Consider the following 72,089-nt stretch of genomic DNA (forward strand, 5'->3'; position numbering starts at 1 on the left):
CGATTTGTCTTGTATGTGATGAAAAAAAGTGCAATAAAATTCTTACACCAAAAAAAAAAAAAAAAAAAAATTAGGCCTGGTAATATCGCCACAGGCTGTTCGTGACAAAGTCATCTTACAAGAGATAGAGTACCTGAAGCGGATAACTACTCGGGTATCGGATGTATTTATAGAAAGGTTAACTAGACTACAACAAAATGTTAAGTTAGGATGCGTGAGCGGCCAAAATCTATCATGGTATGTTGATAAAATAGACCAAGTTGTCAAATGCATAAGTTTAGATTTAAGAACAGATGTAAGGGCACCCAAGGATAAAGAAAGGATGCAGGCCAAACAAGGAAATTGGTTTAATCTAGATTGCTTAAATAAGAAAAGAGAACTGAGGAGAGAAGAGCGTTGTCTACTCAAAAAAAGTGACCAGGCTAGCGCTGAAAACCTCGCCAAAATAAAGAGAGAATATACCTCACTAATCTGCAATGCTAAAAGGGCCCATAAAGAAATATGCTGGGGAAAATTATTGGAGACAATAGAATCTAAAAATATTTGCTAGTTCTGGATGCTAATAAAATCAGCTACAGAATCTTCTGTTGGCCCAATGAACTGTGTAGTGGAAGAGGGGGCTTGGGAAGATATATTCTCCGGGTAGGGAAATTGGGGAGGAGAGATCAAGGGATTGGAGCGGCCTAACAGAGAATTTAAAATCAGACTGCTCAGTAGTAAATGTGCTTAGTACAATAAGGACTTTGAACTTAACAAGAGCAGCTGGCCCAGACAACGTACCAGCCCTGATAATAAATAAAACAAGACCTGGTGGGCAGAATTCTACTCTAAGATGTTTTTAGTAATCTTAGAACTAGTTAAGATCCCCACAAATTGGAAGGGTGCAATAATTGGGCCTATTCACAAGAAAGGGGATGTATATGCCCCTAAGAACCTCAGACTTATTAACCTGCTAGATATAGGGGAAAGATCTTTGCGAAAATAATATTAAGTAAACTAAAAGATTGGGTTGAACAGGATCTATTGTGCCAGTCGAACAAGGAGGGTTTAAAGAAGGCCACTCCACTATAGATCACTGCTTTGCACTGTGGGCATTGGCCAGGAAATCGATAGAGCAAAATGGCAAACTCTTTTGTTGCTTTGTCGACTTCCGGGCTGCTTTCGACTCTGTGAACCGTAATAGCCTCTGGGAAGTCCTGGGAAATTATGGAATACCGGCGGGAATTTTGAATATTTTAAAAGAGTTACACGGTGACAACTGGGCCCAGGTCATTAGATACACAAAGGGGTCACTAACTCACAAAATACCTGTAAAGAATGGTCTTAGACAGGGGTGCGTTTTGGCACCCCTGCTATTTTCAATCTTTCTAGCAGATCTCCCCGTAGTGCTAGAAATAGAAATAAGTGTGAGTCCGCGTATGAATAGAAACAAAGTGCCCTGTCTTTTATACGCTGACGACCTTGTAATCCTTGACCAAACTAGAATGGGACTCCAAAGGAAATGAAATGTGTTTAGATATTACTGTGATAAAAGGTTTTTAACTGTTAATATGGAAAAAACAAAGGTCTTACGATTTGGGAAGAGAGTTAAAAACATTTTATTTAATTGTTTTTTAGGACAAGATAAACTAGAAATTGTAAGTGAATATAAATACCTAGACCTTTGGTTTGATAGTGATTTGATGTGGGGAACCCATTTGGAGGCACAAGCTGCAAAGGCCTTCTCATCAGTCTGCGGCCTGAAAAGATTTAACAAAGAAATCGCTGACATGTCACATAGATCCATGTTAAATGCATTTGAAGCCATGATCCCCCCGCAAGTTCTGTATGGCGCAGAAGTACTCTATTTGAGCAGCAAAAGGGGGCGGGATCGTGAAGAAGGAAAAATCTTTAAAATGCTGCTATCATTACCAAATAGTACCATGATTCAAGCAATCAGAATGGAGGTAGGGCTAATAGCCTGGAATGTAAAGTCCCAAATGTCCCTATTAAGATTCTGGAAACGCCAGGAACCAGGTGGCACGCAAACGGTCTCAACATGGTGCAGAGAGGAAATCCAAACTAGTAACCTTAGTTGGGCATGGGAGGTAAGGAAAACCCTCCAGACTGTAGCGGTGCACCTAAATTTGAGCCTTTCTCAGCCATTCCTGGACATAGTCTTTACAAAGAGAATGCTTAGGTATCAAGGGCTCCAATACTCCAGATCACAAGACCTTGATTATCTGAAGGGGAAAAAATCGGTTAACTGTGTAAGGAGCGCATGGGAATGGGAGGATCGGTTTCCATATCTAGATTTTCTGCCCAATAAATGGCTGACACGAAATCCTACGGGTTCGTGTGGGCATTAACCCGTGGAAGTCAGAAGTGAAAATAAAAGCAGCATTGATCCAAACGGATGGAATTTGTAAATGTGGCCTGGGAGTAAGATATTATATTTTGTGTATATTGCTTGATTACACATTGATTTTAGCAATACGGAAAGTATTTTTATGTCCAATATTTTTAAAATATAAGGTGAATTCACGTGCTCAAGCTGCTTGTCTTCTTATGGATATGTCATCTCAAGATATTACAATTGCTTTGGTGAAGTTCTTGAAAGCGACACAGGGCTTTGTAAAGGAGAAGTTAAAAGAAGGATGCTGATTTAAAAATTTCTTAGAATGTTCTCCCAATCCTGAGAATTTTATGGATTTATGTTCTTGTAAATGGGTTAAAATGAAATGTGTTTTTACTACGTTATTACTATGAGGATCCAAAGTTTGTGTATGGTTTTAAAGACTATGGACTAAATAGACATTGTTTACTCTCTCTCAAACAGTACCTGTTTAGCGCTGCATTCCCAAGCAAATGTGCAGAAAACCCGCAGCCTCCATACCACATCTGTCACATTTGTCGTTATTGCGCAGTTTGTACCGACACATTTTAACCGGGGTGTAATAAGTGCGGTGCAAGAATTTGTAATGTGTGATGCGTAAGCAACTACTAGACGAAATTTGTTACATCTGAGTGCAACAGTAGACCCAATGTTTTTCAGTTATGTCCCGTCCCATCTTAGCAGTCCACTTGTCTCTAGCAGTGCACCGAGCCAAAACTGGACTGGTGAATATACTATGATATAATGTAGATACTAAATGTGAGGCAGCATCACTGCACAATATTGTATGTAGTGGGATGACATCTTGCGGCTCTTGTGGGTATGCAGGGGTGTATTCCTTTATACCTTGTAGCAATCGGACATAGAGAAAAATATCCATGGGAGAGGGTGTCTGTTTAGAAAACAACTGTTGCAATGTGCGGAACCTGCCATTTAAATACAGATCCCCCCAGCAGGTGACATTGAACTTAGCTTTAGTTTTTTTGAAAGCTCCTTCCTGTAATACTGGCATCTTAGGGTTATACACCAAAGGAAGCAAATGTGAGTACAGCATAGGTGCTTGTATACGCCTGGCAATACACTGTCATGCTTTCACTGTACAAGTAACCAATCTGGGGTCAGCCTCTCGGCTGGTTGTGCTTAATATGACACCCTCCAGTGGAATGGGATCTGCCAGCCAAAGCTCCGTTACCACTAGCGGCATGTATTTAGGCGGATGAAACCAATAGTGGGAAAAATGAGCCTGTGTGCAAAGATAATACAGCTCTAAATTAGGGAACCCCTCCCTGAAAATAGGGTCCGGTGAGCGTTTCCCATTGCAATCTGGGCTGTTTGCCACCCCCAAGTCAGCCGTATCATCTCCGTGTGGAGTGCATAGAAGAAGTGTCTGCCCGGGCCATATGGGATATTTAAAAGAAGGTACAAGAGTTTCAGGGAGAATGAACATCTTAATGAGTGAGGTTTGCCCTGCCATAGAAAGTGGGAGTGTAATCATTCTTGTGATACTACTTACGATGTTCTGCAATGCCCTACCGTAGTTAAGACGCATCAGTTCATCACAATCAGTAGTGATGTATACCCCTAGATATTTTACTTCCATAGCACACCACTCCATTGGGAAATCCAAAGTGAATGCCATCACCGAGGCAGTGAGAGGAAAGATCTGAGAGTTTGCCCAATTTATGTGTGTTTCAGAGAGCCCCCGGCATCGTACAAACTCACACAATATTGGGTTGAGATTTTGTTGGGGATCCCTAACATACAAAGTGACGTTGTCCACCTATAATGAATTGAGTATTGGGCGGAGCAGACAATGCAATGCTTTATGATGCTGTTGCCTAATTTTTCCCACGAGAGGCTCAATCGCAAGCGCGAAGAGCAGGGGGGAAAGCGGGCACCCCTGCCCGGTGCTCCAAGTGATGGGGAAGGGGGAAGAAGTATGACCATTAATTAAAACCTTACCTTCTGGGGAAGTGTATCACAGGCGTATCCATGCTAGAAATCCTTTAGGCATCCCCATACATTGAAGTATGACAAAAAGATAGTCGCATTCAACTGAATGAAAGGCCTTCGTGGCATCTAAAATAAACTGCCACAAGCGCCACCTGTGGGTTTACATTTTGTAAGATAGAGAAAAGAGTACGAAGGTTATGTGATGTCGCCCTCCCCGGAATGAAACTGGCCTGATCCAAAAAGACAAATTCCTCCATAAGAAGGCTGAGCCTGTTAGCTAATACCTTGGCACGGATTTTCGCATCATTATTAATCAGAGAAAGAGGGCCGTTGGAATCACGGGAATCCACAGGTTTGCCAGGTTTCAGAACTGAGGCCTCCCATAGAGAGCCCGGAAAGACCCCTAGTTCTTGAGCTTCTTCATAGACGTTTTTCAGTATGGGGATCAACAGGTTAATCTATGTCTTATAGAAATCAATGGGAAGGCCATTGGATTCCGGGGCCTTCCCTGACTTCATCTGCATAAATGCAGCTCATATCTCATCATTTTTGAGGGACGCCGCCAGAAACATTCTCTCTGGGTATCACCTAGCCAGCAAAGAGCTATATCTCCCAAATATACAGATAGGTCAGGAGGTTGCGTTCTACGTGTGCTGTATAGGTCGGCATAAAATGAGGCAAATACATAAAGGATATTGTGACTGTCTCTATACCGTGTCCCATCCCATTCCCGAATTTCTAGTGCGTGATTGGAGAAGTGAGGCAATCGAATTTCCATCGCCAAAGCCCTGCCTGGTCCCTCACCCTCCCCGTATTTGCGCGCTGTAAAGTATTACCCCCGGAAGCGAATCTCTCTCTCAGCGAAGTCTTTGTACTCCAAGAGTTTATCCCTGAACGACACCTGATGCATCCCAGTGGTGTCATGCCACAGTTCACTTTCCAATTGTTTTAATTCACCCTCAAGTTTCCGCAAACTACGTCTGATGTCCCTTAAGACACCAAAGCACTTAGCGATGCAAGAACCCCTTATCGTGACCTTGAAGGCCTCCCAGATCATGCCCATGTGTGTGACCGAGCCTATGTTCTCTGAAATAATTCAGTGATTTCTATGCCCAGTTCAGCCCTGTAGGCAGCATCCAATAGTTTCCAGCATCTAGGAATAGCGGTCGAATTAGGGGGAGATATCGTCAGGCGAACCGGGGCGTGATCAGAGTAGGTTTTGGTCAAATGCTCTGCATTTAGTATCCATGGGCCCACTCCTCAGGAAACCACCCAGTAATCTAAACTAGCCCAAGTTGAGTGTATCGCTATATGATGTGTGCCTTCCCTCTCCTGTAAGTGCACGTGCCTCCATGCATCTAAAAGACCACGCGCAGCAAACATTTCTGCCAATAAGCATGTGTTTTGGTGAAGTGGTGTGGAAGAGGGTTGGATCTGTCATTGGCGGGGTCAAGTGTTGTGTTAAAGTCCCCACCTCATATGTGTGGATCCTACCTTAAGGATTTGTCCCCAGAGCGTGGTGAAGAATTCTGGGTCATCAATATTCGGCCCATAGCAGCATACTAACGTGACAGATTGTGATCCAACATGCCCCAAATCATGCAACTCCTCCCTTGAGAGTCATAACTCGTCCCTTCCAGAATTAATGGAGTATTCTTTTTAATAAGAATCACTGTGCCTCTAGAGTATGTAGAGTACAAGGAAAAAAAATATCTGCAGCCCATTTACTGGTGAATACAGGAGTGCGCTGTGAATCGAAATGAGTCTCTCGCAACATAGCAATGTGAATTTGATGCCTATCGAGGTATGCAAGTATTTGCCCGCATTTACGGGGATCCTTCAGACCCCTGATGTTCCATGTTAGAAGGTGTAGCTTTAGCGCCTCAATTAATGGGGCCATGGATCAACAGCCTGTATGTGTCATGATGTGGTCCGGACTTAATGCTGCACATGTATCGCTTGGTGTGTGAGTGCAAGTCTAACTGCTGAGTAAAGACATTATCTTGAATATAAAGCAACCCACCCCCTCCCACAACAGCACAGCAATCGTGCTGGCCTATTGCTACCCACCCAAAACCCAACCAACCCATAACATTACAGTCCTAACTAAGTACTCTGAACTAGTAGGGGGAACACCCGGGGGGATCACTAGGGGGCAAACGAGGTTCTCCATTCTCAAACAGATGTGGGGACAGCCTCCCAAAGAAGTGGGGAGGAGGAGAACGAGGTGCTTGGCATAGTCCATGCTACTGTCCCAGTGTATATCGTGCCCACAACCCTGCACACGTGCTAACCATATCACTTATCTGTCTCTAGTCCAGCAATGACTGTCTGTCTGCATATGATGCGTGATGCACCTTCCCCAGTGGACAACGCTTCACCCAGTCGTCACCAAGGAAATGAGGGTAGGGGAGAGGCACATCTGTAACCCAAATTATGGTGCACCGCATCGAAGGGCAAGATGTGTAGTGCCAAGAGTTCAGTGATGGAGATTTGGACAGACGTTCCCCCGCCTTACGCTGTGAAGGATGTTTCTTAATGTTCTTGAGAAAGTCCTCTACCTCCTTCCCATTGAGGAAAATATTTTACTTACCCTAATGGGTAACCCGCAGGCGCGCCGGATACATGAGAGCGTAGTCAAGTTGCGCTTTATGGAGCTTCTGTTTGGCGGGCAGAAATTTACGCCTCGCCTCCTGCACTGCGGCCGTGAAGTGGGGATAAATTGTGAATTCAGCGCCGTCGAAGTGAAGGTTCCTTTTTTCTCAGGCAAGTTCCAAAGCAGTGTTGCGGTCACGAAAGGTAAGTAGGCGGGTTATGATTGGACGTGGATTGCTTCCTGAAGGGGGCCTAGAGCCCAATGCTCGGTGCACCAGTTCAACTATTAATTGAGAGGAGAAGGCTTCAGCGCCGAACGTGTCTTGCAGTCGGCGCTCAATAAAGTAATCCTTGCGCCCCTTTTTCGTGCTTCTGGAATACCGATGACGCGGAAGTTGTTGTGTCTACTGCGCGCTTCTAAGTCTTTGTTTTTTGCGGCAATTACTTTGAGGAGCTTGCCATTTGTGCAACTTGCTGCTTCACTTGTGTCGTGGTGTCCTCGTTAGCTGAGATCCATCTTTCCACCTCTTTAATTTTTTCATCATGTTTGTCTAATTTGAGGACTATGAAGTCCATACGATTGTTCATGGAGTCTATTTTGCTCATAATATTTACAACAAGGGGTGGTGAGGGACAGAGTCTCTGAATTAAGCAGAAAGCTCTCACCCAGTCAAGAGATCAGGGCTAGATCCAACACCGTTTTTTAGCTCACTGCACCATCCCAGTTTCAGAACCTGGCTGTATGCAAATTAGTCTGTTCCTGTCCCAGTGCATGATGGGAACAGGGCAAACCAAACTACAAAAGCCAATTCTTACACTGGGAAGGAAACAAGCTCCCGGGGACCGGTTTCTGGCATTACAGCCGTCTTCGGCCCGGTTTGCTTGAATCCTGATGGTGCAATGAGCAAGGGTCTCACATCTGAGAATACCCTTCCACGCTTAGGGTGGACAAAAATATTTACAACAAGGGGTGGTGAGGGACAGAGTCTCTGAATTAAGCAGAAAGCTCTCACCCAGTCAAGAGATCAGGGCTAGATCCAACACCGTTTTTTAGCTCACTGCACCATCCCAGTTTCAGAACCTGGCTGTATGCAAATTAGTCTGTTCCTGTCCCAGTGCATGATGGGAACAGGGCAAACCAAACTACAAAAGCCAATTCTTACACTGGGAAGGAAACAAGCTCCCGGGGACCGGTTTCTGGCATTACAGCCGTCTTCGGCCCGGTTTGCTTGAATCCTGATGGTGCAATGAGCAAGGGTCTCACATCTGAGAATACCCTTCCACGCTTAGGGTGGACAAAAATATTTACAACAAGGGGTGGTGAGGGACAGAGTCTCTGAATTAAGCAGAAAGCTCTCACCCAGTCAAGAGATCAGGGCTAGATCCAACACCGTTTTTTAGCTCACTGCACCATCCCAGTTTCAGAACCTGGCTGTATGCAAATTAGTCTGTTCCTGTCCCAGTGCATGATGGGAACAGGGCAAACCAAACTACAAAAGCCAATTCTTGCACTGGGAAGGAAACAAGCTCCCGGGGACCGGTTTCTGGCATTACAGCCGTCTTCGGCCCGGTTTGCTTGAATCCTGATGGTGCAATGAGCAAGGGTCTCACATCTGAGAATACCCTTCCACGCTTAGGGTGGACAAAAATATTTACAACAAGGGGTGGTGAGGGACAGAGTCTCTGAATTAAGCAGAAAGCTCTCACCCAGTCAAGAGATCAGGGCTAGATCCAACACCGTTTTTTAGCTCACTGCACCATCCCAGTTTCAGAACCTGGCTGTATGCAAATTAGTCTGTTCCTGTCCCAGTGCATGATGGGAACAGGGCAAACCAAACTACAAAAGCCAATTCTTACACTGGGAAGGAAACAAGCTCCCGGGGACCGGTTTCTGGCATTACAGCCGTCTTCGGCCCGGTTTGCTTGAATCCATGATGCACTGGGCCAGGGACAGACTGATTTGCATATAGCCAGGTTCTGAGCTGGGATGGGGCAGTGAGATAAATAACGGTGATGGATCAAGCCCTGATCTTTGGACTGGGTAAGAGTGGTCTGTTTAACTCAGACACTCTGTTCATCACCACCCCCTTTTTGTAATTCGTTTTTGGCCACTATAGGTGTGGCAGGGTATACTCAGACATGAGTCCCTTTCTCACTGCTCCATCAGGATTCAAGCAAGCCGGGCCGAAGAAGGCTGAAATGCCAGAAACCGGTCCCCGGTAGCTTGTCTCCTTTCTGGTGAAGAATTGGCTTGGTAGTTTAGTCTGCCCTGTTCCCATGATGCACTGGGCCAGGGACAGACTGATTTGCATATAGCCAGGTTCTGAGCTGGGATGGGGCAGTGAGATAAATAACGGTGATGGATCAAGCCCTGATCTTTGGACTGGGTAAGAGTGGTCTGTTTAACTCAGACACTCTGTTCATCACCACCCCCTTTTTGTAATTCGTTTTTGGCCACTATAGGTGTGGCAGGGTATACTCAGACATGAGTCCCTTTCTCACTGCTCCATCAGGATTCAAGCAAGCCGGGCCGAAGAAAGCTGAAATGCCAGAAACCGGTCCCCGGTAGCTTGTCTCCTTTCTGGTGAAGAATTGGCTTGGTAGTTTAGTCTGCCCTGTTCCCATGATGCACTGGGCCAGGGACAGACTGATTTGCATATAGCCAGGTTCTGAGCTGGGATGGGGCAGTGAGATAAATAACGGTGATGGATCAAGCCCTGATCTTTGGACTGGGTAAGAGTGGTCTGTTTAACTCAGACACTCTGTTCATCACCACCCCCTTTTTGTAATTCGTTTTTGGCCACTATAGGTGTGGCAGGGTATACTCAGACATGAGTCCCTTTCTCACTGCTCCATCAGGATTCAAGCAAGCCGGGCCGAAGAAGGCTGAAATGCCAGAAACCGGTCCCAGGTAGCTTGTCTCCTTTCTGGTGAAGAATTGGCTTGGTAGTTTAGTCTGCCCTGTTCCCATGATGCACTGGGCCAGGGACAGACTGATTTGCATATAGCCAGGTTCTGAGCTGGGATGGGGCAGTGAGATAAATAACGGTGATGGATCAAGCCCTGATCTTTGGACTGGGTAAGAGTGGTCTGTTTAACTCAGACACTCTGTTCATCACCACCCCCTTTTTGTAATTCGTTTTTGGCCACTATAGGTGTGGCAGGGTATACTCAGACATGAGTCCCTTTCTCACTGCTCCATCAGGATTCAAGCAAGCCGGGCCGAAGAAGGCTGAAATGCCAGAAACCGGTCCCCGGTAGCTTGTCTCCTTTCTGGTGAAGAATTGGCTTGGTAGTTTAGTCTGCCCTGTTCCCATGATGCACTGGGCCAGGGACAGACTGATTTGCATATAGCCAGGTTCTGAGCTGGGATGGGGCAGTGAGATAAATAACGGTGATGGATCAAGCCCTGATCTTTGGACTGGGTAAGAGTGGTCTGTTTAACTCAGACACTCTGTTCATCACCACCCCCTTTTTGTAATTCGTTTTTGGCCACTATAGGTGTGGCAGGGTATACTCAGACATGAGTCCCTTTCTCACTGCTCCATCAGGATTCAAGCAAGCCGGGCCGAAGAAGGCTGAAATGCCAGAAACCGGTCCCCGGTAGCTTGTCTCCTTTCTGGTGAAGAATTGGCTTGGTAGTTTAGTCTGCCCTGTTCCCATGATGCACTGGGCCAGGGACAGACTGATTTGCATATAGCCAGGTTCTGAGCTGGGATGGGGCAGTGAGATAAATAACGGTGATGGATCAAGCCCTGATCTTTGGACTGGGTAAGAGTGGTCTGTTTAACTCAGACACTCTGTTCATCACCACCCCCTTTTTGTAATTCGTTTTTGGCCACTATAGGTGTGGCAGGGTATACTCAGACATGAGTCCCTTTCTCACTGCTCCATCAGGATTCAAGCAAGCCGGGCCGAAGAAGGCTGAAATGCCAGAAACCGGTCCCCGGTAGCTTGTCTCCTTTCTGGTGAAGAATTGGCTTGGTAGTTTAGTCTGCCCTGTTCCCATGATGCACTGGGCCAGGGACAGACTGATTTGCATATAGCCAGGTTCTGAGCTGGGATGGGGCAGTGAGATAAATAACGGTGATGGATCAAGCCCTGATCTTTGGACTGGGTAAGAGTGGTCTGTTTAACTCAGACACTCTGTTCATCACCACCCCCTTTTTGTAATTCGTTTTTGGCCACTATAGGTGTGGCAGGGTATACTCAGACATGAGTCCCTTTCTCACTGCTCCATCAGGATTCAAGCAAGCCGGGCCGAAGAAGGCTGAAATGCCAGAAACCGGTCCCCGGTAGCTTGTCTCCTTTCTGGTGAAGAATTGGCTTGGTAGTTTAGTCTGCCCTGTTCCCATGATGCACTGGGCCAGGGACCGACTGATTTGCATATAGCCAGGTTCTGAGCTGGGATGGGGCAGTGAGATAAATAACGGTGATGGATCAAGCCCTGATCTTTGGACTGGGTAAGAGTGGTCTGTTTAACTCAGACACTCTGTTCATCACCACCCCCTTTTTGTAATTCGTTTTTGGCCACTATAGGTGTGGCAGGGTATACTCAGACATGAGTCCCTTTCTCACTGCTCCATCAGGATTCAAGCAAGCCGGGCCGAAGAAAGCTGAAATGCCAGAAACCGGTCCCCGGTAGCTTGTCTCCTTTCTGGTGAAGAATTGGCTTGGTAGTTTAGTCTGCCCTGTTCCCATGATGCACTGGGCCAGGGACAGACTGATTTGCATATAGCCAGGTTCTGAGCTGGGATGGGGCAGTGAGATAAATAACGGTGATGGATCAAGCCCTGATCTTTGGACTGGGTAAGAGTGGTCTGTTTAACTCAGACACTCTGTTCATCACCACCCCCTTTTTGTAATTCGTTTTTGGCCACTATAGGTGTGGCAGGGTATACTCAGACATGAGTCCCTTTCTCACTGCTCCATCAGGATTCAAGCAAGCCGGGCCGAAGAAGGCTGAAATGCCAGAAACCGGTCCCAGGTAGCTTGTCTCCTTTCTGGTGAAGAATTGGCTTGGTAGTTTAGTCTGCCCTGTTCCCATGATGCACTGGGCCAGGGACAGACTGATTTGCATATAGCCAGGTTCTGAGCTGGGATGGGGCAGTGAGATAAATAACGGTGATGGATCAAGCCCTGATCTTTGGACTGGGTAAGAGTGGTCTGTTTAACTCAGACACTCTGTTCATCACCACCCCCTTTTTGTAATTCGTTTTTGGCCACTATAGGTGTGGCAGGGTATACTCAGACATGAGTCCCTTTCTCACTGCTCCATCAGGATTCAAGCAAGCCGGGCCGAAGAAGGCTGAAATGCCAGAAACCGGTCCCCGGTAGCTTGTCTCCTTTCTGGTGAAGAATTGGCTTGGTAGTTTAGTCTGCCCTGTTCCCATGATGCACTGGGCCAGGGACAGACTGATTTGCATATAGCCAGGTTCTGAGCTGGGATGGGGCAGTGAGATAAATAACGGTGATGGATCAAGCCCTGATCTTTGGACTGGGTAAGAGTGGTCTGTTTAACTCAGACACTCTGTTCATCACCACCCCCTTTTTGTAATTCGTTTTTGGCCACTATAGGTGTGGCAGGGTATACTCAGACATGAGTCCCTTTCTCACTGCTCCATCAGGATTCAAGCAAGCCGGGCCGAAGAAGGCTGAAATGCCAGAAACCGGTCCCCGGTAGCTTGTCTCCTTTCTGGTGAAGAATTGGCTTGGTAGTTTAGTCTGCCCTGTTCCCATGATGCACTGGGCCAGGGACAGACTGATTTGCATATAGCCAGGTTCTGAGCTGGGATGGGGCAGTGAGATAAATAACGGTGATGGATCAAGCCCTGATCTTTGGACTGGGTAAGAGTGGTCTGTTTAACTCAGACACTCTGTTCATCACCACCCCCTTTTTGTAATTCGTTTTTGGCCACTATAGGTGTGGCAGGGTATACTCAGACATGAGTCCCTTTCTCACTGCTCCATCAGGATTCAAGCAAGCCGGGCCGAAGAAGGCTGAAATGCCAGAAACCGGTCCCCGGTAGCTTGTCTCCTTTCTGGTGAAGAATTGGCTTGGTAGTTTAGTCTGCCCTGTTCCCATGATGCACTGGGCCAGGGACAGACTGATTTGCATATAGCCAGGTTCTGAGCTGGGATGGGGCAGTGAGATAAATAACGGTGATGGATCAAGCCCTGATCTTTGGACTGGGTAAGAGTGGTCTGTTTAACTCAGACACTCTGTTCATCACCACCCCCTTTTTAGGTCTCGCCTGTCGATGCGCATGCGCATCGAGCAAGCGAGACTATAGGGGCTCATCTACTCTTTATCTAACTTGCAAGGAATCGTGGCGATTCCTTGCAGTGCACGCGAAATTTAAGCTCAATGCGCATGCGCATTGAGCTTAAATGCGCGTGCACATGCCCCCAGCCGCCTACTCTCTCTCTCAGCCTTCCCACAACTCCGCCCCCTCACTACTTGATTGCACGGCCGCTAGGCCGTGCCTCCCCTACTCTCCTCCCCCCTCCTCCTCTCCTAGCACCCCCAGCCCGAGGCAGCTTCCCCTGCACAGACCGCTCCGCCCCTCCCCTCTCTTCCCTCCGTCTCGTTTGTTTTATTTAACCCGCTCCGCCCCCTCCCCTTCCCGCCGCCTCTCCCTACCCGTCTTTTTGTTTCTTTTCTTGGTCATCACTGGCAGCTTGAGTGCATTATGATTTGCACGATTTCAAGGCAGGGCTGCCATTTGAAACGTAAGTGCCCTGTATTTTAAATTGATTTCGCTGAGGTTTAAACCCTCTTTTCGGACTACTCAGTCCCGTGCCTCCCCTACTCTCCTCCCCCCTCCTCCTCTCCTCCCCTGCCTGCCTGCCGCATTTCTCCTCCCCCCTCCCCTCTCTTCCCTCCAGCTTGTTGTTTGTATAATTTAACCCGCTCCGCCCCCTCCCCTTCGTGTCGCATTTCTCCTCCCCCCTCCCCTCCGTCCGTCCGTCTTGTTTTCCTTAATTTCCACTAGCTTAAGATAGGTAGTGTGAATGAAAACAAATTGGGATGCTAGCTTTTCGGGTCTTGGCAGAAGCAGAGTGACATTGCGTCTCTTAAAGGTCTACCATAGTTCGCTATCTACATTTCGAATGAAGGATGTTCAGTTGTAAAACACGTGGCATTTTATGGTGATTTGAAGCAGAGTCCACGGACTCACCACAGCCAGCCGGGTTGCTTTGTTTGTTCCCTGCGCAGAGGAGGCGCCCTTGGTTTCAGTTTTCTGGCTGTGGTTGCATCATAGCAGGGGTCAGCCCTTAACGCTGGTAAAGCTAGAATGTGCGCAGATGTTACGGCGTTCGTTTTCAGAATTACTCTTTCTTTGATTTTCTGATGGGCCAGTACTTTGAACATAATCCTTATTTGAGCCCTTGCATTAGTGATTCCATGTCATATTAACTTCGAGCTGTCCGATGCTGGCCTCCCAGGAGCAGGATGAACACAGCACTTTTCCCCTGTAATTTGATAGGCTGGCGACAGGCGTTGCTGCGCACTGTGTTTATCCAGCATCATCGACTTCAGTTACCGAAGCAGGCTGTGGCATCTCCCTTGCCGAAGGGCCTCGATATCCATAGGCTCGACAATGCAGCTTGTTTTAGAGGCTGTTCTCACTCCGATGCCTCGTGTAGTTGTTTTCATGATATTATTAAATTGGTCATGCCTTTGAGTAGTGCGGGGTAAATATCCTCATAGATGGCCTTTCTCGCAAATTACTCTATAATGCTGCATTATTTTTTAATACACTGCCTTTTCATTAGCCTTCCACCAACAAAACATAATTTAAAAGGTAATGTTTTGCCGCATTCTACCCGATTATGTATTGTCCTTTTTATTGTTTAGCTTAGTTTCTAGTGATTTTGCACTGTCGGATGTACATATAGTTTCATTTGTTGAAACCCTCACCATAGCTCGATTTCATAGGCCTGAATATATACGTATATTACAGATTGCACATGGACTTAGCAAGAGCGCATGTTACTACTTGGCTGCGTTTAAGGTGTTATTGAGGTCAGTGTACTTTAAAAATTTGAACAGTTTCTTTAGTATTATGTCACGCATTCTTAAGCAAGTAAAGAGGTGCCTCAACTTCTGTTCCAGTGATAGTCAATGTCTTTCTGTAACAGTCTCAGCGAATGATTCTGTATTTTAATGTCCATCCTAGCATTTTAGCAGACAAAGGACATCTAATACTTTGTACTGAATTTTAAAGTCGCCGAGCTGTAATCTAAGCCACTCGTAACCCATGGTGGATATTGAATTGTAAATCCTCATTGTTGACCGACGAGAATGTACTTAATATTTGGACTTAAGATTCACGCTCTTCCAGTCAACATTCAACTGCTTTTTTGCAAAACAACCCATTGCCTCCTACCTCCAGACCAAGATCTCACTCACCCTCACCCTCACTCACCCTCACCATCACTCACCCTCACTCATCCTCACCCTCACTCATCCTCACCCTCACTCACCCTCACTCATCCTCACTCACCCTCACCCACACTCACCCTCACCCTCAACCCCTCACCCTCACTCACCCTCACTCACTCACCCACCCTCACTCACCCTCACTCACCCTCACTCACCCTCACTCACCCTCAACCCTTCACCTTCACTCACTCACCCTCACCCTCAACCCCTCACCCTCACTCACCCTCACTCACCCTCAACCCCTCACCCTCACTCACCCTCAACCCCTCACCCTCAACCCCTCACCCTCACTCACCCTCAACCCCTCATCCTCAACCCCTCACCCTCACTCATCCTCAATCACTCACCCTCAACCCCTCACCCTCACTCACCCTCAATCCCTCACCCTCACTCACCCTCAACCCCTCACTCACCCTCAACCCCTCAGCATCACCCTCACTCACCCTCAACCCCTCACCCTCACTCACCCTCACTCACCCTCGAACTCTCACCCTCACTCATCCTCACACTTACTCACAATAACTCAGCCTCACCCTCACTCACCCTCGACACATCACCCTCACTCACCCTCACCCTCACTCACCCTCACCCTCACTCACCCTCACTCACCCTCACCCTCACTCACCCTCACCCTCACTCACCCTCACTCACCCTCACCCTCACTCACCCTCAACGCCTCGCCTTCAACTCCTCACCTTCAACACCTCACCCTCAACACCTCACTCACACTCACTATCAATCATCCGCACTCACCTTCAACGCCTCCCCTTCAAATGCACACCCTCACTCATCCTCACTCATCCTCAACACCTCACCCTCACCCTCATCCACCCTCAACACCTCACCCTAACTCACAATAACACTCTCACCCTCACTCACTCTCACTAACACTCACCCTCAACACCTCACTCACCCTCAACACCTCACTCACCCTCAACACCTCACTCACACTCAACTCCTCACTCACCCCCACCCTCACTCACCCTCAACACCTCACCCTCACACAGTGCAATAGGTCTCGCAGGATTTTTACTTAAAGATTTTACATTTGCTTATTGCTTTTTTGATTTGTAAATCTTTTGCATTGCCTACAAAAAATAAAATGCAAAAGATTTAAAACAAAAAAGATATAAACAATTCTAAAAGCACTAACTCTAATGCTGCGAGACCTATTGCATTTCTAATGCTTGTTGTAATTCGTTTTTGGCCACTATAGGTGTGGCAGGGTATACTCAGACATGAGTCCCTTTCTCACTGCTCCATCAGGATTCAAGCAAGCCGGGCCGAAGAAGGCTGAAATGCCAGAAACCGGTCCCCGGTAGCTTGTCTCCTTTCTGGTGAAGAATTGGCTTGGTAGTTTAGTCTGCCCTGTTCCCATGATGCACTGGGCCAGGGACAGACTGATTTGCATATAGCCAGGTTCTGAGCTGGGATGGGGCAGTGAGATAAATAACGGTGATGGATCAAGCCCTGATCTTTGGACTGGGTAAGAGTGGTCTGTTTAACTCAGACACTCTGTTCATCACCACCCCCTTTTTGTAATTCGTTTTTGGCCACTATAGGTGTGGCAGGGTATACTCAGACATGAGTCCCTTTCTCACTGCTCCATCAGGATTCAAGCAAGCCGGGCCGAAGAAAGCTGAAATGCCAGAAACCGGTCCCCGGTAGCTTGTCTCCTTTCTGGTGAAGAATTGGCTTGGTAGTTTAGTCTGCCCTGTTCCCATGATGCACTGGGCCAGGGACAGACTGATTTGCATATAGCCAGGTTCTGAGCTGGGATGGGGCAGTGAGATAAATAACGGTGATGGATCAAGCCCTGATCTTTGGACTGGGTAAGAGTGGTCTGTTTAACTCAGACACTCTGTTCATCACCACCCCCTTTTTGTAATTCGTTTTTGGCCACTATAGGTGTGGCAGGGTATACTCAGACATGAGTCCCTTTCTCACTGCTCCATCAGGATTCAAGCAAGCCGGGCCGAAGAAGGCTGAAATGCCAGAAACCGGTCCCAGGTAGCTTGTCTCCTTTCTGGTGAAGAATTGGCTTGGTAGTTTAGTCTGCCCTGTTCCCATGATGCACTGGGCCAGGGACAGACTGATTTGCATATAGCCAGGTTCTGAGCTGGGATGGGGCAGTGAGATAAATAACGGTGATGGATCAAGCCCTGATCTTTGGACTGGGTAAGAGTGGTCTGTTTAACTCAGACACTCTGTTCATCACCACCCCCTTTTTGTAATTCGTTTTTGGCCACTATAGGTGTGGCAGGGTATACTCAGACATGAGTCCCTTTCTCACTGCTCCATCAGGATTCAAGCAAGCCGGGCCGAAGAAGGCTGAAATGCCAGAAACCGGTCCCCGGTAGCTTGTCTCCTTTCTGGTGAAGAATTGGCTTGGTAGTTTAGTCTGCCCTGTTCCCATGATGCACTGGGCCAGGGACAGACTGATTTGCATATAGCCAGGTTCTGAGCTGGGATGGGGCAGTGAGATAAATAACGGTGATGGATCAAGCCCTGATCTTTGGACTGGGTAAGAGTGGTCTGTTTAACTCAGACACTCTGTTCATCACCACCCCCTTTTTGTAATTCGTTTTTGGCCACTATAGGTGTGGCAGGGTATACTCAGACATGAGTCCCTTTCTCACTGCTCCATCAGGATTCAAGCAAGCCGGGCCGAAGAAGGCTGAAATGCCAGAAACCGGTCCCCGGTAGCTTGTCTCCTTTCTGGTGAAGAATTGGCTTGGTAGTTTAGTCTGCCCTGTTCCCATGATGCACTGGGCCAGGGACAGACTGATTTGCATATAGCCAGGTTCTGAGCTGGGATGGGGCAGTGAGATAAATAATGGTGATGGATCAAGCCCTGATCTTTGGACTGGGTAAGAGTGGTCTGTTTAACTCAGACACTCTGTTCATCACCACCCCCTTTTTGTAATTCGTTTTTGGCCACTATAGGTGTGGCAGGGTATACTCAGACATGAGTCCCTTTCTCACTGCTCCATCAGGATTCAAGCAAGCCGGGCCGAAGAAGGCTGAAATGCCAGAAACCGGTCCCCGGTAGCTTGTCTCCTTTCTGGTGAAGAATTGGCTTGGTAGTTTAGTCTGCCCTGTTCCCATGATGCACTGGGCCAGGGACAGACTGATTTGCATATAGCCAGGTTCTGAGCTGGGATGGGGCAGTGAGATAAATAACGGTGATGGATCAAGCCCTGATCTTTGGACTGGGTAAGAGTGGTCTGTTTAACTCAGACACTCTGTTCATCACCACCCCCTTTTTGTAATTCGTTTTTGGCCACTATAGGTGTGGCAGGGTATACTCAGACATGAGTCCCTTTCTCACTGCTCCATCAGGATTCAAGCAAGCCGGGCCGAAGAAGGCTGAAATGCCAGAAACCGGTCCACGGTAGCTTGTCTCCTTTCTGGTGAAGAATTGGCTTGGTAGTTTAGTCTGCCCTGTTCCCATGATGCACTGGGCCAGGGACAGACTGATTTGCATATAGCCAGGTTCTGAGCTGGGATGGGGCAGTGAGATAAATAACGGTGATGGATCAAGCCCTGATCTTTGGACTGGGTAAGAGTGGTCTGTTTAACTCAGACACTCTGTTCATCACCACCCCCTTTTTGTAATTCGTTTTTGGCCACTATAGGTGTGGCAGGGTATACTCAGACATGAGTCCCTTTCTCACTGCTCCATCAGGATTCAAGCAAGCCGGGCCGAAGAAGGCTGAAATGCCAGAAACCGGTCCCCGGTAGCTTGTCTCCTTTCTGGTGAAGAATTGGCTTGGTAGTTTAGTCTGCCCAGTTCCCATGATGCACTGGGCCAGGGACAGACTGATTTGCATATAGCCAGGTTCTGAGCTGGGATGGGGCAGTGAGATAAATAACGGTGATGGATCAAGCCCTGATCTTTGGACTGGGTAAGAGTGGTCTGTTTAACTCAGACACTCTGTTCATCACCACCCCCTTTTTGTAATTCGTTTTTGGCCACTATAGGTGTGGCAGGGTATACTCAGACATGAGTCCCTTTCTCACTGCTCCATCAGGATTCAAGCAAGCCGGGCCGAAGAAGGCTGAAATGCCAGAAACCGGTCCCCGGTAGCTTGTCTCCTTTCTGGTGAAGAATTGGCTTGGTAGTTTAGTCTGCCCTGTTCCCATGATGCACTGGGCCAGGGACAGACTGATTTGCATATAGCCAGGTTCTGAGCTGGGATGGGGCAGTGAGATAATTAACGGTGATGGATCAAGCCCTGATCTTTGGACTGGGTAAGAGTGGTCTGTTTAACTCAGACACTCTGTTCATCACCACCCCCTTTTTGTAATTCGTTTTTGGCCACTATAGGTGTGGCAGGGTATACTCAGACATGAGTCCCTTTCTCACTGCTCCATCAGGATTCAAGCAAGCCGGGCCGAAGAAGGCTGAAATGCCAGAAACCGGTCCCCGGTAGCTTGTCTCCTTTCTGGTGAAGAATTGGCTTGGTAGTTTAGTCTGCCCTGTTCCCATGATGCACTGGGCCAGGGACAGACTGATTTGCATATAGCCAGGTTCTGAGCTGGGATGGGGCAGTGAGATAAATAACGGTGATGGATCAAGCCCTGATCTTTGGACTGGGTAAGAGTGGTCTGTTTAACTCAGACACTCTGTTCATCACCACCCCCTTTTTGTAATTCGTTTTTGGCCACTATAGGTGTGGCAGGGTATACTCAGACATGAGTCCCTTTCTCACTGCTCCATCAGGATTCAAGCAAGCCGGGCCGAAGAAGGCTGAAATGCCAGAAACCGGTCCCCGGTAGCTTGTCTCCTTTCTGGTGAAGAATTGGCTTGGTAGTTTAGTCTGCCCTGTTCCCATGATGCACTGGGCCAGGGACAGACTGATTTGCATATAGCCAGGTTCTGAGCTGGGATGGGGCAGTGAGATAAATAACGGTGATGGATCAAGCCCTGATCTTTGGACTGTGTAAGAGTGGTCTGTTTAACTCAGACACTCTGTTCATCACCACCCCCTTTTTGTAATTCGTTTTTGGCCACTATAGGTGTGGCAGGGTATACTCAGACATGAGTCCCTTTCTCACTGCTCCATCAGGATTCAAGCAAGCCGGGCCGAAGAAGGCTGAAATGCCAGAAACCGGTCCCCGGTAGCTTGTCTCCTTTCTGGTGAAGAATTGGCTTGGTAGTTTAGTCTGCCCTGTTCCCATGATGCACTGGGCCAGGGACAGACTGATTTGCATATAGCCAGGTTCTGAGCTGGGATGGGGCAGTGAGATAAATAACGGTGATGGATCAAGCCCTGATCTTTGGACTGGGTAAGAGTGGTCTGTTTAACTCAGACACTCTGTTCATCACCACCCCCTTTTTGTAATTCGTTTTTGGCCACTATAGGTGTGGCAGGGTATACTCAGACATGAGTCCCTTTCTCACTGCTCCATCAGGATTCAAGCAAGCCGGGCCGAAGAAGGCTGAAATGCCAGAAACCGGTCCCCGGTAGCTTGTCTCCTTTCTGGTGAAGAATTGGCTTGGTAGTTTAGTCTGCCCTGTTCCCATGATGCACTGGGCCAGGGACAGACTGATTTGCATATAGCCAGGTTCTGAGCTGGGATGGGGCAGTGAGATAAATAACGGTGATGGATCAAGCCCTGATCTTTGGACTGGGTAAGAGTGGTCTGTTTAACTCAGACACTCTGTTCATCACCACCCCCTTTTTGTAATTCGTTTTTGGCCACTATAGGTGTGGCAGGGTATACTCAGACATGAGTCCCTTTCTCACTGCTCCATCAGGATTCAAGCAAGCCGGGCCGAAGAAGGCTGAAATGCCAGAAACCGGTCCCCGGTAGCTTGTCTCCTTTCTGGTGAAGAATTGGCTTGGTAGTTTAGTCTGCCCTGTTCCCATGATGCACTGGGCCAGGGACAGACTGATTTGCATATAGCCAGGTTCTGAGCTGGGATGGGGCAGTGAGATAAATAACGGTGATGGATCAAGCCCTGATCTTTGGACTGTGTAAGAGTGGTCTGTTTAACTCAGACACTCTGTTCATCACCACCCCCTTTTTGTAATTCGTTTTTGGCCACTATAGGTGTGGCAGGGTATACTCAGACATGAGTCCCTTTCTCACTGCTCCATCAGGATTCAAGCAAGCCGGGCCGAAGAAGGCTGAAATGCCAGAAACCGGTCCCCGGTAGCTTGTCTCCTTTCTGGTGAAGAATTGGCTTGGTAGTTTAGTCTGCCCTGTTCCCATGATGCACTGGGCCAGGGACAGACTGATTTGCATATAGCCAGGTTCTGAGCTGGGATGGGGCAGTGAGATAAATAACGGTGATGGATCAAGCCCTGATCTTTGGACTGGGTAAGAGTGGTCTGTTTAACTCAGACACTCTGTTCATCACCACCCCCTTTTTGTAATTCGTTTTTGGCCACTATAGGTGTGGCAGGGTATACTCAGACATGAGTCCCTTTCTCACTGCTCCATCAGGATTCAAGCAAGCCGGGCCGAAGAAGGCTGAAATGCCAGAAACCGGTCCCCGGTAGCTTGTCTCCTTTCTGGTGAAGAATTGGCTTGGTAGTTTAGTCTGCCCTGTTCCCATGATGCACTGGGCCAGGGACAGACTGATTTGCATATAGCCAGGTTCTGAGCTGGGATGGGGCAGTGAGATAAATAACGGTGATGGATCAAGCCCTGATCTTTGGACTGGGTAAGAGTGGTCTGTTTAACTCAGACACTCTGTTCATCACCACCCCCTTTTTGTAATTTATTTTGCTCATAATGGCTGAGAGGCTGTGTTGCATGGCAAGCAGCAGACTTTTCACGTTGTCGTCCTGAGCTATCAGTGGGTCCTGTGCTCGCTCCTCATTGTGCTGTTCTTGATCCTCTGACCTGGCATGCATGGTGATTTTTTTAGTTTCAAAGAGGAGCTTGGACTGCCTTCCGCCTGTCTTCCCCATTGTAAAGAGGTTGCGATGTGTCATACGCAGACCGGCCAAGGGGGGGATCAGTGAAAATGATCTGATGCCGGGAGGTATGAAGCGGTGTGTGTTGGAGCAAAACAATCTCCCGTTCTCCTCCAGGAGTATGTCAGTCAGGCCTTCTCTGCCTACACTCCTATATCGTGGCAGTGTCCAATATCGTTCCCCTCAGCGAGGTTAGTTGCTTCCCTGCCTCCAAACATGCGCCATAACAAGGAGCTCCAGGCTAAAAGCAATGAACTTTGGTTGCGCCACTACCACAGGAAGGACCAGTCTAGGGCACCATGCAGACACATGTTCATTTATCCAAAGTCCTTAATCAATGTGGCCCGCCGAAATACTACAAAATATGCCTGTTATATGGACAACCAGGCAGGCACTGCAATGGCCAGTAGTGAAAGCCCCAAGATGGCTCCATCACCACTCTTAAGGCTATTTTGGCACCAAGTGTTCTTGTGCCTCTGCACATTTAACATATTTCTACAGGCAGGTGGTTGCAGAATGAATGGCGAATGGTGCATAGGGAGAAAGCGCAGAACAGCGCGGGACAATACACCCGACCTCCTGTCCTTCCATTACCGCCAGGATCAGAGACAGTACAGGGCGCGCGGGAAGGTAAAGGATCAATGGTGCTCAGAAGCCTGTAATGGCAGTTCCGCTCCCTTACTGCAGCGACGTTGTAGCTCAATGGGGAAGCCTGGGAAATGAAAGCGATGCAACACTACCTCGACTCCTGGGCAGCGACAGGCTTCATCTCACAGTGCAACGCAGAAGCGCCGTGGCCCAGACACCACGTGTGATCCCCAGGGCTTGCGTAGCGGCTGAGACCGGTCGCGCCTCCTACAATGCCCCATGTGGTCACTGCGCCCGGACTGCGGCTAGGCACAGGAACGCTGCGGAGTGTCTCTGTCCGCTGAAATTGAAACCAGGGCCAGACAGAAGCCTTAGGAGCAATCAGCAGGTACTTTTCTGCAATTAGCATAGCTTTAGAAAAGGATTAATAATGGATTTTGCCGCCAAGCAGCAAGAGCCTCACAGGCGTGCGGCCATCTTGGTCTTGCGCCACCTAGCGCCCCCCACAAATTTGAACCTTATGTGGATATCACACGTAACTGAGTATTTCCAAAACCGTATAGAGGCTGAAGGTCGAAATCCGTTATAAGGTTATGGAACTACTAGGTGACTTGAAATGTCCCTATTGTGTACATCTGGGGGACTTTATCCCATATAAAACATGGCCACACCATCACCTTCCCACAAACCACTTAAAAACTTGGGGCATAGCTCTTCCAAATGCAAGAGCGAGCTTGTTTGCAAACATAAAGAATACAAATAAAGCCTCTAGTACAAAATTAAATACATCAAAATAATGATAGATATTTTTTGCAAATAGATATTAGAAACAGTTCCATACAAGTTGTTTAAAAAAAACTGCAGTATCTTAGAATGTGTAGAAATATGCAGAAAGGCTCTAGCTTTTCTCTTTCTAAGGAGTGTTAAAAATAAACATATTCTCTCTGCTTGTCATTTTAAACTGGTGAAATAGAGCACAAGAAAGGAAAGCAACGTTCCTTTTTCGTTGCTTTAAACAGCTGCTTTAATTATGCTCCATGATCTGACCTGCCTTTCACCTCCGTGCTAATAGCAGGCATTGTGAAGTCAAACTCTACTGTATTAACTTATAATAGTCGAGTTCTGAAATCTCTTTATAATCAGCAAATACATGTGTCACTAACTACCCATTGTAAAGACATTAGAGACGTGTATTTATACAGGAATAACAGATCTCATGTATTATATTATGTTAATTACCTGGTAAACAAGAAAAGGGTTGATATATATATATTACCAGTAAAGCCACCAGTGATTATATAAGTGGCATTGGAAAACCTCTCTAATAGAAATTAAAATTCCCTAAAGATAGAATTCAATCTACCAAGACACTTCTTAATCATAGGAGGCAGATACGCATTAATTATTAATAGTGAAAAGGGAAGACGTTATTAGCTGTTTCAATCTATAGTGCAAATACATATTTTGAACGAATCATAAGTGTTTTTCCCTTGAAAGCGTCATTTGGTTCTGACTGAAGTAAGTCCCCACTTGGTCCACCCATAAAACCTTTTGATGCAAATGTTACAAATGTAACAAAGATATCAAACTACAAATTCGATAATTTTGAGCAGGCATTGAGAAAGTTCCTCAGATCACCACTTCCCTATTTAAGTTGTTTATAGACATGAGCTGTGTTCAAACAACAGACCCAGATCCTAGAATTAAAGAGGAAGTGGTCTTTCCCAGCTGCATCAGAAACAAATCAGTAACCAAGTCACTCTATTGACTAAATATCCCTTAATTTGCTCCATCCCATTAAATGTTGTGTTTTGCCTAATGGGTCCAGATTATGAAACGAACTACCGAATTATCAACCTCATTTGAAGCGATTGACTCTGCACCCTTGAAGTTTCTACTGGTTTCATTCATAGTTAGTGCAAGACTATGTCAGGTGACATCATGAATTGAACTGAACTGTATGGGTCTAAGAATGGTAGGATATTTCATTCTAGGGAAACGCTTCATGAAGATGCACCTTGCCAGAGAATCTGTTACAAATTTTCTCGACCAAAAAAAGCTGGACAAGATGGATCTGGTTAGAACTTTACCCATCCCTGAGAGGACTGGCTGCTCTTGTGGAAGTGGTAGTCCAGTAGCAGCGAAGCAGTGGAGTCTGTTCGCTTCTTTCTGGTGTCTATCATTGGTACCTAATTTCACATTCAAATAATGTTGTTCCTTTCTGCAGTTTTGCACCCTCATGTTGCATGTTATCTCAAAAAGCCTCCCCTTTATTCCCTGGCCTCGTGTTAAAATTTCCAATTGTTGCCTATCCTTTTTTTCTTCCAAATGAACCCCTTCTCACTTTCCAGCTCACCACCTCTCTCTGAGCCCAGCCTACTCTAAATCACATACATGTTTGTCTTAATCTCTATAATTGTATTTCAGCTAATTGCTCACACCTCATTTCAAAGGTCAAATCCTCTCTTTCTTTGAAAGTCATACCTTGCGGCCTAAAAATACCTAATTTCCGTTAACTGAACTATTAATCACACTAACCATTTATCATGAGCTTGCATAGAAAGTGCTATATATAACACAGTACAATAAAATGTGTGAACATTCACTCTAAGGCGAATAGAAATGTGTCTGCTAGAATGGTCCAAATGGGAATTTGTATGCATTGCCGCAATCAGTGGTCATCACCAGTAGGTGGCGCCCTAGGTCCGCATCTTACTTCCCACGGCGCTTCACAGGAAATATTATTGTACCCACTGAAGAAGAGCAACAGCTTCAAAGGCAGGGGCTTTTGGAAAAGACTAAGGATTATTTCGAAAGTGACTGACTAGTCTAATGCTTCCTCATTCACAAACCAGTGGATAACCAACCCTTCACCTGACGTTACAGCCATGCTCTGAACATGCTGTAATTATTATCTTCAGAACTCGTAGCATAAGATTTTGTCTAATTTTCCAGAATGGTAAATTAAGATTTTATTAAAAGTTCGAAGATAGATTTAGTCCTCCACAGAGTCCAACTCTGCAAAATTGTCTGTTTTCTAGGGAGTTTCTTTTCACATAGTCTTATTGCATGATGTACTAAGTTCGATTTGATGTCATGGTGTTACCATGAGGTTTGAGCGTGTCAATCACTTTATTTCATTCTACATCTAATGATAATTGTGTTTTCTCGTAGAGTAAAGAACAGGTTTTACCCAGATGCTGCTCGAACAGAAATACCTCCGATTGGTTGTTGAATGGCCTCTAAGGTAAGCCAGTTCATCCTGCATCTGGGAAGTTTTCTGAAACACATGCACCCACCTGCATTTCTTTTTTTAAATTTCAAATAGTTTTTATTGAGCTTTATGTGCATACTACAAACAGAAGGACAGTCAGAAAACGCAATAAGGCAATAGATAGTGCTTGGCGTTATTAATGGCATATCATTGGCACAGCCGATCAGGAGGAGGCACAGTGAAAATGGGCACAGAAAGCAAGAAGGGAGAGGTACTGACTGTGCATAACATTTACATTAGTAACGACACATGTTTCAAATGGAAAACATGCTGAGCATGAATTGACACGTATACAGTATTGCACGCGTATGGGTAAGTAAACGCAAGGTGAGATCCATTGATTTCGCCTAGGGATCCATCTTCATGTGATTTATATGCATAGCAGAATAAACAAACAACACGAGGACTGATAAGTGAGGTCATCCTCAGCGGCGAGTGGGGAAGGACCAGGCATGGGTCAGGCATTGATTTTAATATAGTTTGATGTTGTAAGGGAAGGAAAACCAGGTAACCGTAGAGTAGGTTACATAAAGAAGGTTTATTAGGACTTACTTACAGGTTATTAAGATGGTAAGTTTCAGGTAAATAGCTAGTAAGTACATAGCAGATAGCATTTAGCCCCACCAGGACAAGGAGCACTCCAGCACTCACCGAGGCTGAGCAGCAGGGAAGGTGTTACTAAGCGAAGGGTGCATAGCAACAACTCAAGTCACAACACATCTCCTTTCCTTAGGGAAACTTTTGACACAAATTATACAAAGTACACAAGAAATACCTACCATACAAAAGAATAAGAAATACAAGTACAGCTTGAACTATCGAATTGCTTATTCAAAGGACTGGAGGTGGAAAAAATTGTCAATATTCCTCTAACCAGTGTGGCTCACTGGTTAGAGGCGGCAGACCCGGAAGCCGAGGGCGGCCTGGGACCAGGGTTCAATTCCTGACACGGCAGGGTTGTGAACCAGGGTCAGCAGACTCGATAATTCTCGCCTCGGTGCCTCCTCTAACAGGGATCACACTCGGCAACTCTGGGCATTAGCTTGCCTCATCTCCACAACGGCCCCCCACAAACGCCGGGGATGCCTGGTTTCACCTTGGAGATACCCAGGAGGGAACATCTCACAGGGAAAGCCAGGATGGGTTCCCCAGCGGTCTATAGCGCCAGGACTCCTCCTGGTAGCAGTGCGCTTTACGAGACACACACACACCCATCCTCTTCCTTTAGGGAAACTATCGACACAAATTACATATTCACACATACCTCACACACATACTGTACGCCTAACAGGACATGGAATCTTAGGCACGCACACCAAGGTACACAACCCTACAATGCACACACATACTGTACGCCTGACAGGACATGGAGTCTCAGGCAAAACACTTTTGTGTACATGACCTTACAATGCACTCACTTAGTGTACACCTGATGGAACAAAAGTCTCAGGCAACGCACTTCAGGATACACAACCCTACAATGCGTACACACACACTGAACGCCTGATGGTACCAGGACACTGAGGCAATGCACTTCAGGGTACACAACCCTACAACGCACACACATACAATACACCTAACAGGGCCTAAAGTCTCAGGCAATGCACTACAGGGTAAACGACCCTACAACACACACGCACACACTGTATGCCTATAATGCCTGACTGGACCAGAAATCTTAGGCAATACACTTCAGGGTCCACAACCCTACAACGCAGCACTGGGTACACAACTGTATGACAGCACTAGGGTATATTACCCTATAACACAACACTAGGGTACATGACTAGGGTACATGACTCTACAACTCATGACCAGGGAGCACACCCTATAACAGAGTACAAACTATGTACACCTGACAGAACCATACACGTCGGGTAACGCACACTAGGGTACACCACCCTTACAACTTAACAGCATTCAACATAACACATGCCACCCTCCTTACGTGACCAGGTATAAAAACGGTAGTACCCACAACAGTATGGCATTATACACTTAGGCAAGAAATTAATGATAGCATCAATAAAAAAGCACAGCATTTAAAAAAACAGCATAGCATAAATAACAAAACACTCAGACGGAACATGGCAAAAAAACAACATAACAGTAAATTAAGCATGGCCTACAATAGCATACAATTGAGCAGCAAATTCATGATGACCAAAGAGAAACACTATAGCTGCATGTCTTGAAAGAATAGGGCAGTACCCAGCAATTACACTTAAAGTCTCCAGTGAGCGAACTCTCACCTGCCCGGATACTCTTGTGGTGAGAATGTTAAAGGACGATGACACGCGGGCTCAGGTGCAAGAAAATCCCACTGCAGCCCAATCTAGTATGGCAGCATCGGCCATCTAGAAATGCAATGGCAGAGCGTCTCAACAAAAGAGGCTCGCTGTTCCGCCTTGTCGTCTTTACACTCCATGGTTTCCATCAATATGCTGCGTCACGACAAAACGGCCCAGTGTACACCCAAACAGGTCAGCGTTCTAATCATCAGTGACATGTTTCAAACAGGGTGAATCAATAAATTGTGACGTTCCACATGCGCATACCCGTGCACGCACGCCTTGCGCAAGGTAGAAAAAAACATTGCGATGAAGACTCAGCTCGTACCAGTGGAGAAGTGTGGCTCACTGGTTAGAAGAGGCATACCCTGAAGCAGAGGTCAGACCCGGGACCAGGGTTCGATTCCAGACGCGGCAGGGTCTGGAGCCCAATTGTCCACGGACTCGATAATTCTCGCTTCGGTGTCCACTCTAAGCACGAGTTCACACTATGCAGCTCTGGGCAACAAGCTTGCTTAATCTCCACAACGCCCCCCCTGCCCCCCCCCCCCTCCCCCCGCGGGATGCCTGGCTTTCACCTTGGGGATGCCCAGTACGGGTTATCTCACAGGGAAAAGCCAGGACGGTTCCCGATGCAAGCGCCGAGATGCCCAAGGGTAAGTTGAGTGCTATATAAGAACACACATACATACCTGAGCTCGGCTGCACAGAACCTCCACCGCCTTTCAAGATGTCACAGCAATTCCTTCAAGGCAATTGCAGCTTCGGTGGTTCTGCTCGTGTAGGTGGGAGCGCATATTTGAACCCCACACAACTGGTGAGCCAGTGTGATACGTGACTCAAGTCTTCCTTTAACCCGCGCTGCCGAGGGTTGGTCGTTGCGTCGCCAGTGGCAACGCCGCACGGCCACCCAGGCAATTTCAAATACAAAAGAAGCACACACCACCTCCTAAAGCAGAGTGTAAATGTAAAGACACTCATTGGGATGTTTCACTGTCAAGGGGGTCATGTCAACAATTTCACCAACATCCAGGCCTGTTTACTCAGGGAATAATCTGGAACAAAATTAAGTTGGTACCAATCCAGCTCCGCTGATCACAAGTAGGATATAACGCTGCTAGTTCTGAATTTTCCTAAAGTAAGATGACTGTAGGCTACTCCTTGTATCACCACATGTATTTAAATCTGTTTTAGAAACAGGCAAGCAAGCTTGTTGGCATCAGTTCACCAAGTCCAAAAGAGTTACCTATATCCAAGAAAAGCGCCGTTTTCTTTCCTTTCTTCTTTTGTATTCCATAGTTTGCAGTTCGGCATTTAATTTTTCTTCATATATACGCTGACGAACAACTTGAATTATATATGTGAGAAATGATACCCAACAAACTTTTCTGATGTAACTTCAAAAGCACACCAGATGTTTTTAATTGTAATTCGTAATAAGGTAATCATTTTTCAGATTTTTGAGCAGTTTTTTCCTCTGCTTGCTCGACAACTGCTCTTCTGTTCTAATTTTTTTTATTCTTCCAGAAATGTAGTCATGTAGGTTCTTGATGAATTTGTATACCTTCCAAAGTCGCCAAAATGTAAAGATGCTCCAGTCAGATTTGGTGGAATAATGTAGATTTATTCAGAGCAAGCAGGTACACCTTCTCATCAAGATGCCTAGTCTGTAACTGTTATCTTTAAGATCTAGAACACACACTCTGAAGCACACAGCGACAGAAACCATCGTAATAGTGACTAAGATAGCTGTGATGCCACAGTCCATTGATATCAAGAAGGTCAAATGCCCCAGAGTGCAGGCTGTCCAGATGATAAGGGACATTGGTGGGGCTATCAGGGCATTTCTCTCCCTTCAAGCTTCAGGTTTCTTTACTTCAGTTCCATCAGCAGATTTCAGATTCACTTCAATTTCCCACAACACGTAGGTTCTTTCTCTAGATTCTCGCCCGTGTTGTAACGAAAGGAAGTCCAGGTAACTGTAGAGTAGCTTATATGAAGAAGGTCTATTAAGACTTGGTTACAGATTATTAAGATGGTAAGTTTCAGGTAAATAGCTAGTTTCAGGTAAATAGCAGATAGCCTATAGCCCCACCAGGAGCAGCCTCCCTGCTGCTCAGCCCACTCACTCCAACTGACACTCTACCCCTCACCACACACTCAAGCATTCCATTACATCACCAAGCACTCCAGCACTCATCCTGGCTGACCAGCAGGGAAGGTGTTACTATGGAAAGGGTGCAAAGCAACGACTCAAGTTGCAACATTCGGCTAGTGGAGGTCGTACGTATTGGGCAGTCAGGGTTGTTTTTGTCTAAGGATATATGTCAGTCATCAGTAAGAGGTGTATGGGTTTATGGACGTTTAGAGTGGTTTGTGGAAACATCAAGTAAGTTCCACATGCTTCTGTGGGATATGTGCCAAGGGAGCACTGTAGGGAGATGTCCACGCCCCTTTGAAATGTGAGCCATTTGCGCCACTTGTGGAATGAAACTATGCCAAAGTTCTTCCAATTGGTGAGAATGAGCTTACAGTCAACAGTTAACATTAGGTCTAGTAGGTCCCTATCTGATAAAAAAATGTATTAAAAAAATGTATTAGAGGGTCTAGTTGTCTGAGAAGTATATAAGAGAATTTGCGCATGGAAGTGATGTGTAAACTGTTTTTGATGAATGCAAAGACACAATCCCAGTAAGATTGGAGGATGGGGCAGTCAAAAAGCATATGCGCAAAATCATCTATTTGGTCACTACTGGTCCACCACTTGGGGTCTTGTGTGAGATCAAGTTTATGGAGCCTTTCTGGAGTCCAGTAGTATCTATGAATGATCATGTATGTAGTTTGAGACAGCATTGGAGATATATTGTTTAAGAAAGTGGACCTATACATATATGGTCCTAGTCAAGATTTATGTTACTTTTGGAAGCATATGCTTCCCATTTCTGTTTGGTACAAATTTTGGTTCTGTGGGATTTAGGAAAGAGCAACTTATACACCTTGGAAACAATATGTCCTGCTTTGTCCATTATAATAATGAGTAGGGAGCAAGGAGATGCTTTTTAGAGATAGGCATTTCGATATCTGGACTGCTGCATACCCTTCTGGGCCAAGGGCTTTGCCCGTTTACAGTTTTCTAATAGCACAGGCTATTTTTTGTGTTGTAATTGGCCCGTTGATTGTTTCTATTTCCTCATCGGTTAATTTAGGTATGTTTTCTTTATTTAGGTAAGCTTGGCATTTCTTATGGTCCAGGGAGGTGATTCTTTTATAGAGGGTTTGGTAAAAGTCTTTAAAGACCTCATCAATTTTATTAGGGTTAGTATAGATAGCACCTTGGTCGTCTTTAATGGCATTAATGGTATATTTTTACAGTCTATGTTTTAGGTATGATGCTAAAGTTTTATCTGCTTTGTAGGCTTCTCACAGTCAAATACTTTTTTGTTTGTTGATCCATATACCTGCCCTGGTACTTATTAGTTTTTATAAAAGTCCAGGTTATCTAGTCCGAAGCGATATTATAACATGGAGAAGGGAAGAGGGAGGTGTAAGGTTTGCAGTTACTGGGGTAGCGAGTAATGAGGCAAAGCCACAAAGTAGAATATAGTGGTACTGGGGATTTATTAAAGTAACAACGAGAAAAGGACTGTAGGTTGATGAAAAGCAGCTTTTCGGTTGCGCCAGGACTTCCGAGTGGTACATCCGTTGGAAGGTCTTCTCACTCTCAGGGGGCGTTGAGCGGAAATGGAAAGAAAGAAAGAAAACGCCACATTACTGGACTGCGCTGTTTATCTGATACATGTGAGGGGTAGGGTAAGGGCGTGAGGGGGATCACCAGGGACCATCACCGGTTGTTGGTTTTCCGTACTAAGGCGGCACTTTATGCACTCCCGTCCCTTATCCACCCAACCGCCCTTTAACCGTTTCTTCCCTCCGACTGAAAGAGTCCCCGTATACGAGCTCGTACCTTGCGATGCCACACTTCTCCAGGTGAAGTGTGGCTGGGCGGAGCGTGGTTCCGTTGGCCTCCTGGCTCTACTGCTGCCGGTCTCTCCCCGTCTCCTGCTTCGGTCTCCTTCAGCAATCCGGTTCCGGGTTCCTTCCGTCCAGCGGCGAAGACGTCCGATGGTTCCTGTGCTGCTCCGGCGTTCGCGCCCTCCTGTTCGAAACCTCGCGTTATCAGCGCCGTCGTGGGAGATGATTGGACATCAAGGGACGACGTCACCGATGAAGGCCCCGCCTCCGGGTAAGCCCAGGCGGCCGTGGAAGGTGTACGAACATCCTGTGTGCGCCGAGGCAGAAACGAAGAGGGACAAACATCAGTAGCAGAGTTGTGGCAGGTAGGAACCCCCTGACACATCCCCCCCCAGGATTTCCCCGATCGGGGGAAAGAGGAAACCGGGACAAGAAGTCAGCATTGCCCTGGTCACGACCCTTGCGGTGTCGAACCTCAATCTGGAAGGGCTGGAGAGCAAGAAACCAGCGAAGGATGCGGGCATTGTTGCCACGGTTGCGTTGCAGCCAGGTCAAAGGGGCATGGTCCGTATACAGGACAAAAGGACGACCCTCCAGATAGTACCGGAGCTTGTCCACACTCCAGCGGACAGCCAAACATTCTTTTTCAATGGTGGAGTATGCCTGTTCTCTGGGGAAGAGTTTACGACTGATGAAAAGAACCGGTCTCTCGAGTCCATCAGAATCCTCCTGGGAAAGGACTGCCCCTATACCCACCCCAGAGGCATCAGTCTGAAGAATGAAAGGCTTCCCATAGTTAGGCGAAATCAGAACAGGTGAAGTGGTAAGGACAGTTTGTAATGTCTGGAAAGCGTTCGACTCTTTAGGACCAGGGGCCGGCAGCCTTGGGGACGACTGTGACTTCTTCAATAAGTCCGTAAGAGGACTGGCTAATTCAGCAAACTGTGGAATGAAGCGCCTGTAGTAGCCCACTAAACCCAAGAAAGCCCTCAACTCCCTCTTGGTTTTGGGATAGGGAAGGTCCACGATAGCCTTTACTTTCTCAGTCTGGGGTTCGATCAGTCCATTGCCCAGCACGTACCCCAGGTACTTAACCTTTTTGAAGGCCACCCTGGTTTTCTTGGCATTGATGTGGAACCCCGTGGTACGTAGACTAGAGAGTATGTTCTCGAGATGCTCTTTGTGCTCTTCCCATGTTTTACTAAAGACAACAATGTCGTCCAAATAAGCGGAAGAATACTGCTGGTGTGAGGATAGCACTGTGTCCATTGCTCTTTGGAACGTGGCCGGTGCTCCATGGAGGCCAAAAGGAAGAATAGTAAAGTGAAAATGGCCTGAGGGGGTGGAGAAGGCCGTTTTCTCCTGATCTGCGGGGTGTAGGGGAATCTGCCAATAGCCCTTGGTGAGATCAAAAGTTGTAATATATTGTGCCTCACCAAGACGCTCCAGCAGTTCATCCACGCGAGGTAGTGGATAAGCATCCTGTTTTGAGACCCTATTGACAGCTCGAAAGTCAATGCAAAAACGGATACTGCCATCCGGTTTGGGAACAAGAACAACCGGAGAACACCAGTTGCTTTTAGAGGGCACAATCACTCCAGAACGTAACATCTGGTCGATTTCGTCCTGAAAGGCTTGTCTTCTGGCCTCAGGGATCCTATAGGGTTTTTGTTTTACTACAGTCCCCTGTGGAGTGGAATTGTGTGAACCGCTATGTTGGTTTTCCCGGGCTGGTCAGAAAAGACATCCTTATAACGGAGAAGTAGGGTCAGTATCTCTTCTCTTTGAGCCTCCGTTATTTCTGGGTTGACAGGGGTGTTGTGCACCGTATGAGGTACGGCCTCAACAGTTTGTACCGACTGGGGAGGTTTTCCCAACCATTTTTTTAGGAGGTTGATGTGGTACATTTGGGTCTTATTACCTTTTACGCGCAACACATAGGTGGTCTTTCCTATTTTCCGGAGAATCTCAAAAGGTCCTTGCCACTCTTTCTTGAGCTTGTGTGTAGAGGATGGCAACAACACTAAAGCCCAGTCACCCACATCTAATTCCCTCCACTTTTTTCCTCTGTCGTAAAAGGTCTTTTGTTTCTTTTGGGCTACAGCTAGATGCTCATGGGCCAGCGTTCTTAGTTTGTGGAGCCTAGTCTGGAGTTGTCGTGTATAGTCCAAGAGAGCCTCTGCCTCTTGAACTCCCTCTTTTTCCCAACTGTCCTTCGTAATCTCCAGTAATGTCCTGGGAGCACGACCGAACAGCAACTCAAACGGGGATGTACCCAGACTAGCTTGTTTTTGGCTTCGAAGGACAAAAAGGGCCAAAGGCAACAACTGGTCCCAATTCTTACCATCCCCGGACAGAAGCTTCTTCAGCGTAAGTTTTAGGCTACCGTTATATCTCTCGACTAGGCCATCTGTCTGGGGATGGTATACAGAGGTTTTGATATGCTTGACTCCCAGTTGTTTACATACTTGGGCCATTAGCCGTGATACAAATGGGGTTCCTTGGTCAGTAATGATTTCGCGAGGAAAGCCCATTCGGGAAAAGACTTCTACCAATTTCTGAGCGATGGCTGTAGAAGTGGCTGCTCTGAGAGGGAAGGCCTCGGGGTACCGAGTGGCATAGTCGACTAAGACCATAGCATACAAATGACCTCGTGTCGATTTCGGTAAGGGTCCAATAAGGTCCATTCCTACCCTGTCAAACGGCTTTCCGATGATGGGTAGGGGGTTCAACGGAACCGGTGGGGGAACGTAAGGATTTCTTCGCTGGCAAATCTGACACTCCTGACAATAACGTTGTATCTGTGCGTATACTCCAGGCCAAAAGAAATGTTTTAGAATAGCCTGTCCTGTCTTTTCTGCCCCTGAGTGGCCTGCCAGCAAATGTGCATGTGCAAAAAACAGTATCTGGTCTCTGAAGTCGACAGGAACTAAGAGTTGTGGGGTGTCATCGGGTTTGGCTAACCTGTACAACAACCCGTTTTTCTCAACAAAGGTGGGGAAGGTTCTCAGCGAAGGGTCCTGACCGGAGCGGCGATTTGCCAAGCATTGGAAAGCGTAGCGTCATTCAACTGCGCTGTTCTAAAGTGTGTATCTCTAGCCCAGGGCTCAGGAACAAGCAGTGCATTTCGTGGACCAGTTTGCAAGGCATCCTTTAACAGGGCAGAAAACCCCGGGTTATCAGTGCCTATGATCACGGGTTCCGGCAGAGAAGGCATAACTCCCACCACTACTTCCGTTACAGTTCCTGCAGCGGTACACAGACTAACAGTGGCTAGGGGATATTCCCTAACGTCCCCATGAACACAGCGTATATGCACAGTTTTTCCAGCCATTAAACACGAGGGAGGCACCAGTTCTTGGCGTACAACCGAGTGTTTACACCCGGAGTCTAGTAGGGCCCTTACTACCTTCCCGTGTATGGTGACACTTACGTAAAATACCGGTCCAGTTTCTTCTGCAAAGAGAAGGGAATACGGTGCGTAACTGACATCCATGGGCTCTTCATCCCTTTCTTTTGTTTTTTTTCTGCAAAACCTCGCTATGTGTCCCCACTCTCCGCAATCGTAACATTGAGGACCAGGAGTAGGTTGTACCTCAGGTTTGGGATAACGTGGTCGCTGAGGTTCAAACAGAGGTTTTACATACTTTTTCTCGACTCTCGCTGGTAAGGGTTTCAGAGGTTTTTCTGGTTCTTTCACCGGGGGTCGACCCTGGGCACGGGCATAAGAGGTGGCCATTTCAATGGCATGTTCGAGAGTTAGTCCTGCGTGCTGTTTCAACCAGCGATGTGTGTCATAGGGGAGTGCCTCTAGAAATTGTTCGAGGTATATTTTATTCATTACATCGTCTATGTTACCTTCCTGTGGTTTCAACCAGAGGTCTGCGGCTGCTTTTAGTTTATAAAACAGTGTTTTAGGAAGGTCCCCAGGGGTACCGCGTTCCTGTCGGAATTTGAGTCTGTGAGTTTCTTCATCAACGCCCAACCGGTCCAAGATATATTTCTTTACGACGGCATACACTGCAGTGCCGTCTCTATTGATCATTTGGTAAGCGGATTGGGCCTCACCTGTTAGCAAGGGTGCAAGATAGAATGGCCACCTATCCCCTGGCCAAGCACTGGCCCTGGCAGCCCTTTCAAAGTTAAGGAAGAAAGCGAAAGGATCGTCACCCGGAGTGAACTTTTGTAGCGGGACAACGGTACCAGGGGCGTTTGTTCTGCCTTGTCCCAACACAGTCATAAGTTGATTCTGTCCCTCAGCCAATTTCACCAGGTTATCAACTTGAGCCTGTATGGCGTTAGAAAACGTCGTGCGGTCAGTGTCAGCCTGAGTAGCGGTCTGGCCTATTGCCCACTCAAGTTTATCCTGGGCCTCTTTCATTTGCTGTATTAGGGCTTCCATCTTGTATCAGAGGGCGGTTCAAAGGGAAATCCGAGTCACGGCACCACTTGTAAGGTTTGCAGTTACTGGGGTAGCGAGTAATGAGGCAAAGCCACAAAGTAGAATATAGTGGTACTGGGGATTTATTAAAGTAACAACGAGAAAAGGACTGTAGGTGGATGAAAAGCAGCTTTTCGGTTGCGCCAGGACTTTCGAGTGGTACATCCGTTGGAAGGTCTTCTCACTCTCAGGGGGCGTTGAGCGGAAATGGAAAGAAAGAAAGAAAACGCCACATTACTGGACTGCGCTGTTTATCTGATACATGTGAGGGGTAGGGTAAGGGCGTGAGGGGGATCACCAGGGACCATCACCGGTTGTTGGTTTTCTGTACTAAGGCGGCACTTTATGCACTCCCGTCCCTTATCCACCCAACCGCCCTTTAACCGTTTCTTCCCTCCGACTGAAAGAGTCCCCGTATACGAGCTCGTACCTTGCGATGCCACACTTCTCCAGGTGAAGTGTGGCTGGGCGGAGCGTGGTTCCGTTGGCCTCCTGGCTCTACTGCTGCCGGTCTCTCCCCGTCTCCTGCTTCGGTTTCCTTCAGCAATCCGGTTCCGGGTTCCTTCCGTCCAGCGGCGAAGACGTCCGATGCTTCCTGTGCTGCTCCGGCGTTCGCGCCCTCCTGTTCGAAACCTCGCGTTATCAGCGCCATCGTGGGAGATGATTGGACTTCAGGGGACGACGTCACCGATGAAGGCCCCGCCTCCGGGTAAGCCCAGGCGGCCGTGGAAGGTGTACGAACATCCTGTGTGCGCCGAGGCGGAAACGAAGAGGGACAAACATCAGTAGCAGAGTCGTGGCAGGTAGGAACCCCCTGACAGGAGGTTACCATCAAAGATGTTGTTGATCAAATGTATCCTTTTTTCCGACCAGTTGGACCATAGTACAGGTTGACTATCAAGTTTAATTTTGGGACTGAGCCAAATATATGACAGGTTAGACTGACAAATCTTTATTTTCGAGAGGTAGTCTATCCTAAGGATAGCTCTCTTGGTGTTGTCCATGATAGATTAGATAGTTGGGGATTGTGCATTATTAGGTATGCGCTGATAGGTTTGTTGTTTAGATTACATTTTCTAAATTTACCAAGACCGCTGTATTATCTGCATCCTTAAGAAACCAGTCTGTGCCCTGGTTGTCTTGCCATAAGAATGTGTTGAAAGTGTTATCTAATTTAGCTATAAAGTCTTCTGAAAGGAACAGAGGGAACATAATATTTAGGTAATTGCCTAGAGGAGGAATTATCCTTTTAGAGAATCTGCCCTACCCTACCAGGATAAAACTTGGGTGACCATCCATATAGGAATTTATAGATATTTTTAAGTAGTGAGTCTTCATTAAATTTTTAAAGTAGTGATGAGTGATGAAGTCACTAGAGAATTCTACTCCTAGATATTTAATCAGTTTTAATTGCCATGCAAGGCCTGAGTCTCCAAGGATATCACTATTTCCTATATCATTAAGCAGTTTAACCATAGGTTTGTCCCTATTAAGTGTGTAGACTGAGATCTCAGCAAATCTTGTATTGATGTTATTTGCGTGGAAATAGAGGAGGGGGAATCCTCTGTACTTTTTTGTTTGTTGATCCATATACCTGCCCAGGTACTTATTATTTTGCTGTATTAGTATTTTTTCTGGACAATCTCATTTAGAATATTATTATCCTTAGTACAAATGTGTTGTTTTGCTAGGTCAGCAATGTGTTTTTCCAACTCTAAAAGCTTATTATATGCCTCTTTGTTCATGTTGGATCTAATCTTGATGATTACCCCTTTTAGTGTAGCCTTCAGAGCGTCTCATCTAGTTAGGTATGTTGTCTGCAAGGAAGTTCTGGATTGACTCCCCAATAGCTTGTACATTATTACGGTGTTTAAGAATCTCATCATTGAATCTCCACTGTGTTTGTTTTGGGTCAAGAGAGGTCAGTAATGGACATAGTTATGCAAGAGTGATCTGATACCACTTTAGATTCGATTGGTGTTTGGTCGACCTTAACGATGGAGAGGCCGGAGATTAGTAAGTAGTTGATACGGGAATATGACCTCTATGGGAAGGAGTAAAAAGTATAGTCCCTGTCATCTGGGTTTTGGGTTCTCCATGCTTTGACAAGATTGAATCTCAAGCATTCATTTGTAAGCGCTTTATGGCTTTTGCTAGGACAGTATTAGAACTGTGACTTCTGTCTATTGTGGGGTCCATGGGCAAGTTAAATTCACCTGCGAAAAGGATAGTTGAGGGATTTGGGATCATTTTTAGCTGGGAACAACAGGTCATTCCAAGTGGGTGGGTCATCTGCTGTTGGTGTATATACTTTGACCACAAACACCTTTTTAGAGAGTTTGGATATGATCCATGTATCCTGTTTGTCTGGTAAATGTTTGACTGTATTTATACCTTAATTCCTAGCAATCAGAGTCAAGACTCCATTTTCCTTACCAACAGCAGTTGAGCATGCTACATCAGAGAATCAATAGTTTTGAATAGAAGTGATATGTTTAGAATCGATCTTGGTTTCTTGAACAAGAATTATATTCCCCCTGAGTTTGTATATATAATCAAGGATTTTTTTTATTAGGTGATTGATCACTTTCATATTCAATTAAATTATCTTGATATTCTGTGGAATTTGCAGAGGTTGAGTCCGCCCTGGGGACCATCTTACCAGGGTGGGGAGAGGATGCCGATGATGAAGCATGACACTACTATGTGTGTGAGACATCCTCTTACATTAAGGATGACCTTCCCCTTTTAATCTGACCCTCACTGAATATAGTGATGACGGATGACTCCTCTGGAAATATAGGACGTGGCCATCTTTTTATATATCTGTGATTTTTCTGCACAGGCACCCTACTTCTTGTGACATATGATTTGTGTACAGGGGGATCGTATGCGTGTAATGTCCTCCTCCTCTCTATTTTGTGATATCAGCAGGAAGTGGCTAATTCACAATAATTTTCATGAGTATTTTGGATAATACCGGCAGCAGAGAAATAGGCTTGAGATCAGACTGATTGGTGGTCTTACTTGGTGTCACTTGTGACAATTTTCATGCGGTGTAGTTGCTGTAATTCTTCTTTCCAGGTCCACGTCATCAGGATAGGCCGGAATGCACTGCCATTTGTCTCGCCATTTGTCTCGCCATTCTTGCTCGCTCCTGGAAAAGAAAAGTTTTCATGGAGCTGAGGGAAGTGGATTAAGCCCGAAACTGCCCTGTAAGGGTTAAAGTAGACTATAAGTGATTGTAAAAAGAGACATATGAGAATGAGCAATACTTTCAAGGTTTGTAGACAAATAAGGCAAGAACAAAGCTGTTTGAATGTCTGAGTTTTGTGATAGTCCTTAGATTTCCCTTCATGGATATTTAAGAATACAAGTCTTTGTAAACTTACACTTCATTCAGCTCCTTCTAATTTTAAAACTGTTATGTTTTTTATGTTATCATTGTAATCCACTAAACTTTATTCCTGTTTTCATAAAGATATTTTATTTTGAAGGTTTTATAGAGCGCGAACAAGATCCTTGGGGATATCAGAGTGCTTCACATTAAGCAATCTTAGTTAAGCAAACAAATTAATGCAGGTAAATCAGGTATACATAACATTGCGTGCAAAAAGCAGTAGGGTACATAGTAGGAACATCCACATTGAGTCAAGTCAAGGACAGATAGAGTGCATAGGATGTTCCTTAACATAGTAAGGATTACTAGTAAGGGAGCTGTTGATCTCAGAATATATTTAGTCTATGATCTGATGAATTTTGCCATGAGAATCGCTTTAACTTCCTTTTAAAAGATGCGGTAGAAGCATTCAGTCTGGTTTCTTGGGGAAGTGTATTCCATATCCTGGGCGCCATTCCCGAGAAATATTGTTTATATGTTTTCTTCTTGTTGAACCTTTGAGGTTTTAGTAGTAGGTTTTCCGCACTCCTTGAGGATCTTAACCCACCAGAGATCCTCAGTTTCTGTGCGAGGTATCTGGGTGAATTATGATGTAGGGCCTTATGCATCATGCACGCTATTTTTAGATGAATTCTGGCTTCAAGCGGTAGCCAATTCAAGGATTTTAAATCTGGGAAAATGTGGGAACTTCGTTTCGAGCCAGTGATGAGTTTCGCTGATATATATTTATATGTGCATTTGTAACATCATGTGACAGGATATGTGCTAATACAGCTACAGTGTTGATACCTCATATTATTGGTTCCAAATCTGACATGGTTAGTGTAACTATAATCTCTACACAAGAGAATTAGACAAGCATTTACAATGCAACGGTTTCGCCTTTGCAAAAGTTAGAGCTATTGGCATTGTAAATGACAACATTTTTATTTATGTGTTGGTTTTGAAAACAGATAAATAAATGGCATTGTCATTTACAATGCCAATAGCTTAATCTCTCGCAAATGCCACACACACACACCCACAGAGAGCCCCCCACACAGAGCCCTCCCCACACACAGAGCCCCCCCACACACCCACACAGAGCCCCCCACACACACACAGCCCCCCCACACACACAGAGTCCCCCCCCACACACACACACACAGAGCCCCCACACACACAGCCCCCCAAACAGTCCCCCTCCACACACAGCCCCCCACACACTGAGAGCCCCCCACACACACTGAGAGCCCCCACCATACACACTGAGAGCCCCCCCCCCCACACACTGCTGTTGTTTACAAGGAGGGGCCGCATCAACCGAGAGGGTGACATAAGAAATCCATTGAACTAACCCGACGAGCGCTGCCTGGAAATGTTTAATGTTTTTTCTCAGTTTGTGGAAAACAACTAATATTGGGTCACTGGATATTTAAAAATAAAATAGATGCAGACTTCTTTTTTTTTTTTACTATTTCTCAAGCGACTTGCCTGCTGAGATGTGAGTGTAGAGAAGCGATTTTTTTGGGACCAATCTAGAAAGTGGTGGGCAATACCCGTTCTATGGCATTGAAGGATTGGTCCTCTGACATAAGCGTTCTCTTTTGGCCTGATTGAGGACCCGTAGACTTCTAGCTGTGGGAAAACATTTGTATGACGGGGTCCACCGGTTGCCAAGATGGACATTGTCAGGTGCTGGAGTAAGAAGGAGGCTCTTTCAAGAGAGGATTGGATTAGTGGTATCAAGAGATGTATGACCCGAGAGCAGGGTTCTCCAAAGTTGGACCTGGAGGGCCACGTTGTGCCAGATTTTAAGAACTACATTTATCTAAATGGAGATATGCTAAAAATCTGGAATCTTTCCAGGACCGACTATGCAGAACCCTGTCCTGGATGTTCCGGTATACCGAACTACAGGTGGCCCAACCAAAGCACGGTTAAATACTCTGCAACCGAACCCACTGGGACTTTACATTCAGGAGCCATGGATTGAAAAACAAAAGGTTTAACTTGAAAGTGTACATTAGCACATCCTCAGTAGCCACGTTACACATTTGTTTTCCAACACTACAACATCCTTTGCCCCCTTTCCTTACATTTGCATGCCTGCCACCCCTCCTCTGTCATGTCTGCGAAGTCTCCAAGTCCTGTTTTCCCAGTTTCAGTGTTTATGTTCTGAGAGCTATGTAAATCTTTCCGAGACTTTCCCTGGAAATGCACCATCATCGCCACTCCTGCTGGCAGTCAGAGCAAGAAGACAAACATTGGATGGGCATAAAATCTTGAACTTCCTCTTCAGAGAAGGAGGGTGGTATACCTGTCGAGCACTGCTGCCATGTTTCCACCCCTAGGGCTTCAGGAACACCAAATCCCCACTTTAAATTCTCCAAAACGCCTCGAAGCACCCTGGTTGACAATGAGAGCTATACAAATCTAACTAATCACTTAGATATGTACAGTACAAGACCTGCAATAATGAATTTTTAGATCGAGAAAAAGACAATGTATTCTGCTCCCAACAGCCCAAACTTTCCAGTGGAAAAGCACGGTAAGTCTACCTCCTGCTGGCAGTGTCAGCAGAAAACCACATATTGAATGGGCAAGTCTCCAGCATTGCGCGCACTCGCTAAATTATCTTAAGGGCAACAAGCGAGTTGACTGGTAGATGAAGAAATACACAAACACAGCAACGATGACCATAGCCATGAATAGGGCACAAACTCAAATATTAACACATACCTAATACAATTACAACCCATACATAATAAAACGCACCTTCTCCCCACCGTCCAAAACCGGTCCTTGAAAGACACAGGAGCTGGCAGTCTCAACAGAAAGCCAAACATTGAACGTATTGTACTCTAATGTAAACATTTGATGGCCAGGTGAGATCTAATTTCCTAGCAGCCAAAAAGCCAACCGAGGTTTATGCTCTCTGGCTTATTTAGCTCCGTGAACCCAATGTGTTCAAATGTTTTTTCTGTTTGTCTGACGGTAACGTCCAATGTTTTTTTCCCCACACCTGAGTGAGAGCACTGCCATTTGAAGGAACATTTGATACTCCTGGAGCTAATGCATGGCACACCTCTACACTTTAATATCAATTAGTCCAAAACGAAGGGCATTTTCTTCCATTAACCATAATTGACCTTCATATTCCATTAACCCCTCCCCCCCTCCCCCTCTCTAAGGGGCGCTAGCCAGAGGGTCTCCCCAGTAAATTTAAAAGTCAATGCAGGCACTCCCAAGGTCACAAACTCCACGAAACCATGGCAACCCCGCAAACGGCGCACCTCCCCAGCTGCCTCTCATCGACACAGGCGCGTCATTAAGGTAACGACCTTTCCCCCGCCCTAATCTCCACGTGCCTGCTGCACCTGGCATCAAACCGCTCGCGCAATCCAACAGCTTTAATTATCGCGTCGGGGGCAGGTTTTATTCAGTTTATTATGATAATAGTGGTTTTGACGACAGGTCAATATTCCCGTTTAATTCATTATGCCTATTAAAATTGACAACTTGTACTTTTGTAACTTTACTAGTAGTTCAACATTTAAAAATTGAAGTGCAGAGGGGCATTTTACCATACAAAATCCGATAAGTGGTAGCTGCGACAAAGCAGTGCGAACTGTGCGAGAGAGGTCGTGTAACAGAATTCGGCTTTATTTGACCGGCATACAATGATAAGCAGAAGCGTTGAGTCTTCCAATGACATAAAAACCAAGCACACAAAAAATCAGGGCGTAGTTTGTTCAATAAGATTTGGGGGGGGGGGGGTTATAATTTGCAACAATTCCGTGAGCTTAATTAGGCAGGGCACATGAGAGGGACTAATGGGTCAGTGGTAAAGCAGACGAATGTGGATTGGCAGGGGTAGTAAATAAGAAAAAAAAATATTATGTAAAATAACCAATATTTTTGAAGACTTTCAAAGCAGCGAGGGAGAGAGCGTGCGTGTTTATGTAAATTCTTGGCGAAATCCGACAGACCTTTCACCATACCCGGCTGAAAGCAGCTGCACCCAACTATTTGCCATAAAATATATTTATTGGGGAGGGGGACCCACCCAAAAAACCTGAAGCTACGCCCTTGTAAAAAAAAAAAAAAAAATAGTGATTATAGAAACGGTGCATCTCCCTTTCACCCAACTTTGCTTTTATCCATATTTCATTCCCCCCCCGCCTCGCTGCCTCTTTCCCTCATCCTAGTTTTTGTCTTTCTTTTATCAGGTTTCTCTGTCATGGTCCGTTTTTCTCTCTCTTCTTTTTCCGTGTTTCAGTCGATAGCCCTCGCTACTCTAACCGTTGAAAGTGCACGTATTTTGCTAAACAGTACCAAACACGAGTTTGTGTTTAATTATGCAGCCGTTGGCTCAGTAAGCTACTAGTGGTCTGTGGCCGACCCCATGCTCACAGTTTCAAAGTTAGAGGGTTTACTCAGCATTTCATCCTTCCGAGATCGATAAAATGAGTACCACTGAGTTGATAACACTAACCACCTGTTATTCAGCCACACGACCTGCGGGATGAACGTGCACTTTACAAACATTTGAAATTACATTCACAGCGCTTACTATCCTGACGAGGCGGTGACATACATGTTATGCTTATTTATGCACGGAGTGTTAAAGGTAACGGGCATACAACCTGTGGAGCGGCGGGGACGTGACACGGACGGCTGCCTTCCTCAGCGTGTGGAGACGTCTTTGTCAATCCCAGGTACACGTCTCTGGTTATGTTAAGTTCCCGCCCACAGACCGTTTGCCGGAAGTTAGACTGGTAGTTTGGTAGGGTGGGAATCGCCTCAGCCCCTGCTCCCTGACTGTGTCACTTGTGTGTTGTTCTTTGTTCTTATCGTGCACTTTGAGTTATGCCCCAATCATAAACTCATAAACACTTTAATGGCAGGATCATAACGTGGCTGTCAGCCCTTTTGTGTGGGTTTCATTTGTGTAACTGAAGCTAATTAATGTATGTGGCGTTTCAATAAATTGTGCGGAAAGGTGAACTCTAGTTAAATCTCACGTTACGGCATATTTCATTTAAATCTTCGTCTGTTCAGTAGTGGAATTACTTTTTTTAGGTGGTAAATTAACAGAATTTTACCAACATCTGCCCCAATGCAAAGATAGATAAACAAGTCAGGTCCCGGGCCGGCAGCCAATCACAGCGCGGCCCGGGGAATGACGTCATGGGGGTGTCCCGGCCGGCAGATTCGGGGGTGTATTTTTCGCGCTCTCCCCTTCCCATTGGCTGGAAGGTAAAATTCCAGCCAATGGGAAGAGGAGTGGGCGGGACTTAAAAAAAGACACAGAAATGCCCCCGAATCGCGTTTTCACGGGGAAAGCGGCATAGTGTAGGATCATCAGATTTCGCCCTGGGCGGAGCACCTGCTTCGCAGGTGCTAAGGCCAGGTCGAAACCTAAAAACATACTCATCCCTCTTCTTTCAAATCGCTCTAGTATGAAGTCAGGCCCTAAACCACTCTAAAAGTGTAAATGTAATGTGTAAGACAATAGTAAGAGGTTCAAATATGGCTGTCCTCATTGAGGCCCAAAACACAACAGGAGATAACTACCCTTACTAAAACTAATCTCAAGTCCTTCCCTTTCTCATTTCTAGAGATTCATGTGGAAAGATAGACTGTTAATCACACCTAACATATGCGTGCAGGGAATCTGTTGACACGGGTCCCTTTCTGATAGCCACATTTCCCCAAAGGGTTTATAATGGTGGGTCTCAGGTGGGTGTCAGGTTGGACAGGTATGGAACAGTGCAACCAGAAGCTGAGGTCTTGCCTGTCTTGTTGGGTGAAAGAATTAGAATGGAGACCAAGGGAAAGCATTAGGAAGACTTGGGAGAAAAATAGTTGGAGACAGTAGCATATCAACCCTTTGTGTTGGTAAAATGGTGCTTGTTGGGTGGATAATATCTGGGGAATACATGTTGGAGAAGAACCTAATGAGTATGACAGAAATACCTGAAGAATTGCTCATAGCAAGGTTTCCTGGTAGCAATGGAGATCTAAGGTATACATAGCAACAGGACAGGTAGATTCTAAAAAGTCCCCAGCAGGAAGAAGAAGTAAATGAAAAGGGGTACTGATTCACCTATCAGGGGGGGTCAAAGATCTAGAGAAGGAGAGAGAGTAGTGTAGAACAATGGGAGGAAAGAACTGAAAGAAAAAATGTATAATTTCTGGGTGGAAACAGATCTTATAGTGTGTGAGAATTCATAGGTTTGAACCATTGATTAATTGTCTGACCTCTGTACTCACCTGTAAGTCCAGAGGTTATGTACGTCCTTAAAAAAAGCTGAGAGGCGTCCTCAGGACTGACACTCCTTGCTCAGTCTGTTCTCAGGAGGCTAAGGAGCTTGGCACAATGCGGAGACACCGCTCATTTGTGCGAGGACCACTCAACGATCCTGGAGGCACACTTCACTGCTTGCACCACCAGTGTCAGAAGAATTCTAGGACTTGCTCCTCCCAATTGTTGCCAAGAACAGGGAGCTCTGTGTTTATACCCTGAGACCTTGGCATCTTTGCTGTGATATTAGATTGCAGGACGCCTTGAACCAAAAAAGGGAGTTGGTCAGTGAACATTTTGTAAGGGTCAGAAGTTGACACTTGCCAATGGAATCTCAGTTTGTTTTTCTATCGCTAATGTGAGAGACCCTATGAAACCACTGCATTTCTGCCAGGCCCGGACTGGCCGTTGAGGGCACAGGGCAATTCCCCGGTGGGCCGCATGGTTGGGGGCCGGTTTTGGGCCCCTGGGGCCGTTTTTGTTACAGGGCCGTTATGCTGCAAAAACGGCCCTGTAACAAAACCGGCCGAAAACCGGCCCTGTCACTGAGCGCGGTCGCACCTCTCCCCCCCCCCCCCTCTCCTCCCGGAGGGGGGCGAGGGGGGCCGGCCGAGCACTTTGCCAGGGCCGGTTCTGGTTCCCAGTCCGGCCCTGATTTCTGCCAGGGCCTCCACTTTGTATCTAATTAATTGATATGATGAATTCAGCCACAAGACGAGTAGGACCTACATAAGCTTCAAACATGGGTTTGATTATCGGGCCAACACCACCTACAAACACCACCAATGAACAACTTGACAGTATACCAGTATGCTTTCATCTTTATTCAGAAGCCAAAATATATGGACATGTGAAACAGATATGTAACCTGCCACCATGTTCCCAGCAATGGCCCCAACTCCTGCCTGATGTCTCGACATTTACAACTTTAAATGTATCGAGTGTATCTTGCAAATTGTATGGGGTTTTGTTTTTTTACTTCTTTGTGTAGAACAGTTGCATTGCCTTGGGCTGTGTCCCTCAATGACTTGTCCTGCTCCTCTAGATTTATTTGATTACCCTACTTATGTTCCCACTGTTGGTAAAAGATTGTCTTTGTTCAGGTTGAGAGCTCAACAGGAGGTACAGAAAAAAAAAATGAGGTTCAGGTTTGCCACAAAAAACTTATTAAATGAAGTGCGTTTATTTCTGCCACATTTGTTTGATGATTGGGCATCTCAGTTGACTTCCGGTCTCATAACCTATTCCATGTAGAGCTGGTGTGAATATTTTTAATGTATCGTATTTAATGGGTGGTTGTCTAAGTGGGTTATCCACAACATATCCCTCAGGGCATAACCAGCTATTACCTGTCATTTTTCACTTTCTTTGTTGCTCAAGTCTTTCAAACTTTCCTTGGTGTTAATGAGAATATGGCCTTCTTTCCTCACTCTTGAATGACTGTCGATTAGTTTTTTTGTAAAGTCACATGTGGAATGCTCTGCATGGGCACCTGGAAAAAGAATAACAGTCCAGGCAAGACAATCTTTTACCAGGTCCCAACTTGGCCCAAACTGAAGATACACAACAATGCCATTAATTAGGATTACTCTTTATGGATTCAAAATGTTAAACAAATGTGCAGCCATCAATAAGGCCAATGAGTATGTTGTATTGATACACAAATGATTTAATTGTGTATTTGGTCCACATACTGGATAAGATATCTTTGATCAATTTCATCTCATGTGGTTCAAGTGCAAGGGAGATGTTGATATTTTTAGATTTACTTTGAAGCCTGAAATTTCTTCAGAAGATTTCAGTTCTTTCCAGAGCTCTAACAAGGTGGTCAGAGGGTCACTAAAAATCAGAAAATCGCCTCCAAATAAGCTGACCTTGTGTTCTTCCAGTCTGAACATTATTTCATTTATCTTTCTGGTATCTTTAATCTTCTTTGGTACTTTGTTTGAGGTTCAACAGAGAATAAGACAGTAGAAAGAGATTGTGTGGACAGGCAGCCGTGCGTGTTCCTCTTCTGAGACAATTACGGTCAGAATTGTAGGCTACTGTAATTTATTTTAGCTGAGAGTTGACGATAATTAGTCGAAATTAAACTTTTGAAATTTGTGCTAACTAATCCTAATAAAAGTGTTATTGTAATCTAACAATGGTAGTATGCCACTGGCCTTCCCTTTTGCTGACCCTTACAACTAAATCTATGGCTTTGCATTATCAAATGCTTGGCGGTGATTGACATGCCGTGGCAAAACTGGGTCCACCAATTGTAGTAGAGTCTTATCTCGTCTATTGTGCGTTATTTTATGGGAAATCTTGTTGTGTATTTATCTGTTTACTTGGTTGTATGAAGAGCATTCACCAGGATCCTTGCCAAGCCCTGCTAGTAGCAGGATATCAGCCTCTCATAGCACTGTATTACATTATTCCGTTTCTTATATTGACCTACGAACATGTCAGATCCAAAATGTTGCCTACCACTAAATTATCAACATATATATAGGTAAGCATAGATTTACTATTCTTAACATGACTATCATCAAGGTAAGTAGATGTAGAGTTGAGAATTGTAAATCTCTACTTACCTATATGTACTTACTGTAACTTTATAGTGGCAGCAGCGGCGGCTAGGAGAGTCGCCCCTCTCTGTCAGCAGTTTAATTAAAAAAACAAAAAAACGATAATATAACAAGCTTAAAACCCGCTTTTTTATTGTTTTATTTTGCTTGTGCTGGGTCTTGGGATGGGGCCAGGGTTGTGGTAGGCTGGAGGGGTTGTGGGGGGCTCTATCTACACTACACCTGTGGTTTTTGGCAGGCAGTCTCAGGTCGGCTGAAAACCACATGCGCAGTGACCCCTCTCCAACCCCAGCTGAATTGCTTGGGCTGGAGAGCGCAGGCACAGACTCCATGTCTGTCCTGGAGCGCACATTATCAGCACTCAGGCCAATCCTGAAGCAGCTTTCATGTGACAGCAGCTTCAGGTTTGGCCTCAGGGCAGGCTGGGAGCCAGGGCCTGCCTACAGCGGTGGAGACGAGTGGAAGAGTGTGACGCGACGTGACAACAAGTACATTAAAATTTTACATTTTTTTGTCTTTATTGCCCCCGTTTCCCCACTTCCCGCCTTATTTGTAAAAAAGTATTAATCTCTGTTGTGCCCAGTCTGTCCCCCCTCCCTGGCCCCCTCCTCCACCCCACCTCTTTTACCCAATACGAGCCACTCATGAGTGGGAGTCGGTATTCTGGAATCAATATTTTTGCAGGTCAATATACAACCCTCAATATTTTGGTGCATATCCCCTCTAGCATTAAGTGCATTTGGTTTTATGTCTCCAGGAAAGAATTATAGGGGAAGTCAATTAACAAAGGAGTAGGATTTAAGGTTTCGTAAAGGTCATCGAATTGTTAATATGGGAAGTTGGATTACAGGAATGGGTTTCATAGAAGGTTTGATCTTTTTGTAAGTATGAATCCTCCCTCTGGACCTTCAGCCCTTCCCAAAACCTCACTTCACTCACATAGGTTTGTTTGAGATGACTCCACTACATTCCACTAGCTACCTTGTTGCTGTCCTTATTTTTGTCCCTCTTAGCATGACATTGGAGTTCTGCTTTATCGCTCAAGGTCAGATGCCTTCTTGCCACCAAACCCTTTTCTGGCCACAATGGACCATTGCTGGTGCTCTTACTCTCTCTGTTGCCATGTGGGTTGTGCCTGGGTTTGCTAAGTCTCCAGGTCTGCAACAGCAGCTCTCTCTTCCCAGTGGTCAATTGGGGACTCTGCACTGCCATGGTAGGAATAGACACCATCTTCAGATCTGAGACATGCGTCCAGTGCAAAAACCCTAACAAAAGCAGTAATGCTGGGGAAAAGAGCACCCCAGTCCAAGGTGGTAGGGAGGAAGACAGTTGGTTCACATCAGAAGCTAGATCCCTGCTTGTCAAATATTCTCCAAGAAGGGGAGATTCTGAGGCAAGCAGGTCCGTTATGGAAGCATTACCTGTATCCTTCTCAGTGTATTGAAGTTATGGACATACCTGCTTCCTTATAGCCTTTAACCTTCACAATATTACACCTTGCATATTTACCTTGGTCAATTTAAGCAGCTTTTTTTTATCACTTTATTGCATCCACAATACTGACTATAAGTATGTTGTCAAAGAAACACTCCATAGTCTAGGAAGATCAGATATTTTTACAAGTTGTAGATTAGTGAAGAAAGAGGATAAAAAACTATTCAATTATCTATTTTTTAAAAAGGTTAGCGCGGAGCGAGAAGGAAAGGAATTGTTAAAACCGACAGTCAGAGCACATGCCCTGGTGAAATTGGTGCAGGGAATAGAACATTATCTTACTATTTTAACCAGTGCCTATGAGCGTTTTTTAATTACCCGTTTTCGATTTAACATGTTTCATCACTTAGTGGCCTCCCCTATCGGCTTTGAAGCGCGAACTGACGATAGAGGGTCCTGTGGCTGCGACAATAGGTCTCCGTAGGATATTTAACATTTTGTCTTTTTATGCAAATATGTTACGTATCCCCGGCGACTGTATCTTAAACCGTATTTAAAAGACATGGGTTTTAGACAGGCTCGAATTTCGCTTTTGCACATGCAACTCTTGGCAGAACGAACGCACTTTACTCGTGGTCACACACTTTTTAAGAGCAATGCTGAGATCCAGAAAAACTAGGAATGAATAAGATGGAAGGGTATTTTTTACGAATTGCGATATGTTTAAATAGCAGAATGTTATGGCCTAGTAAGAAGAGAGCATATTGTGCCGTTATTTTAGAAGTTGTGAAAAAATGAATTATTCTTTTTAATGAATTTGCTATTTTAATGTATTGTATCTTTTATGGCTGTATGCTTTGCCGAATAAAGATTGTATTATTATAAATTAAAAAAATGATATATATATATATATATATGTCCAAAAGAACTGCCCATCGCTTGAGGCGCCACTCACAAATCGTGTTCAAAACCTTCTTTATTGGCAGGTTATGCAGGGAACCAATATCGCTTGCAACAGCCAAACCGCTCTCCAAACATGTTTCTGGCTACCAAGCCCTTGATCACTGGAGTCCATGGGGTACAAGGCTGCATTTCATTTCACGCCGCACTCGCAGCGTTCAATTATAGTCCCGCCCTGTGGGCGTGCCTCCCAGCTGCATGGTGGTCATTGTAGTGTGGCAGAATTACACCATAGTGGTATACAGCCCAGCCTTTCCATTCGCTTTAATACCTTTAGTAGGTTGCTGTAGAAAGAGACACTTACATGCTGCCAAAACGGTCACGTTGTTCCAAAATGCGCTACACCATTCACATAGCGCTGGGGCTGTGTGGCCCCGCCCAGGGTCGCGAGGTGCCCCGCTGCTACCTAACAGCTCCAGCGCTATGTGAATGGTGTAGCGCATTTTGGAACAACGTGACCGTTTTGGCAGCATGTACGAGCAGGGACCCAAGTGTCTCTTTCTACAGCAACCTACTAAAGGTATTAAAGCGAATGGAAAGGCTGGGCTGTATCAATCAATCAATCAATCAATCAAGGCATTTATGTAGCGCACTACTCACCCGGAGGGTCTCAAGGCGCTAGGGGAGGGGGGTCCGCTACTGCTCGAACAGCCAGGTCTTGAGCTGCTTCCTGAAGGCGAGGTGGTCCTGGGTCAGAAGGAGGTGGGTCGGGAGGGAGTTCCAAGTCTTGGCGGCGAGGTAAGAGAAGGACCTTCCCCCTGTGGTGGCTCTTCGGATGCGGGGGACGGCGGCGAGGGCATGGCCGGTCGAACGAAGCTGGCGTTTGGGAGCGTAGAAGTTGAGGCGGCTGTTGAGGTATCCTGGGCCTTGGTTGTGTAGGGCTTTGTGTGCGTGGGTGAGGAGACGGAAGGTGATTCTCTTGTTGACCGGGAGCCAGTGCAGGTCTCTCAGGTGTCCGGAGATGTGGTTGCGACGGGGGATGTCCAGGATGAGTCGTGCTGAGGCGTTCTGGATCCGCTGGAGCCTCTTCTGGAGTTTGGCGGTGGTTCCGGCGTAGAGGGAGTTGCCGTAGTCCAGACGGCTGGTGACAAGGGCCTGGGTGACCGTCTTCCTGGTCTCGTTGGGGATCCACCGGAAGATCTTTCGTAGCATGCGCAGGATGTTGAAGCACGTCAAGGAGACGGCGTTGACTTGTCTGGTCATGGAGAGGGAGGAGTCCAGGATGACGCCCAGGTTGCGTGCGTGGTCTGTTGGTTTGGGTGCGCTGCCTAGGGCGGGGGGCCACCAGGAGTCCTCCCAGGCGGAGGGTGAAGATCCCAGGATGAGGACTTCCGTCTTGTCCGAGTTCAGTTTCAGGCGGCTGTTCTTCATCCATTCGGCTACCTCTTTCATCCCTTCGTGTAGGTTGGCTCTGGCGGTGGCGGGGTCGTTGGTGAGGGAGAGGATCAGCTGGGTGTCGTCGGCGTAGGAGATGATGTTGAGGTTGTGCTGGCGTGCGATGGCTGCGAGGAGGCTCATGTAGACGTTGAAGAGGGTTGGGCTGAGCGAGGAGCCTTGAGGAACGCCGCAGATGACTTCGGTGGCTTCTGATCTGAACGGGGGGAGGCAGACTCTCTGTGTCCTTCCAGCGAGGAAGGAGATGATCCACTCCAGTGCCTTCTTCTGGATTCCGACGTTGCTGAGGCGTTGTATTAGGGTACGGTGGCAGACAGTGTCGAAGGCCGCGGAGAGGTCTAGGAGGATGAGGGCCGCTGTTTCTCCGTTGTCGAGCAGGGCTCGGATGTCATCGATGGCTGCGATCAGGGCGGTCTCGGTGCTGTGGTTTGCCCGGAAGCCAGACTGCGAGAGGTCGAGGAATCCGTTCGTCTCGAGGAAGGCGGACAGCTGCTTGTTGACGGTCTTCTCGATGACTTTTGCAGGAAACGGGAGCAGCGAGATGGGGCGGTAGTTCTTGAGGTCGGTGGGGTCGGCTGATGGTTTCTTAAGTAGAGCGCTGAGTTCGGCGTGCTTCCAGCTCTCCGGGAAGGTAGCGGAGTCGAAGGAGGTGTTGATTATTTCCCGCAGGTGGGGTGCAATGACAGTGTCGGCCTTGTTGAAGACGTGGTGAGGGCAGGGGTCGGTCGGAGATCCGGAGTGGATGGAGTTCATCGTGCGGACGGTGTCTTCGGTGCTGATCGGGGTCCAGGCGCGGAGGGTGGTGGTGGGGGGCGGTGGTTCGGTCGTGTTGTGCGTCGGTTGAGTGCTGAAGCTGTTGTGTATGTCCGCGATCTTGTTGTGGAAGTAGGAGGCGAGGGAGTTGCAGAGGTCTTGCGAAGTGGTGATGTTGTTGTTTCCGGCGTTGGGGTTGGAGAGCTCTTTAACAATGTTGAAGAGTTCCTTGCTGTTGTGTGCGTTGTTGTCCAATCGCTCCTTGAATGCAGTTTTCTTGGTGGCGTGGATCAGTTGGTGATGTTTTCGGGTGGCGAGCTTGAGGGCAGTCATGTTGTCTGGTGTTGGGTCTTTGCGCCAGGCTTTTTCGAGGGCTCTGCAGTTCTTCTTGGAGCTCTTGAGTTCGTCGGTGAACCATGGGGCTTTCTTGCTTCTGGGTCTGCTAGGCGGGGTCCTCAGTGGGGCGAGGTCGTCTGCGCAGTCGCTGATCCACTTCGTGAGGTTGGTGGCCGCTTCGCTGGGGTTCGTTGCGCTGGTGGGTGGGTTCTTGCTCAGGGAAGTTGCGAGCTGGTCGGCTGTGATCTTGTTCCAGCTTCTGCGTGCAACCTGTTGCTGGTGGTGGTGGATCGTGGTCCTTCTGAAGCTGAAGTGGACGCAGCTGTGGTCCGTCCAGTGGAGTCCGGTGGCGTGGCTGAAGGTGATGTCCTTGCTGGATGAGAAGACGGGGTCGAGTGTGTGTCCGGCGTAGTGGGTGGGGGTGGTCACCAGCTGCTTGAGTCCGAGGTTTGCGAGGTTGTCCAGCAGGGTGGTGGTGTTGCGGTCGTTGTTGTTCTCCAGGTGGAAGTTGAGGTCCCCGAGGAGGATGTAGTCAGCGGAGAGGAGGGCGTGCGGGCTGACTAGGTCGGCGATGTCTTCGCTGAATTGTGTGCGTTGTCCCGGGGGTCTGTAGATGAGGGTGCCTCTGAGGGTCGTCTTTGGGTCGGTGTGGATCTGGAAGTGGAGGTGCTCGGCGGGTGCGAGGGTGTCGTCTGTGTTGGTCGTGATGCGGATGGTGTTCTTGTGGACGATGGCGATGCCTCCTCCAGTCTGGTTGACGCGGCCCCTCCGGATGATCTTGTAGCCATCTGGGATGGCGATGGCGATGTCGGGAGCTGAGGAGGCGTTCATCCAGGTTTCTGTGAGGAAGGCGACGTCTGGGGCTGTGGTGTCGAGCAGGTTCCAGAGCTCGACGGCGTGTCTGTGGACGGAGCGGGTGTTGAGCAGGATGCACTTGAGGTGGCTGCTGCTGTTGCACGTCATTGTCTTGGTCAGTGCTGGAGTGGTGCAGGTCGGGATGCAGGCGAACTTGCAGGAGTGGCAGCAGAAGGGTCCATGGGTGCGTCTCGGGGTGGCTCGGTAGCACCCCGGGGTTCGGCCGGCGTTGAGTGCGTAGAGTTCGGTGGCGTCGTAGGTCCGGCGGGTGGGCTGGGGTCTGCGGGAGCCAGAGATCCTGGCACTGGGCACGGTCTAGGCGCGGACGGGCGCAGACGGGCTTACCTTTGGCGCGCCTTCGGCGCGCTTAGGGCGCGCCCGCTGCGCGTTAGCCACTCTGCCATATGTGGAGAGTGGGGGGGGCGGAGCGAGGGAGGGGCAGCTGGGAGGCGGGAGCGGGGCGGCGAATGGGAAGGGCTGCAGAGGGAAGGGGCAGGACCGCAGGGGGCAGCGGCGGGGAGCGGGGAGGTGGCGGGAATCGCGGCAGGGGCCGGGGGCGCCAAAATCACAGGGGTACAACAATAACAGTACGGGGAGACAGAAAATAAAACAGGGAGCACAAAATACACAGGGGGAGAAAAATCGGAATCACGGAGGAACAAAATAATTCAACAGGGGGAGCACAGAATAACAGGGGACAGAGAACACACCGGGGGAAAGATAAACAATCGGATTCGCTATTACAGACGCGGCGCAGGCGGGGCAAGAGCAGCAACAGCGGTGTCACAGGGTTACAGCTGCGAGCGGCGGCGGCACTTGGCGGGAACGAGGGGCAGCCTGGGCTCACTCACGAGGAGTGTGCGCGGTGCGTGGGGGTGACCGGCCCAGAGGGACAGAGGTATACCACTATGGTGTAATTCTGCCACACTACAATGACCACCATGCAGCTGGGAGGCACACCCACAGGACGGGACTATAATTGAACGCTGCGAGTGCGGCGTGAAATGAAATGCAGCCTTGTACCCAATGGACTCCAGTGATCAAGGGCTTGGTAGCCAGAAACATGTTTGGAGAGCGGTTTGGCTGTTGCAAGCGATATTGGTTCCCTGCATAACCTGCCAATAAAGAAGGTTTTGAACACGATTTGTGAGTGGCGCCTCAAGCGTTGGGCATTTCTTTTGGACATATTGTGCGGCCCCGCCCAGGGTTGCGAGGTGCCCCGCTGCTACCTAACAGCTCCAGCGCTATGTGAATGGTGTAGCGCATTTTGGAACAACATGACCGTTTTGGCAGCATGTACGAGCAGGGACCCAAGTGTCTCTTTCTACAGCAACCTACTAAAGGTATTAAAGCGAATGGAAAGGCTGGGCTGTATACCACTATGGTGTAATTCTGCCACACTACAATGACCACCATGCAGCTGGGAGGCACGCCCACAGGGCGGGACTATAATTGAACGCTGCGAGTGCGGCGTGAAATGAAATGCAGCCTTGTACCCCATGGACTCCAGTGATCAAGGGCTTGGTAGCCAGAAACATGTTCGGAGAGCGGTTTGGCTGTTGCAAGTGATATTGGTTCCCTGCATAACTTGCCAATAAAGAAGGTTTTGAACACGATTTGTGAGTGGCGCCTCAAGCGTTGGGCAGTTCTTTTGGACATATATATATATATATATTTTGTCAAGGTAAGTAGGAATGGAGTTAAGAATAGGAAATCTGTACTTCCCAGTATATGCTTACCCTGAAGATATAGTGGCAGTGGATATTGTTGATTAAATTTTTTTGGAGAAAATATTGGACTAAGATATTGTGATATACCACTCTCCCCCACACCCCACAAAATATGGGTCTCTTGTTGGCTAAAACTATTGATCAGACCCCAGAGTAGATGAAATCAGTGGTGTTGCTAGGCCTATTGCTGCCCAGGGGGATCCCTGAGTTAGCCGCCCGGTGCAGGTAAGGGGAGGGGCGAGTGGCCATCAACAGACGACTTGTTCCTGAAGGGGAGGAGGTGGTGGTCGACAGATCACTTGCTCTCCTCCGCCACCCCCAAAAAGAGTGCCGCCAGAGCGGACTGCCCCCCCTTTCCCCAGTTATGCCACTGGATGAAAGGAAGGGCCTAGGGAATTATGGCCATTGCCCTAACCCCAGGTGAGCGTATGGCAACAGTTCTGGTAGACTGCTTACATAGGTCCCACCGGCTGCTGATCAAAAGTGTGGCATTACTTCTCTGTGACTGGTACCAACGGATTTGAAGTACTTTGTATGATTCAGATCTGAAGCCTGATACCGCTAGAGGGCTGAGTTTTTACTCCACTGTGCCCACAATCTCCATATGTGCTGCCTGCTGATGGAATTGTCTCTTTAGGTATTATGTCACTCACATGCGAGCCAATAGATTTATTTACTTGATCGCCTCCGAAATATTTTCCTTTCCTTCAAACTTCCAGATCTCCACTTAAATAATATCCCCCTAACCACACAATAGAATTACAGATTTTTTATTGCCTCTTTTCAAGGCTTGCGTTTTGTAAGACAACATGATTCAACATGCTCAGCTTTATTCATTTAATTGAAATTATTAAACTTCCCCAAAAAGAGAAAAGCAGAAAACCCATTGAACTTCCTCGGAATCTTCCATAAAGTACTTAAAAAAGCAAGACAACAACACATTTAACCTTATTTTTTCAACAAATTTGCCTGGTGAGTGATATGGCTGTATCACAGGGTCAGGGTGGTTTGGATGCCATGTACCTTCCCCGCTTACCTGTCAGCCTGTGTGGATGAATGGTGGAATGTTGGAGTGTGTGATGTAATGATAGAATGTGGTGTATGCCTGGGGGGATGATGACAGTTGGGAGATTGGGCTGAGCAGCAAGAGAGCTGCTCCTGGTGGGGCTTTAATGATCCTATGATTCAAGCTTATAATTCATCAATAAACCTACTTAAATCATCACATCTCGGCTACAGCTTATCTTTTTAAAGTCAGCGTCACGTTTAGTGAGTGGTATTTCATTTAGTGCCCTGGCGTTTCATTTGGTCTTCATAACTGATTACAAAAGGTAAACAGATTTGTGCTGCAGTATTTGAATTTTGTAGCGTTACATGTATTTGTTACATGTATTGCCAGTATCTAATTTAACAGTTATTAACTTTAGCAATATTAACATATTTTTTCAACTTTTGCTGCTGGTATTTCAATAATATTCTACACAAGAGATTGAGCCACCGCCACCAGGTATTGGGGCGCTTAACGTGAGTAGCAGTTACATTACTCAAGGACACATTCATTTTTGGTTGTTACGGGGAGATTAAGTGATTTGCCCAGAATCACAGGGTGTTGATCGGACGCCGAGACTCGAACCTGGTTAGCCAATTCTAAAGTCGTCAGCTCTGGCCGCTCTTCCCTGATTCCTTAATTAGCATGCATCATGTTGTACCCGGAAGTACAAATCATAAACATTCAGGTAGCCCTGTATTGTGAGGTGACCTGTGTCCCCCTCAGAGCCTGTCTGATACCTTGTCTCTGCCGGATACACACCTGGCTCCTGTCCGCTGATAAAGGGTTTATCTTTCCCTGAGTGAACAATGCCGACCTGCACCCGCTGGGGCATTACAATACACAGCGGAGAGACGTCCGAGCACATCCCGCCAGTTCACGGTCATTATTAATGCTGCGTCACACAGCTAAATGCTTCCGTGGAGACTCCAGTCCTGACATACCAGTGGATTTGTTTTTAAAAATATTGTGACGTGGTTTGCTGCCACGCCCAACCAAGGGCGCAGCAAGGGTGCTACAGCCCCGAGACAAGAAATGAAATTAGGACTACCGTACCTTGGTGAGATAGAAAAAAGCTGTCAAAAATGTGGGTGCATGGGGCCGTCGCACCCTTGGGCCGCGGTGCCACTACACACCTGCTGCACTAATGATAGCTATGCCCCTACAACGGCCCTAAACTCACATTACTGAAAAACATCGGAACTTATTTTAAAAGTCATGTTAACACCATCAATCATCGCTTGCTTTTTAGTAGACTTTTCATAATGCATTTTCTCGAAGAATGTGGATTATCGACTGTTCAGAAAGGCTATTCTTTTGCGTTGCTTTAAAGCGAGAACGGGGGAACTCGCTAAATTACACGGAGGGTGAAAACATGTAAACGTGAAAGCAATTAGTATTATTTTATGGTAGCTAGATTAGCTCCTGCGCCTTGTAGGCCTCAATGTCCTATTTAACGTTTCCTATACATTGATTTACACACTAGTATGATTCATTAGTTCTGTGTACCATGTGCTTGATGTAAAACGCTCTAACACAGTACTTTGTGAGAAGTTTAATGAATCTGAGAGAGGGCCTATTAAGAGATGAGGGGCACCGGTGAAGAGTGGTAGCGAGGAACGGGTTGGGAAGGACATTGGGTGGGGGAGGCGCCAGCCCTTTTTCCATGTCGATGACAAGATCCTGAGCACCTGTCCTAGACAGTTAGCCGGGGATAGGGGTGGGGGATTTGGAAGAAGGGGAAAACCAGTAACAAGGGGCAGACACTGAACAGCGATCAGGGAGATAATCTCTTACCCAAAGGAGATAATCTTTTACCCAAAGATTGGGAATGTGGATAAGAAGATATTGAAATGAAATTCTATTTACATGTTTTTGTTCTCTTATTCATTTTTACTTTCCGCTGAAGCTGGGATAAGAGTAAACTACATAATCGAGAGGACAAACTCGTTTGAGGAGGAAAAGTTAAACCTTGTCCTTTTACTAAAGAAAGCAAGAGAGAAAACAAACTAGTGGAAAGAAGATATGTCAAGAAATAACTACAGTGGAAATGAAAGAAAGAAGCGAGACGCTCAGAAAGGGCACAACTGAAACTATCAATCAAAGAAGAAATATTATCTCTTTTCCTTATACTTACCTTTGTTCTCTCGAGAACTACCCTGGTTGAAAGAAGAGGGCCAAACCAGCCACTAGCTCCAAAAACCTGCAACAGAGATACACAGGCTGTTTCCATTTCACATATATCACATTCACAATATAAGAAGGCTACTTCTGAACTTGTTGAGATAGAACAATAAGAAGGCAGGATATTTTACTCTACGTTTTGGCTTATGTTGTACCAATTAAGAATTCCACCCTACCACTCCTTCATCTTTGTATAGGAAACATGCTCTAAAATACATTCCCTTCAACCTCAACAACAAGAAAAGCCTGCAACTCCTGCCTCCTTTCATATCTGCCCCTCAAACCCAACATTGTGGCATTCTTTAGGGGGGCATCATCTCAACTCTCCTATTAAACATCCACCTAAATCCCTTACTAGCCTGATCAGGAAATTAACCTTACCATACCTTGGTTGCATTTATATGGACGATACACAAGTCATCCTTAGGAAGATGCCCCTGTCGACCTCCACAGGTAAAAACTTGACAACTACCTCCGTGCCACAGAAGCTGGGCTCATGAGCAACCAAAGAAGGTCAACACCATATAGAGATCATGAACTATGGACAATGAAACAAGCACCAGCTCAAGAATCTTGAAAACGCTCCAATGCATCTTCTCCTACCGTGTTTACCTTCAAAAATTACAATTTACAATTTTGTAATCTCCTAACGTGGCCATGCATAAGGCCAAAGTCCCCTACCTTGGCACATCTTGCTTCATTATACGAAAATTACAGCAGATCCAGAACACTGCAGCCAGATTCCTCCTTCGCCTTAACCCCAGAGAACACACACATCATTTCTGCAAGCATTTCACTGGCTTCCGGTAGCTAGATGACCAATGTTCAAGGCACATTGCATTGTCTGCAAAGCCATCCAAGGAAAAGGACAACTTTACCTACAAAGAAAATTTAAATAATACAGACAGCATAGAAGCTATACTGTAAGCTAACAACCTCCCCTATCATACTGTCTTACAATACGAAATCCATAGCAGGATCCTTTTTCTTGGTCCCGTCGGCCAAGCTATGAAACTCCCTGCCAGCTAAGATTCGAGAACATTCAAGACCATTTAAAGTTCAGATGAGAGGGGGAAAACTGGTAGGTACATAGATAACTTCGTCATCTGCAAATGCAGAGATAAAACATGGGGCAACGACACACATATCAGCGCAAGTAAGGAGGACCAGAACTATGGGGCAGTGCAGAGGTGCAAATTACACTGAGAAGACAGACTCTGGTACAGACTTTTGGGTTGGCGATTCAGTTCACATACCCTGACTTACGTTCAAGGATCTCTGACAAATGGGCAGATTATAGTATCCATCCAGGACATCCACACACTACATCTCATCATCTAACATTACAAGTAGCTGAAAACATTTGACGCTTGAAAACCAGCATCCTGGATGGTGAGAAGAAGGACACTGGTGATACATTGGTGTGCTGCAGTGGGATTCAAGCTTGCTATTGCTTTACCAGATAATCTCTTTAAGTGACTAACTGAAAACCACTATGGGTACCATAGGTACATATAAATCAAGTTTCGAATACAGTAAGTTCTACTGAACTTAGAGTTGTGTGCCAAGGGCTTAGCACACCCTTTCTACAACGTAAGAGAGTTTAGTAGTCCCACTAGAATAGATAGGTGCAGACACCACACCACACTAGTATGTCTTCAAAGGCTGAAGCCAGTGGCTTCAGATTAACTAAGTATGACCATATCCCATTTCCAAAATTGAGGAACATGTGTGCATCTAGGAAATTGAAGATAGGGAAACACCCTAAGGCCCAACGCTTCATTGAGGTACTGCTTTTAGATGACCTCAGAAAGACCCCAGGGTCTGAATACGGCAGGAAGGTTGGGTGGGGCAGCAGAAGAGGAAAGGCAAGGAGGTGAAAACCTCCAGGAGCTAGACCTTGATGCTGACCAGGAAGAACATGATGATTCTAACCTGGACAACCAAATTCACCATGAGAATGAAGATGAGAACCCCATTGGCCCTCTCTACACCCCTCCAGGGGAGTTAACAGTGTACCTAGAAGGTCTAGATCTCCTTCTCGGGAATCTCATCATTCTGGTTCATCTGTAAGGACCTCTGTCTCTCATAGGACCTCAGCCTCCTACAGGAGAGAGTCCTTTCATGATAGAAATTGCAGACTGCTTGCTTTTGAGGAAGAAAAACTCAGAATCAGGAAAGAGCAGTTGACTTTAGACAGAGAATCCCTGGAGCTCAGGAGAGCTTCTAAAAAGTTGGCACTAGAGTCCCATGGTAGCAGCATCAGTGTCCCTAGAGGTAGAGAACATACTCATGACCAGAGGAACCTGAACAAGATTGTCCCTCCCTACCGGAGTGGGGATAACATACACAAATGGATAACTGCACTTGAGAGGGCCTGTAAAGTACAGAGGGTCCCTCAGGAGCAGTGGGCAGCAATCTTGTGGCTCTCCTTTGCAGACAAATGCAGAGACAAGCTCCTCACCTTGGAGAAGAGGATGCTGATAATTACAAGGTCTTGAAGAGTGCCCTGATTGATGGGTTTGGCTTAACCACTGAGCAATACACGATTAAGTTCAGTGACACCCAAAAGGTACAGACTCAAGACTCGGTTGACTTTGTAGATCGTGCTACTAAGGCTCTGAGGGGCTGGTTACTTTGCAGTAAGGTGTGTGATTTTAACGGATTGTACAACTTAATTATGAGGAAGCAGATCCTTAATAATTGTCAAAATCAGCTGTTGCATCAGTACCTGGTGGACTCTGATCTGACCTCTCCCCAAGAATTGGGTCAGAAGGCAGACAAATGGGTCAGAACCAGGGTGAGGCAGAAGGTTCAGAACCAAGGTGACTCCAAGAAGCAAGATTCTAAGAACTCTGATAAGGGTGAGGAAAAGGGTAAAGACCAGACGTCTTCTCAAGACTCCCAAAAATCTGCATCTGCTGGGGAGTCCCAATCTAATAAAGGAAAAGGCCAAAAGAAACCATGATGTAAAATCTGTACGCAGGAAACCCATTGGACTAGTGATTGTACCAAGTCCAAAGACTCAATTCCAGCCACCATTGCCCCGAAGGCAACTGTTCCCCCTAGTTCAGCTCCAAGTGGTGGTACTAAGAATAAGGGTGTAGTATGGTTAACCTTGGGTTCTGAGATGGGCTCTGGCCTAGTCAGAGTTCCAACACAGGATGTACTGTTCTGTGATGGGGGCATGGCTATGTCCCCCTTTGTCACTCTCAGTAATCTGGGCAAATACAGACAGCAGCCTTTGATAAATGGAAAAGAGACTTTGGCATTCAGGGACATAGGAGCATGTGTCACAATGGTGACACAAGATCTTGTGGCTCCTGAGCAGATGATACTTGGTGAGATGTACCAAGTGACCAATGCTAGCAATGTCAGGACTGACCATTCCTTGGCAGTTGTTAATTTCTCCTGGGGAGGGGTAACTGGCCTTAAGAAGGTTGTGGTAAGTGCAGACCTCATTGTTGAATTCTTGCTTGGGAATGATTTAGAAGCTTCTGCTTGGGCTTAAGTGGAGCTCAGGACTCATGCAGAAATGCTAGGAATCTCTGTACGTGTTTGCTGGGACCAGATCACAGGCCAAAATGTCTAATACTGAACAGGCCTTAGATTCTGGAAGAATGGACCCGGTACCTCCCAAGAGGAGGAGCAGTAGGGTTAAGGCAATGCCTTCCTCCCTGAATCAGAGTACAGATCAGTCTCTTGAGGGAGATGATCTCAGTCCTAAAGAAGGAACTGCCCCAGATGAGTTTGAACCTGATCAGGCTGAGTTCTTGGGGACAGGGGTCCCTTCCAGGGCAGATCCGCGCCAGGAGCAGCTGATCTGCCTCTCTCCCGAACACCTCAGACAGCAGGCTGTTGCTGAGGCTGCTGGGAATGCTAGTGGAAACCATAGGATCTATTGGGATGATGGACTCCTATACTCAGAGAGTAGAGACCCCAAGCCTGGCACAGCCAGGAGGTTGGTCATACCTCTGAAGTTTAAGGGCTTGCTATTAACACTAGCCCATGATATTCCAGTAGCAGCGAACCTGGGCCAAAACAAGACCTGGGGTAGGATTGTCCCTCACTTTCATTGGCCACATATGTCTGAAGACACCTGTCAAGCCATTGCTAAGGCAGGTGGTACCACAAAGGCTACCTTGATACCACTACCTGTGGTGGGGGTTCCCTTTGAGAGGGTTGAGGATTGATATAGTTGGTCTCATGGATCCTCAGACAGCATCTGGGCACAGGTTTATACTGGTGGTGGTGCATAATGCCACCAGGTACCAAGAAGCAATTCCCCTTAGGACCACTACATCACCTATGGTGGCAAGGGCCCTCCTGGGAATATATTCCAGAGTGGGTTTCCCTAAGGAGGTTGTATCAGACAGGGATGCAAACTTCATTTCTAGTTACTTGATTGCTATGTGGAAGGAGTGTGAAGTGAATTACAAATTCACCGCACCCTATCACCCACAATGCAATGATTTTGTTGAGAGATTCAATAACACCTTAAAGGGCGTGATCAAAGTTCTCCCAGAAAAGCTTAGGCACAGTTGGGACATCCTTTTGCCCTGCCTTCTATTTGCCTACAGGGAGGTTCCTCAGAAGGGGTTGGTTACAGCCCTATTGAACTTCTGTTTGGACATCATGTTAGGTGTTCATTGTGTCTAGTGAAGGAGGGATGGGAGTTACCTCTCAAACCCCCCAAATAGGATATTGTGGACTATGTACTTGGTCTCCGCTCCAGGATGGCAGAGTATATGAAGAAGGCCACCAAAAACCTTGAGGCTAGCCAGGAATTCCAAAAGGCCTGGCTTGACCAAAGGGCTGTGCTGACTGTCGACCAGCCAGGACAGTAAGTGTGGGTGTTGGAGCCTGTGGCCCCAGCAGCCCTCCAGGACAAGAGGAGTGGCCCCAAAACAACTGCTGAACAGAAGGGAGAGGTTACCTACATGGTAGACCTTGGAACTCCCAGGAGCCCCCATAGGGTATTCCTTGTCAACAGATTGAAACCATATGTTGACAGGGCAAACATGGGCTTGCTCTTGGCAACTGATGAGGGACAGGAGGAAGAGAGTGATCCACTCCCTGTTCTGCTCTCGCAGAACCCTGATGATGGGTCAGTGAATGGTGTAGCCTTGGCAGGCAGCCTCACTGCCCAGCAGCAAGCTGATTGCAGACAGGTGCTCAATCAGTATTGGCATATGTCTGCGCTGACTCCAAGTCAGACTACCTGGGGCACTCATGAAGTGGACAGTAGGGACAGTCTGTCTGTTAAAAATAAGATTTACAGGCAACCTGACCATGTCATGGACTGTATTAGTACTGAAGTCCATAAGATTTTGGATTTGGGAGTTATTGAACCCTCAGATAGCCCTTGGACTAGTTCAGTAGTCTTAGTGCCCAAACCTCACAGCCAGGGTGGTAAGAGAGAGATGAGGTTTTGTGTAGACTACAGGGGTCTCAATGCAGTCACTAGGACTGCTGCCCATCCAATACCAAGGGCAGAAGAGCTCATAGACACTTTGGCCTCAGCCAAATTCCTGAGCACATTTGACTTAACAGCTGGCTACAGGCAGATCAGACTAGCTGATGATGCAACGCCCAAGACAGCATTTTCTACCCTAGTGGGCATTACTAATTTGTGGTGGCGCCCTTTGGTTTGAAGAATGCACCTGCCACTTTTCAAAGGTTGATGAATAAAGTCCTAACAGGCCTGGAAGACTATAGTGCAGCATATCTAGATGATATTGTTGTCTTTAGCTCAACCTGGAAGGGTCACTTAGTCCACCTGAGAAATGTTTTGGAGGCCCTGCAGAAAGCAGACCTAATTATCAGGGCCACTAAGTGCCAGATAGGGCAGAGTCGGGTTGTGTACCTGGGCCACCCTGTAGGTGGAGGCAAGGTTCAACCATTGCAGAGCAAAATCCAGACCATCATGGACTTGGTTGCTCCAACCACCCAGACTAAGGTCAGAGCTTTCTTGGCCCTGACTGGGTACTACAGAAGATTTTTCAAGGGGTATGGATCCATAGTGACCCCCCTGAATGACTTCACTTCTAGGAAAATGCCAAAGAAAGTTCAGTGGACAGTTAGCTGTCAATAGGCCTTTGATGACCTGAAGCAGGCCATGCGCACTGCTGCCATTCTGCAAAGTCCTAACTACTCCAAATAATTCATTGTTCAAACAGATGCATCTGAGTTGGGGGTAGGGGCTGTGTTATCACAATTGAATGATGAAGGTCAGGATCAGCCAGTAGCTTTTATTAGCAGAAGGTTGACCCCCAGAGAGAAACGTTGGTTAGCCATTGAGAGGGAGGCCTTTGCTGTGGTTTGGCCTCTGACGAAGCAGAGGCCATACTTGTTTGGCACTCACTTCACAGTTCAGACAGACCATAATCCCCTCTTGTGGCTAAAACAGATGAAGGGTGAAAACCTCAAACTTTTGAGGTGGTCCATTTCCCTACAGGGAATGGACTATACAGTGGAACATAGACCTGGGAGTAACCAGAACCAATGTGTCGCCAAATGTGATGCAGCACGCGCAACAACATTCGTTTTATTTATTTATATGTTTAGTTACCGCTAATCGTCCGTAATCCGTAGTTTACTACCCCCAACCCTGCCCCTCCCCCACCTCACATCAGCGCCTGGCAGCGCTCCCACCACGGGCCACTACTGAAGTCTTGAAACGCTGTTCTACCTTCTCAGACATTTTTCTTCAAAACATTTTTTACGTCTGAAGGTAAGTGCTGAACAGGTAAATCCACTTCTTGTAACCAAACCATGCTCCATCGCGGTCGACCCTAACTTTCGACTTTGACAAAGATTTCCGCAGTTGGCGCATTGACCTTTTAGGCGTTGGATTTTACAAACATCTTTTAAAATGCCTAACCCCAGTTCTGCTGGTTGGATTTTCGTTGATTTGGTTTCAAATAGTTTAGTCAAATGTACTCTCTTTGGATACTCTGTTTGGGATTTTTCCTGTGTCATGTTTTCACTTTATTATTGTTTGTGTACTGCATAAATACTTTACTCATTTCCCTCCAAGTTAAGCTTGACTGCTTTTTGTGCCAAGCTACTCAGGGTTAAAGCACAGGCTAATTTAGTGACTTTATGAGGTTCACAGTGCAAGGGATTCTGGCTGATGCTTGACCAAGGCTCATGCTCCAGCCAACCAACAACCCAATTTCTCACACTTGGTCTTGAAAAGTGTGTGTGTGTGTGTTGGTATTAGATGGCACCCCTAGGGACCACAGATTTGCAGCATACACAGATGTCTATATGGTTGGTTGGGGTGTGCCAGAGTGCCAGTGCTCCTCTGGCCCAGGTTCCATGTCTTCTTATCCCAGTTTCCATCACTCCATGTTCCAGTGCACTTGCCTCCCAGTCAGTTTCAGTTTCAGTTTCAGTTTCAAAATGCTTTATTCGGTATCTATATATATAACCATATAGCAGCAAAATAACAAGACATAAAATATTACAGGTACAAGATATATTTCACCCGACAATGTTAACATTCAAATCTTAAACCATCCAATGACAAATCCAAGCAAATATTGCTCCTTCTTAATCCAAAAGTACACATAGTAAAGTGCAGTTTACCTTTATGATGCATGTGCAAAATTCGCCTCCCAGTCTCAAAACCTGAGGATTCCCTTCCCTGTGTCTGTCTGTCTCTCTCAGTGACCATGTCTTCTTGTTCCAGTGTCCATTTCTGTTCCGCCCAGTGTATTTTTCTCCTTGTTTCAGTATCGGCTTGCACAGAGTTCATGCCTTAGTCTTAATGTCCCAGTGTCCATGTCTTCCTGTTCCAGGATCCATGTCTTCTGTTTGTCTCTCTCTACAGCTGTATCTATTCTCTGCCCAAAGGTCTATCTCGCCATATCCAGGCGTCCATGGTTTCCACTGCCAGTGTCAACTTCTTCCTATCAAAAGCCCCTGACTTGCTAAGCAGGCCCTTGCCGCAGCAGGTATTCGTGGACCACGACTCACTTCAGGCCTCTCATACAGATAACTGTAGACTATCATGCCCAAATCCCTTCACTTCAGAACCTGCAGCTCACCTTTCCTTAGTCTTCCCTCTCTGGGATACTCATAGTGGGAAAAGTAATCCCAAAACTAAAGTTAATGATGTAAGACCTGAAAATAACGTATTTTTTTTATTATGTAAAATGCACTGTTACCTGTATACAGGGGCACCGGAATTCTACAATTTTGTTACTGTTGTGTTCTCTGAAAAAGTATGGATTTTGCAGAACTTCCTACGTAATCATTTACCTTCTGCATAAATTGCAGATTTCACCCAAAAAAGACAATTTGTTTTTAGCTCAAGCAGATCAAAAGTTACTAAATTCACTACCACACATGCAGCCACGCAGTCAGGGGCATAGCTCCGTAGTGGAGGGAGGGGGGGGTGTTGTTTGGGGTGTACACCCCCCAATAAATGTACTCTCTAATAAACAGTAGCGTACAGGTGCTTTCAATCGGGTTTGGTGAAGTGTCTGTCAGATTTTATCTGGGATTTTTACATACACATGCAAACAAAAGAATACACGCTCTGGTCTCTGTTTTGCAGATCTTAAAACATGTTGGTTATTTTACAAAAGAATCAGTTTTAAGTACCCCTAACAATCCCCACTCCTCTCCCTTTCCACTGCCTTTTAGGCCTCCTACATGAAGTGCTTCTCATATAATGCATTTTGACATGCTATGCCAGCGTGATTGTTGTAAAATCTGTCGCTTACAACCCTCTCCCCCAATATTATAGACCAAGCTAGCCACTGCGCGCAGTGGCAGGCCACTTACCACGAAGTGACAAGTCACCTTTTCTAATTACTGAATTTACATGTTAAAATGAAGCAATGAGGTGCTATCTCCGTCCAGACAATGTCACCATTGTAAAAAGATGTCCGAATAATAATGTAATGCTGCCTCAAAATGTGCACCGCATAAATGTGTGCCTTTTCTTGCTTCATGATTTAGTTAACCGCGCTGTATAATGTGTCAACACCCCCCACTGCATAATCTCAGTGGCCCTGCCCTATACAGGAGTTACCAACCATTACTTTCCCAGTGAAGATGCAACCGTTGAAATGCTTGAGGCCACTTGGATCATCATTTAGATGGGTCCTATGTGCTTGTTGCATACACATTAACATGAACCTCTTAAGAAAGAGGCAGCAGTTCAATAGGTTGTTTTAATTAGAAATGGGTGCACCCTATATTGCTTCCAAATTAGGATATTTTTCTTCTGATATAAGGAAGGATGCAGCAAACTACGTTGACAAAAGCAGATCTGGTAAGAATAAGATGGCGCTGCAGCAAGCATATGCCAGTGAGAACTTTGACATGTCCTGAAAATACTGCTGCACTTCAATTTGTCATCCTCACGATCTGATTACTAGTTCACTGGCCCCTACTAAAAATGAGATTGTTAATACTGTGAGGAGGACAAAGGGAGGAAGGAGTCTAGTTTGTTTCTCTTTCCAGACATTCAGTTGGAAGACCTTTGTGTTATGCTAGAACCACAATCACTAGTTATTGAGTGTATCTTTCTTCAGCATTACAACTCTGTAGTGTGCGGAAGGTTTGCCTTATTCCTCTGCGGCACTGAGGACGGTGAAAGAGTCTTAGGTGTGGATGATATGAATGAGGAAGAGCGGGTTTGTCGCTGTGGGTCATCACAGTTGGAGGGTCACTAGTGGCTCCTCTTTATAAGCCACATCAGACTCCAATCACCACTTCATTACAAGCTGTGATCCCTAAAGGAGTTGCGGATGCGAGTCGATGAACTGGGTGCATTGGGACTTCATTTATCAAATGTTTCACATGAATCCAGATAAGACTATTGCGAAGTCTGGATTCTCACTCTCTCCTTGAGATGAATAATGTGGTTTTTGTCCTGGGTATGATACAGAATCAGTTTTACTTGTTGCCTAGGGTGAGCTACGAATGCAGGTGGATAGTGGACAGTCAGCGGTCCTGAACATGCTTGATCTGTCGGCTGCCTTTGACACGGTTGACTACAAAATTCTTCTGGCCAGACTATCCTCAATTGGAGTGGGAGGCATAGCACTAAAATGCATGAGATTAAGTTGGTCAACCGACCGATGACGCCCAGCTGATTATGTCTTTTAACCATAATCAAGAAGATACAGAAAGGGCATTTCAGAAAGGTGTACTGACATTGTCAGCTGGATGAATACAAAGTCATTAAAATTAAACGGGGAAAAAACAGAATTATTGTACTGTTCAGCAAATAAGATTCTTATGACTATGACCTCTCTGGCCCCTTTCATCTGGAGATAAGTTGATGCAATCAGATACAGTCTGGAATTTGAGGGTCACATTTGATAACAAGTTATCCCTGCAAAAACACGTGACAAAAGTGACACGCATATGGCTTGCACTTCTCAGTAGTCTTAGGAAGGTGCAGCCACTGCTACCTGCTCAAGCTAAATTGCTTGTAGTGCATAGTGTCATGCTCAGTCGACTATTGCAATGCCTTGTTACTTGGGTCCCTGAATATCAGCTCAACAGACTGTACAGAGTCCAGGTGGCTGCAGCTAAACTTGCCTTGAGCAGACCTCGTAGATTTTCAGTATCTAATGCTCTTAAAGAACTGCACTGGTTACCACTGAAGCAGAGATATTTTCAAAGCCATGTGTACTGTTTTTAAGGCGCTACAAGGCACTGGTCCTGTGCTTCTCCAACAAAGACTGAAGAGGTATACCCCAGGGCGACTCCTTCGCTCTAGCACTGCATACTTAGTCCATATTAACAAGTTGGGAAAGACCAGCCAAGGAGGTCAGGCCTTCTCAGTCAAAGCGGCCCAACTTTGGAAGAAGTTGCCATCTTTCCTCAGATCTCTAACTGACCTGCCACATTTCAAGAAAGCTCTGAAGACTTGGACCACCTCTAAATAGTGCAATCTTACCGCCCTCTGTTGGGATATGTTGCGCAATTGTACCTACCTGCATGTGTTCTAGAGCCAGGATACCCCTTTGGTGACAGTTTGCGCTCTACAAATGATATAAATAAAATATATGTTTAAGACATTATCCACTAAGATGAGCAAGTTGGGAGATTTGCTATGTACTTCCGAGAGAGGTACAAGGGAGGAGGTAATTGACAACGCTGCTGGCATGCCATGGATCTCCAACCAGACCAGCTTCTACAAAGATTATAAGACGTAAACAGTTAAAGAGCAGTACAGCAGGCTGATGAAGACTGATAAGCTGTGGGTGAAGTTGAAACCTTGGCGGGCATTTACTAAATCAGGGCAGTGCTGAATTATGTTTTTGGGGAGCAAGTGATCAGTAGGAGTCTGATGGAAGAATTGTGTGTCTTATGATTTGAAATAAAGGTGAAATTCTTGTTGATGAATAAATGTAACTATCCTACAAACTTTGTGTGACCTATCAATATGGTGAAAGGGGTAACCCTGGGGAAAGAGGAAGTCTATATGCAGCAAAGCCCTCAGGAAACCAGCTAGGTTTGTATGAGGAACTAAATAGATTGCTGTTTTTTTTAGGAGATCGCAAATGTCTTCTGTGTCAATGCTACAAAGGCATCAAAGTAAGAAAAGGCTAACTAGAGCTAGAACTAGGCAGGTGGGAGGCTTTGGCCATGCTGTCAATGTATCATTTGAGGGCAAATGATTGACCTTGCCTCTGGCATGGATTCATCTTCTCTGCAGGCATAGTCCTTCATCATACCATGTAGTTAGGGGAGGATTTTATCTGCCTAAGGCCTTTTTTCATGTGATTTAAACTACTGATGTGGAGTGTTCTTGTGGCACTGAGACACTGACCGATTTGTCTGCGTTTCCATCTCCCCTTGGATTCACGCTTAAAGATCTATATAAAGTTTAATAAATAGGTATGGTTTACAATAATTAGGCCATTTGATTTTAGGGTCAGTGGTGAAAAGATTTCTTGAGGGGGCACATGGTTTGCTTGCTTTCTATTTGTTGGCTTTATTTGTACTAGGCGGTCCAGCATGTCTTTGTCCCTCCTATGGAACATAGCCTGTTTGTTGTATTCTTCCATGAGTACTCGCTTTCTGTAAACAGGCCTTTACATTTTGTTCTTATCTTTTCACATTTGCTGTGCATTTAAAGACAGCAGTCGAATGCCAGGCTCTGGATTCTGAGGGACCTTGGTGTTTACTTTTCTTTCCCTGACTTCAAAGTGAGAGTATTTATCTGACAATCTACGGGCGTGAAAGGAAGGCTGTTCCAAGCACACAAGAAAATGAAAATGTCTATAAAT

Source organism: Lissotriton vulgaris, chromosome 7 (genome assembly GCF_964263255.1).
Source record: "Lissotriton vulgaris chromosome 7, aLisVul1.2, whole genome shotgun sequence".
Lineage (NCBI taxonomy): Eukaryota > Metazoa > Chordata > Amphibia > Caudata > Salamandridae > Lissotriton > Lissotriton vulgaris.